The following is a 72,089-nucleotide window of genomic DNA, read 5'->3' on the forward strand; positions in this document are numbered from 1 at the left end:
TAAGTGTGGTTTGTGCATACCCTACAGGATAAGATCTATTATTAACCTATGTTGCTTAATTCGCTAGGAAGCCACCCCAATGCGAAAAATGGCATTTTTTTTAGATGGTTCTTGTGAAGTAAGCTTGAACGCAAGTACTGTTGGAAGATAACCATTTTTATGACTTATCATGAAAGCGAGCCAGTGGCCTTTGAGCAAGGAGACCCCGTCCCCTTTTAGCGTTTACATTTGCAAGGGAAAATTAGATTTACAATTTTCCTTGAAAGTAGTGACATGAAACTGTCCTTTTTATGCAATTATAAAATATCAAAAGACATTTTTCTTTTCAATACTTCTCTCATTCTCTATGCCTTTTCGTTTTCCAATTAATTTTAGTAAATTAAATCAAACATAAAACCTACAAAAACCTACTTGCCTACCCACAAAAACTACAAAACTTCAATAACCTACAAAAATTATACTTCATTTAAACATATTACATTAAACAATAGAACATATTTAATTATTTCCAAATTAATATGCAAAACCTATTCGTCATTTATACATATTACATGGAAACAATAGAAAGTATGCTATTATCATACTAATGCGATGCCCCTAAGCTCTGAGATTTAGTATGTATGCAAAAGTAATTTGGAGACCGTGTTATGACAAAACAAATTAGTTAATTTTTCAAAAATTTGATAGGGCGTTTTAATTTCAAATGAGGACAAAAGCGCATATTTAGTAAAATATTCATCTCTTTGCGCAGTTGGTGATAGATGTCAGTGGCTTGACCTCGAGCGTGGCTCGGGTGTTATTCTTATATTATGTCTTTCATAACTGGTATCGTTTATTTTTTCTTTAGAACTTAAATTTAAAGGCAAACTCTTCTATTTCTCTTTCGTGACTACCTTCATTTTATGTTGAATACAATGAAAATTTAATTGTTAAATAAAAGGAAGGTGAAAAACTGTGTTTAAGGTTATTCATTAATTTAAGACATATTTATTCTAACAATTATTCTATTTATTTGGAATATATGGCACCTGGAGACATTTCTGCTAAGCGGACATTGACATTTTTATTCAAATACTTTTCAATAAATGGCATAATTCAATAAAAAAGTCACAGACCACGAACGATACGAATTATGTTATGCCTTACAATTAACGTTCCTACTTCCACAGAACCTGTGAATCTTTAAAATTAGTAGGTAATTATCATAAAGAAGAATAATTATTAATTTTAACGTCAATGGTGAATCCATTATTTAAATTTTGGAATATTTGAAATAACAGAATAATATTATTTTCTAATCCCTTTAAAGGTAAACGTGAATAAAAGATGGTGAAACAACTACCCTACATGAACACACTAGCACTTGAAAACTACGCATTATTGAAAAGCATTCCTGATGTGTTATAAAGAAATTAGGAGCGTGAAGAATTTGAGTATTAAAATATATTTTTATCTATAAATTAATACAAATTTGTACATATTTACATTGAGGCAGCGCAGATATGGAAAAATTTGACTTACATTGCGTAGTTTTAACTCGGGAATAAAAAAGACGGCGCAGCATGATTGCTAGGTAAAATAATTCCCCTTATTAATTCAGACGGTTTTCAATATGCGGAGGAATAAGGTTGAAACATCAAATACACAACAGAAAATGTTATTATCAGAGTAAAACTTAAATCGTTATACGTATTCTTATAGTGATTCGCATTCATAAATTTTGCCGAATATTAGTGCAACGCAACTCTCATTCTTGCGAATGAATCCACATAGTGAAAAATGAATTCTTTATCTATGACACGCCTATCTGATTTGGCAATTGGAAATGAATATGCGCTATATTTAGAGTCCTGGGGAAAATTTGGAGTCCATGCGACACCCCCTATGTCTCGCTTTGGAGAAACACTACATTTTCGTGGCTTAATTCCTTTGTGGCTCCCTTGATGAGCTCCTATCGTAGGCAGTATTCGAAAGTGAAGAGAGGGCCAGGGACAGCAATTATTCCCCGTACATTTAAATCAAACTCCACATCTATCAATCTCTTCCATCTTTTTCCCTATTTAAAGTCCACGCACTCAATAAACTTTTTCTCCACCTCCCACCCACCTTCTATGACGGGAGGGAGATTGCTTACGAAACTTCTCTATCTTGTTTGCTTTATGAACGGTATGAAAGCGTTTCGGAACACGGTGGAGAAAGATTAGAATTGATGATAAGTTAAACGTTACAATATTTAAACAGCGTGAATATGTGTGTGTGTGCGCACGAGTTGATGAGTGAGTAGCAGGTTGGTGAGCTTTCTTTAACCGTCCGACCCCGCGTTTCCTGACCGTCTTCCGACTCGTCTCTCCTCTCTCATCCTCTTCTCAAAAGACCTTTTCAAAAATCCCTTTCGCCGCTCCCCCTTTACTCTCTTTTTACACACTAAACCTCGTTCCACTCTTATCTCATCTGCAAAGAATTTTCACACTCACTCTGAAGTCATTCGGATCTCTCTCGACTGTTAACTTCCTTTAGCATTCCTCGGTTTCACTCTTTCTACCTCCTCTCCAATCGGGTCAACTCTCTCTCTCTCTCTCATCCTCTCTCCATTCCGTCTCTCTTATCGCTCTTCCTCCTCCAGGACCCTCTCCTCTTCCTCGTTTACTTTTTCCTCCCATTTCATTCCGTCTCCTCTTTCACACACGTATTACGGTCCGGTGGTCCTCGGGAGATTGGGCGTGAACCGCAGCACGTTCCAGATTACCGAAGCAATATTGAAGGATTTATCTCTCCGCGGCGCTACGGAAGAATGTGCATTAGAGGAAAGAGCATAAAGTTGTATTATGACCGTGGATTAATGATGTTATAATCTCGTAATACAGTGATCTTTGGGCTTCCCCCACTTAATTGACTTAAAGGGATGCGTAACGAAGGTTTTGCTTTTGTGGTAATGGGTGATCTCGCGGTATATAACCGCTTTCCGTTTCATGCAGTTCATTCAATTGAAGTGAGGGAATTCGTTTTGAGGAACGCTATTCCATGAAAATCGTATTACTTTATCAACGCATTAATTATTATTAATGTGTGTCCATGTGAGGTTCCGTAGAAGTAGTATTGTAATGAAAAATATTCTCCGCATCCAAATTGCCCGCTAAATTTATGAATGGAGATATACAATACAATTACAAACGTGCCTAATACTGACAGTATTTTATATCCAAGGCTAAATAAAAAACTTGAATTTATCGAATTTAATTCTATTTTCTGAATCTTGGTCCAAAAGTATTGACATATAAATTTCATGATATATAGCCAGGCGAATGAGCTATACTTTTCCAGCTTAAAAAAACGCTTTAACTCGAAGCTATTGCATGCTATAATTTGACCGCTAACCAACTTTAACAGGAAATATAATAATAAAGAGGAAAACTTTATTGAAACCTCGCCTTTGAACGTCATGAAACCCTGAGCAATAAGCAACTTTGTTGTAGTTTAACCAAGACTGAGAAGAGCTATTTCCAAGCAAAACGAGCTTTCACTTAACGTCCGCAGCGCTTAATTCCTTTTAGTTCACAAAGCGCCAGGTTATTTTTCAGCGAAACCGCGAGCATAAAGAGCCACAATTGAGGAAAGTGGCGCTAAAATTTTCAAGGATCAACAACTTTCATTTCCATCCCACCATTTTGAATACATCGAGAACCGCGAGCTTTCAGAGCGGGTGGGCGGTCAATACAAAGAAAGCATTTCTTTCAGTTTTGTTTATTCATTTTCTTTTATTTCCCCCCTTTGACAGATGACTTTTGATTCTCTGAGTTAAACGAATTTCACGATTTGATGTCCACCCATAACTGCGAGCGCGTGTGCTCGGACGAATTGTACGGGGGGGGGGGTGAAAGGAAAAAATATAGAAAAAATAAACGCACTCCCCTCCGTACTTGTTCAACGTTCCCCACTCGGAGCCGGGGGCGTGCATGTCCTGACCACTTCGTCAACGGCCTTCAATGACTCCGGCTCACCCCAAACGTTAGTTCCCATTGTCCCGCGGCTCCGCTCGTCCTCTTCCCCTCACCGTTCGACGTCCCCACTAGTTCCATGGGACCGCACTCCGTTTATCTCGAAATACCGACACAGGGCTTCTCAGGGTTATTCAGTGGAGTGGGCGAACGTGAGCGAATGAGTGCTAGGGGTTGTACAATTCTGTTCTCCCATTTCGTGTTTTTCTAAAAAAAATTCCGTTCTCCTTTTACTCTTCGCCCTTCCTCACACCCCCTGCCTCGAAGCTTGTCGTCATATTGATGTCCGACCAGCGAGAGCCACGGCATATACACATTCATTTTTTAATTAGAACTGCACCTGCTTGTATGCCATCAAAACGTTGCGAGTTTGTTTTACCTTATTTCTGTTGATGAAAGATATCGAATACTTCTGCTTCCATTAGGTAAAAAAAATCGATTTTGAAAAACATTGGCAAATACAAAAAAATTGAAATCACTTACCACTGAAAGTGATAGGTATTAAATTTGTCCCAATGGTAGAAATATAACCAAAATTATTATTAAAAACTTATTTTAAAGGTTTTTTATCTAATAAACCTGTTAAAACCTGTAAATTATTTTTTTTAATTCCTCGGAATGAAATCGTTCGCTTTAATATATTATTATTATCATACTGACACAAATTAGGTTTTGATGGTTTATTGTTAATAGCCTGCATACTTAAATTTCACAGACACTAGTGTCTTCTCGACCTAAAACCTATTTCAGTTTGGCACTGTGAGTTTTATGGCAGTGACAATATAATATTGATCCCCTCAGAACCTTATGCGCAACCGGCAGTATTGGAGAAAGGAAAATATAGCATACAATGAAAAAGTATTTCTCATTATACGCTAGGAAAATATTTTCTTATGTTATTGGTTAATTGATTCTGATTTACCAATAACATTAAATATCTGAAAAATATTGTTTTTATGATATTCTTTGGATATTTAAATTTTAAAATAACCCTATATACAAACACATTCTTAATAACATTATCTTCCTCGTTAGCTACTCATTCATTATACTTCTATTTTGCCATTTGAAATTCCAAGTACTTTTCTCTTTGTGCTTCCATTACTTAATATTACCCGCCATTTAAACACTGCTTTCACTCACTCACTTAATTCCTTTTCTGTGTATGTACCTAGTAACTTAATGAAAACCTGCTCAAACGATCCTTTAGAATGTGTAATACAAGGGAGGCATATGGAATATGAACCTTAAAAAGTGAAGTTAGTTAGAACTTATACAGAATTAAAAGACTTGAATGTGTGCATAAATGATAGGGTTTGAACCGAAGGTATCAGAGTAAGTTTAAAAGTTCTAGTAGAAGTTCAGGCTTTTTAAGTGAATCTGGAAAATTAATTGAAAATGTAGAAATGGCACACATTTAATGCGAATGCATTACAGATAAAAGATTATCTTTGGAGAATGTAGTGTAAGCAAGGTAGAACATCTTCAGAGATGAGGAAATAGTTTTTACTTGAAGGGGTAGGCATGTTATTTAGCCGGAATGCTCACAGGGGGTGGTTCAAGGAGTGAACTGCGTCATGAAAAATGTTTGGAGTGTGTAAGGAAAATAATCGACGTCAAAATTTTGAGATTGAGGAAATTTATTTAAAAAATTATTTTCCTGATTTTTGTGAAATTGATAAACCATAAATTCATTGCTTCATCCATCATATTTAACAAGAATAAAACACAATAACTCCTTATGTTATCATAGCTTATTATGTTGAAAAAACCGCCTGCGTATTATTGTAAGATAACATTTGCACTAATTTTCACATGCAGCTAATAAATAATTCAAAAAAAGCAGAAATAATATTAAGAAAAGTTTTCGTGTAATAAGACTGGGTTATATTTGTTTGGTGAGGTCAAGAGGGTGGGAAGATTTGATGGGAGCGGAGTGAATAGCATTGTATGGGAAACTAGGACAACTCTGTCCATAGCATTACAAAAAAATTGGTTTTGAGACACGGAAATCGAATTACGAGGCCAAACGTCAGATTATAGATTGAATGGCAACTGAGGAAGTGTTGCAGAGAGAGGAAGCAAATAGCGTAAAATGTTAGCTTTCTTTGCAGGAAGATGATCTTTGTAGTCCAAAAATGAATTGTGTGAGATGTTTTAGGTAGGCATCCTAAGTTGAATGAATGTAAAACAATGTTATGGGAGATAAAATGTAAGCCAGGAATAGTGAATATAGACGCTCTCCTTTTACTTAAGCAAAGATCAAATAATATAACCGAGATAAAATATTTTTCAATTTTCTACGGCTTTCATTATAACGATGTTCCAGAGTCACTAATACCAACTTGCCAATTCAAATATCTGGCAAAGGTTTAAATCATATGAAAACATTCGATTTAATTTTTTGTAAAATACGCATGAATGCAGAATTCAGTTTTTGCCTGTTCAGTGTACTAAGGCAGCTAAGGTTTTGAAAGATCAGGCATATATGCTTTAAATTGAAAAAAAATAGTTTACCAATATCCAAAGTTTATTAACTGAAAAAAGTAAACAGAATGCTAGAGTTAAAATTGGAAGACCTAATTTACGGCCTATATTCTGTCATAAGAAAGAACCGATGAAAAATTAGGGCAAACATGGGCCGTAAAGTGTGATTTGAAGGCATATAAAATGAAGTGAATAGAGAAAACCACCGAAGCCTTAATAGAAAATTAATGTACGAACACATGAAATGTTTACCAGAAAACGATATAATAGTCACTTGGGAAATGAATTTCAACGGTCTAATAAAACAGAATATACATTTTGAAGATCAATATACCGTTGTGAGTAGGGTACGTACTCCGGTTATTTCATCATAAGTGTCGTCGTCACTTTGCCGTAACAAGTTTTCACCGCTCCAAAACAAACACCGCGGGAGGGGAGAATCATCACACTTCACCTCCACTGGTAACACCTCCCGTCCTCCAACTCGCCGCAGAATCGCCCCCTCGACCCCATCCAGTCGTTGAAACTGTCCTCGGCGGTTTCCGGACATAGAACTGCTCTCCTACACTCACATGCATACACCCTCCTCCCATCTCTTCTCCACCGGCCAGGGCGATCAACCGGGCTAACCCACGTGGATAGTGTCTCATCCATTCGTACAAATTTATACTTCTATCATCTCAGGCGCGGATCAACCCCGATACGTTTCGGAATAGATATCCAGCCAGTAAAGCCAACCAGGTTTCTTTTTAATCCTCCCCTCGACATTTCCTCTTGAGCTTATGCCTCGAACGAAACTAGCTCTGTTCTACACTCTCCACATTATGTGCGCACTTCTCATCCCCCCAACTCACACTCTTTCCTCATCCTGTCTTTCACCCGTCTCCTTCCGCTCTGCCCTTTGCTCAGTCCTTGACTAATATTAGCTTCCTCCTTATTTAAGTTCCACGGCTGTTTGCATTCAATTACCATGCCATCAGCTGGCAGTCGTCTGCGGTGGACTAATTCTAGAATTCGTCTGGCGGAAAATTGTGAGTGGAATTTTTGGTTCATACTACGTATCCAGTGGCCTCGACGTTTCCTTCGTTCTTCACCAAGAGGTAAGAAAAGGGGGGAAGGGGGGTAGTGGAAGGCGGAGAAAGAGGGTTATAGACAAAAGTGAGGAAAAATTCGAGAAAAAAATATGTAATAGAGCTTTCTGCGTCCTAATTAGGATCAGATTACATTGGCTAAAAATTACTTTGTAAAAAAGGACAGGCATTTATTATCAGTGACAAATCTTCTAATAAATATGTTAAAACTACCTAACACTATGAAAATTATTCTCATTTACATTGTAAATAGGATCCGTAATTTTGTAGTTTTACGTGTTTTCGTTGCGCTAGGCAATTCAAGTTGTAGTTAGATATATGATGAGTTCTCTGGCAAATATTTGACAAAGTTAATTTTTAACATGGCATACCGACATTAGTATATTGTGAAAAATAAAAACGATTTGTTGTAGCATATATCATAAAAATTCATTATAAATGTGACCATTTTAAATCATAAAAGAGGAGCAAATAAAAAATAAACGGTCTTAATTTTTAGAATGTAAATTTCCCTTCAAAAATTCCATGTAATAACCCATAGGATTGTTAAACCCAGCAATTACCGCATTGATATCGAATTTTGCTCAAGTAGAGATAATAAAAGTCCAAATCTATTTTCTTTTGCCGATGAATTGAAGAATTGAAATAGAGAGACGCAACTGGAATTCCAGTAAAATGATAAAACAATTTAAGAAGTCTCTTTAAATAGTGTATTTGTAATGGATATTTTATTACATTCTCTTTCAGGATGATTGCAAACTTATATTTTCGCTAGTGTTAAAAACATAAGCATTCACTAGAAACAGTTTCTATTCCTATAAATATTTCATATGAACCGAAAAATATATAGGGCGCGCACATAATACAGGTATATTCAAGTTGACAGATGAAATTTTCATTAGGAGACAGAAAATTTACTTTGAGTAATATTAAAAACATCAATAACCTATACTTCGCGTGGGTTATAATTGAATTGCGGATTAAATATAGTTTCCTCGAAGTTCATTTCTCAGATACATGGTGCTAGCTTTATTCAACTTCCGAGTTTTCATCAAGTAGGAAGTTTTGTTTACAAAAGTTTCGCTCTCAATCCTGGAAGCTTCCTTGGGTCGAGGTGATTCGTCGGAGTGGCCTTCGATCCGAGGACGTCTCAAGGACTGGGGGTACAACTGTTAACAATAATGAACGTGACGGAAACTACAGATACTAGAATGGAACCTTCACCAAATCGAATTAGTCGAATCCTTCACAAAAATCATAGAATACAGGTCTATAAAGTAGAATTGTCAAATCCTGGATCACATTACTTTGAACTGTGGACTAGGTATGCTGACGTGGCTTTTGAAGGTAGCTGTGTGTTAAATATAGGCTTAACGTTTTCCTAGTGCCACAGCGAGCGTATTCAGGCGTGATCTTCAGTTATCTCACTCCCTTCAATCCTGAAAACCTTTACTGTAGATCGAGAGAACGTTGATCATAAAAATGCTCCAAACGCTCCCAGCATCGGAAGCCACCACAGACACTACTCGTACTTATCACTGCAAATGCCCACGACCAAAGTAATACGGTTTGCTGAACGGAATGAAGGAAAAATATACGAAGTAAAAAAATTATGCATTTTAATGTTGGGTGCTATGATATTTAGGCTATAGGTGGACAGTACATAGATGTGTATTAGAATTTAGTTCCTGAGTTAATCAAAAATAAAATAGGCTGGTATAACTCCATTGAATTGATAATTTTAAGAAAATTATACACAAAACTAAATTTATAAATACACCAGAAATTTTTGAGTTTTAACCTACTACGGGTATATTCCGGCGGAAAAATGACCGTATAATAAGGTGCTCTTAAAGTATAGGCACTAAGAATATAGTTTATTTATTTTTTTCATTGCATATCATCAGCTTAGAAAAGAAATGGATGAACATCTATGACCGACATGAACACCTGTATTAATTATTATGTTAGTTTTTCATTGTAAATGAACAGGAAATCCACGAAAACTTAATGGCGAGGATAAGGTTGTAGAAGGTTTTGCAGAACCTATTTCATATCAATTTCCTAGCATTATTTAAGTTCATCTTATTGATACCAACTAGCCCTTTCAAAGGAACAGTTAAAACTGGATTCCAAATATCATGGATAACATTTTCTAAGCGAAAACTTTTTCAGAGTAAAAAATAGCGTTTTAAAAAGTTTGTAATTTGGCACAATCATCGAGGAGCAGACCTTGTTTATCTATGCCTTGAAGCAAACTGGTAGAGATCGGGATGATGCGGTGGCTAACCTACTGGCTTCTTACCCAAAATTGGCATGGTGGGTTGGAATTATGCTGATAACAAGTATTTTTCAACTGTATCTCGATCCCTACTTGAGGTGCATTTTGGAGAGCACTTAGAGTGATACGCCGGCTGTCGGATGGGACGTTAAATGTTGACCCCTTGGCGTCTCTCGATAATATTAGGCTAATGCCGACTCCTGGTTTCTCTTCATCCATTTCCCCCCATTCCATTCCTAATGGCGCAAATGGCCTTAGCTGTCGGTTGCCTCCCTTAAAAATACTAAGAGAAATATGGAAGTTATAGTGATGATTTAGTTACACTCGTTTATTTTATGAGTACAACTAAACATTATTTCCGGGTGAGAACCGTGCAAGGAATTGAGCGGTAAGTTGAGTAAAACTTAAATTCAATAGCTGATAGGACTAATGTGTTATATTTATTTGCTTTTGAATGAAATATACTTTTATATGGGAGAGATATCCGCCACGTGAATTATGCCAATCGCAAAATTTATTATACCAGGTACTAAAATACCAATGAATTCAAAACATAGCTTTTTTCTGGCTATTCTGCCATTATTATTTTAATTAGGGGCCACTTACAAATTTTTCCATCGACGAGACTATGTTCAGATATATTTTCTTGTTTCCGACATCTCCATATATAAATAAATCGACAAACGCCCAGGAAAGCTCTTTCATTGATCGCTGCTCCTCGCTCAGTGTGCTAATACTCCATCCTTGTATCCGTGGCCGATCCACAGAGATGCGTTTTCCACGGTGGTGTCGACCGTCCATTATCATGGCGAGATAAATTCAGCCCGCCGCCGCAGTCCACCGGGTGTGGGGAAGTGGAAGCAGTGGATCCAAGGAAAAAAGGCCGGATAGCTCCCAGTGCGTCCGAAACCCAGAGCTATAAAATAATTCTCACACGCCCTCACGCCGGGTGGGGATGTTCTTTCCGCACCGGGATTGAAAAATTATCGATATCCGGTTTAATTCTACCGCATTGACGTTTTCACTTGAAGTTCCATATACCGTTCCTTCTTCAGCGTCCATATAAGAACGGAAATTTAAAGCTGCTACCTCACTCACACCTTTATTCAAGCACCCTTCTTCGTGTTCACTGCTTTGGGCATCAGAAGTGCTAAGATAGAATTTAAGGACGATCGCTTAACTATCTATTGTTTCTAGATCTTGTACAACAATGTCAGCACTACAAACGATATAATATTGATGAATTACGAAAAGTAAGAGGAAAAAAGGAAAAAATACATAGCTAAACATACTATGAAGATGTCAACACCGGTCCTGGTGCTCCCTTGGACTATAACCATGACTTGGTGGAAGGAACAGTACGCCTTGAAGACCGCCAGAGCTTTAATGGCGAATGTATTAATAATTGTTCCTGGTAGGGTCACCGAAGCCGAATAGCTCGAAGGTTAGTGGTCAGATAAAATGTTGTCCGCTTACCATCTTATTCTCATTGAGGTGACTACAAAGGAGTCTGACCCCAGTGGGGTGGTCACAAAATGATTGTCCCACGTTAACAAGCCTATGAAGGAAGTCAACGAGAAACCACCTCCATTATTCATCCAATGACTTTTATGATACTTGACTTGAACTGTATACTTAAAAATAGTCCTGGCACTTATGGGACTCATCCCAATCGGCCGTGTGTAGTGCCCGGCAGCGAAGAAGGCTAGACTTCGGCAGTCGTCATCTCATGAAATCCTTGTAAAGCAAAACCAACGACAGCAACAACACAGATGATGCAGAAAACGGATAACGTTAGAATAGGAAGTAGGAATGTTAAAGCACTTAAAGCGAGAGATTGAATGAGGAAATATAGATGACAGTCACGAGGAATAGTTTAGCTGCGTACTAAATCAAACTCATTGTGCTGTGGTGATGCAGCTATTATCTTATATGGAATAGGAACTAACACCGACTGAAGAGATCTTCCGGTCTACCTCTAATATCATATATGTAATTAGTTCATTAAAATTCTTCCACTTTTCTCTAAACTTTAAGTAGTTCCACATGACTGGCAAACCACCATTGCCTTATTTTATTTTATTTCCCTCCATTTTCCTTCTATCTCTGAGTCCCGACATTTCTAGAACTCATTTTTACTATATTATTCATCATTAAAATCTTGGCATTAATAGTTAAGGAGTTTCCCGTTACCGCTCTAAATAGAGTTTTTAATGTAAGACACCTTGGCAGACACCTCACTGAGAAACAGACGCTACGAGGACCACCTTTCACCTGGCTCCTATCCTTTGACTTATCTGGCTGGCATGGGCATTGGTTAGTGTCCTTTTAAATGTTGCTATTCTATTTGTGTTCTATTGTGCCGTCCCATTATTGTGCTACTTGTGTGTGTTTCCATATAATCGATATATATATATATATATATATATATATATATATATATATATATATATATATATGCCTAATATCCAAGTTTTGACGAGTCTTTTCTTAAAACCTTACTCAACTTCCCTCTCATCAACTCCCTCCTTGTGAAAGTCTTTTTGCCTAGCGCAAATCTTCTCCTTACGTCCCCACTACTTTGACCGTGTTGGTGCAAAACACTTCCGAGATACGTAAACTGTTCTACCTGCCCTAGTTTTTGTCCTCCTATTTTAATGTTTATCTTAGCCTTTTTCTTTCTAGACAATCGCATTGCCATTGTTTTGTTAATATTGATTTTCATCCCACACCTGTCGCACTGAATTGCCAATTCACTCAGCAATGCTTGCAACCCCTTAGCTGACTGACAAACTAAAGCTTGGTCATCAGCGGACCTAACTGATTTTACGAATTCTCCGCCCACTTTCATTTCTACCTCCAATTCTGCCAATGCCTCTTTAATCATTTCCTCCACACATACGTCGAACAACAACGGTGATAATCGGCAACCGTGCCTTACACCTCTCCCTAACGTTGCCCATCCGAACTCTCAGTTCCCGACTCGCACTCGCACCTGCGCAGTCTGAGACATATACAGGTTGCCGATTAGCCTCCTTTCCCTCCAATCTATTCATGTTTTCTGCAATATACTCACTAGCTTTTCCCAATTCAGTCTATCAAATGCTTTTTCTTAATCTACGAAACAGGCAAATATGCCCTGATTTCATTCTATATTCCTCTCGATTAGTGATCTCATTACTGCAATGGCATCACGCGTACCTCTGCTTCCTAAACCCAAACTGATCATCCCCTAAGTAGTCATTTGTCCTTCTTTCTATCCTTTTGTTGATGATTCTGAGAACAGCTTTAGCTGCGTGATATATCAAACTTATTGTACTGCAGTCCTCACATGATGTAGCACTCATTTTTGCGGAATAGAAGGTAACACTGATCTCACCAAGTCTTCTGGCCAGGTTCCTTCCTCATAGATACTACGAATCAGGCCATATAGACTCTTCTTCCAACATGTGGCTAAAAATGCCAGGAGTTAGGAAGGATTGTTATCTACCCCCACGGCCTTATTTAGTTTCATCTCCCTTGCTCTCTCTTTCACCTCCCGTATCTTGGAAAGATTGCAACCGAAATATTCCTGATGCTTCATGAGGCCTTCTAGAATGACAAGGTCACAGTTCGGGAGATGGCACAAGGCGTTTGAAGAGGACCGGGAGCAGGTCGCCGACGAAATCCGTTCTGGACGCCCAAATACGCTCAGAACCAACGAAAACGTGAATCGTGTATGCAAAGTTTTGCGTTCCGACCGTCAATTGAGCATTAAGAAAACAATCACGAAAGAGCCATTTGATATTTAAATTCAATGTTAACGTTCGCATGAGCCAATAATATTCTAATGAATCGCAAAGTGTTTGCCAAATGATTGAAGCTTCATCATATTTTGGCAGTATTAAATATAACAGATTAAAATCAAATTTGCTTTAAAAAAAAATAAATATGCCCTACTGAAAAGTCTCTAATTGTGTAATTGTGATTTTAATGTGCTGAAAATGATGAAAACCTTTCGTAATCAGCAGGTATTCGTGATTACTTGGAAGAGCATGAATAAATGTGACTTAAATACGTCAATGTTTACTTGAGGGACGATTTTTATTTTAATTAGTGTTAAACTTTAATATTAGTGTGCACAATTTGTCGATTTCAAATTAGATTTATCTTAACTAAATTGAATAAACCCAAGGAGTGTCAAATAAAAGGAACGATGATTTTTCACGGCATTGTTTAAAAATCTAGGTGATATTTTAAGATAAATATCTAACTTATGTAATTTAAGTTTTGGTTTAAGTATAATTCTGCAGCATGGATAAAAGAATTTTCATTCTTAGTCACAGATCATAGTAAGGAGTTTAAATATACTCAGATCAGTTAACTTTCATATAATTAAATTTTAAAGGCCACACGGAAATTCGACGAGAGATATGTATGTCGCACTGGAACCCAAGCACATGGAAGACCACAAAAAGAGGAAAAAAGTGTAAGTACTGATACGCCACGAGAGTAAAAGACATCGATGTTCAGTACAAACACGTGTGTGCCAGAACGGAGAATGAACATGTAAATTCACTCGCGAGAGCTGAAATTTGTGTTCCCCCGAACACCTATTTTTTTTAAATTTCCTTTGAATCCATTTGTTACAGAATGCACCTACCCGCAAACTCATTTCCTCTTTTCGTCCTGCAGCCGAGTGAGGAGTATGAGAGAAGGTTCAGCGAGGAAAAAAACACCACCATTTTCTTGTAAGAGATTGAGGATGGAAAGGGAGCTGGAGGAGACTGAGTTGAGTTGAGAGACTGGAGACTGAAAAGGGGGGGAAGAGGGAGAACGATAAAGTTTTCGAAAAGGGGTAGTCACTGTGAATTCGTGAAAAATTTACAAAAAAGTGCCCTTCTTGCTACGTGAGTTTCGCAGAATTTTCGTGGCACGTATGCCGCCCAGATCATCACGATTCTTTTTACCCACCGCTCCTTTACGTTGCCGGTGGGGAATATTCATTTGAGACTACGCCCAAAATGCGTTATTTTGCGAGTCCGTGTAGAAGCACAAAAATTATCATATTCCTCTTCTTCTGCTGCACCAGAAACGCTAGGGAAGATATCTTTTAGCGGGAAGTGAAAAGCTAGACTTCATTACGAACCTCCATGCTGTTCTCGCTGGAAGGAAACTATGAGATTTCTAAAGGGAAATCTGATTTTGTTTTAATTTCACATTAAATTTACCATGTTAGTCTGGCAAATAATTTTCACCTGCTAACACGAAGCCACGCTGTTTGAAGACCAAGCTTGGAAATGAATTTGCATAATATTCGGTGGTTCGGTTTCTAGGAAGCCTCACAGAAAGCAAATGACACTTATGTTTTTAGAAATTCACAGGTTTATTTACACTTTTACCAAGAAAAACAAGACAAATTTCAGCTAGATGAAAGAACAGTGACAATAACGTATTTTTATCATCGTGAGGCAGGTGAGACTCTTCAATGTGCAAAATATTCTACCAATTAAAGGCACACATTATTTATCATCAATTTTCAACTGCAATAAATATTTTGATTAAATTGCAATTTATTTTAGTAACTTCGTGAACATTATATTAGAATATTATTTACACATGGACAGTATCCTTTTTTTGGATTGTTGTAAGTCTCTTACTTAGTGGGTGCTAGGCTTTGCATCTCTTCACTATAATGACCTCTCTCAACAGACTTCCAAAATTTTCATATACATTCTACGATATTTCCGATTTAGCATTTCACTTGGCTTAAAAAAGAGAATATGCATATTAAACTAACGTATAAATACCTATAAACATATACCCGTATAAATATTACACATGCCGTACAAATAGATATATGGAACTCTTATAAATGATTTACTATATTTAGATGCACTCGGTGTTTGGACAAAGGAGAATATTTTGGAGGATATAATGAGTTGACGATTTCTGTAATAATAGTGCTAACAATTAGATGTTAAATATAGTATAATTAATTATTTTGTTTTTGTTATGTGTAACAGCCATATATTTAGAATCCATTAAATCACGGTAAATATTCATGAGGTTTTTAAAAGGAGTTTTATTTAGGTTTTTGTTGCTAAGGTACAACTATAGTTTCAAAAGTTTAATGCCAAAGTGAAATTTTCCTCCAAAAAGTGTGAAACCGTTTTGCATGGCCAAGCCAGCAAAATTACCCTTGAAAATTTAAGAGTGCAATTGATCTCAAAACGTTAATGGAGGTAAATTAAACATAAAGAAACAGTACCCATTGAGTAATGAAGGAGTACCCTGTTCTTGCTTTGAACCCTTTTTAGGAGAGGATAACTTCCAAATCAACTGAAATGCACTTTTATAGTCGATGCATTCAAATATAAAATCAGTCATAAAGAGATTTGCAGTGGAAAATTAAATTCTTTATGATGACTGAATCTCAGATAATTCCATCGATTGCAACGTGCCTTCCATACCGCAGGAAACACTGTTGGATTAAAATATTCCGACCCTCGGGATCGTACATATGACGATTAACTGCCATTTGGCGAAGTCATTAAATCACACACTCATAGAGTTGGCCAAGGTAGAGTTCCAACCCAATAACCTGGTGTCCGTGTCTGGCAATGTGCTCAAGGGGTTAGTTCTTCTATGTGTAAATCGCGCATCAATAACCAAGGAAAAACTTCGCGACGAAGCCGAAATCCCCCTCCGTCTAGTCATGAGGATCGAGACCGCGCCGATGTCGCACATTTTCAACACCCAAAACCCCTTCGAGGAAAAAGGGGGAACGCCTCAAATGTCACGATCTTAGCATCACCCGAGAAGAAGAGAGAAAGGGAGATTGAAAGAAAAGAAAAGGGGGAAAAATGTGAAGATGAGGTGGATTTTGTTTTTATATTTCTTTCATTCCATTTCTCCCCCCTCTCTATTCCTACCTATCTAGATATCAGCCGCCCCCGCCCCACCCCCTCACCTTTGCCTTATATTCAGAGCTGATGGGAGCCCCGGAGACGCGAGATCGAGGATAAGGAGCCATGGGGATAATGGACTCCCTCCGTAGCCCGCCTGCAGCAAATCCATACGTCATCCCATCCGCGAAACCGCCTATCGGAGCGCGGATGGAGGCAGTTGGGGGGAGGGGGAACAAGGTCGGAAGGGAGAAGGAGAAGAAGAATCGAGAGGGTTGGAGTTTGGTGAGGGTAAGGTTAAGGGAGGAGGTGAAAGAGGGGAACGGTGAGTGTGAGAAAAGATTGAGACGGGGTTTTTGGGGGGGGGACGTGGACTTAACCCTCTCTCCCTCTCCTTAACTCACTAGTTCTTCATCTTTCTCCACGCCAGGAGCCGAAACCCTCCAACCCCCTCCTCGCACCATAGCACCTTCATAGACGACTACATGAGATGGAAATTTGCTCTCCCTTACACGGTTGAAGGGAAGCGAATAAGCAGGCACACGATTTAAATTCCTCCAGAGCCCACAAGGTGAGAGGCATGGATAAAAATGTTAGAAATTCACTAAAATCTTAAAATTATAAGTGATTCATACCCAACACTCACACGAGCAGAAATATTTAGACGACACAGTAGAATACAAATAAAATAGTAACACTTTAAAGGACACTCCCATTGTAGATTGATTGAGCTTTCGGCCTTCTCAGAAGCCTTCTTCAAGTAAGACTATATATATATATATATATATATATATATATATATATATATATATATATATATATATATATATATATATGTATGTACATATATGCTGTGTGAATGTACATATATGTAATATGCTGTATATATATGTATCTAATATCTTTTGCTATTATTTGGAACTTATGTGCCACCTGAAACTGTCTATCAGCACATGTGTATTTTAATAATTTATTTTATACGTATTTATACATGTTCATATGTGAGTAAGTACACATGCAAAGTTGTGTGTGTACGTATGCATACAATTGTATCGAATTACGTATATACGTAATTCGATACAATTGTATGCATACGTACACATATTGAAGAAGGCCCCTGAGAGGGCCGAAAGCTCGAACAATTTACCGTGTAAGTGTTCTTTTATATGTGTCTATTCTTTTCTATTTGTGTTATGTTGTGTCAGCCCATTATTGTGCCGCTCATATGAGTTTTTCCGGACAATCGTTATAAAATGTGTTACCAAATAAAATGTGTGTGCGTATTGAAATACCACGTACACATATCTTTGTACAAAGAAGCTCCACTCTCACACAATCCATCATTTACACCTCTAGCCTGTCTGGCAACCTTAGCTTCCGAGAGATTCACCTCCATTCGTCTCTTGCTCAGCCCATCTCCAAACACTACACCCGTCCCTAACGTAACCCCTCCCCGAAATTCTCTTTTACCACCCCCATGCATCCCTTTCACCCTCTTACCTTCCCATTTATCCCACCATATCGCCACCAACGCAGAACCAATAACCCGGAGGCGGTAACCTTCTTCTCTCATCCCTGAAGGAGGAACGGAGGAAAACATGAAGAGACTAGGGGTAGGACAAATAAAAAATAAAGGAAACGAAGGTGAAAGATGAAGGTAGGCGAGCGTAGCGTAAAGGAAGTTGAAGAGAATGAGAGGAGACAGAGTGGGAGGGATTGAAAGAAGAGAAACCCGTTTTACTACCCATATTTATTCGAAAATACCCTTGGGGTGTATAGGGAAGGAAAGATAATCCATGAAACGAAGAAAGAGAAGGAAAGTGGGAAAATATTCAAGTCCTCCTAAACGCCATTACTCAACTTCATCTTATCCGTGCGAAGACGAAGCATGTTGAAGGGAAGTTTGTTGTTTTAGATTTATATTATTTTATATATATATGAAAGGTATATTTTTATATTTGGGAACATAAAAGGCATTAAAACAATAGCTAAGTGGCTTTTGAACTTTTGTCTTTGTTTTAATACTGCCCCTTATATGTAGTATGCTGTCACTGCTCGATTTTTCCTACAAAAAGTGTGATGCTCGTGTTCATATATATATATATATATATATATATATATATATATATATATATATATATATACATATATATATATACATATATATATACATACATATATACATATATATACACACACACACATATATATATATATATATATATATATATACATATATATACATATATATATATATATATATATATATATATATATATATATATATATATATATATATATATATATATATATATATATATACATATATACACATATATATCTTTGTGCCTATGTATACTTCAAAATAACGCAAAACAATATGCACAATAAATACAAACACATACAAGTTTAAATCCTGTTTCGAAGGTAATCTTTCGCCTTTATTGATAAAAAGGAACCAAAGGAAGAAGGACAGAGATGAGCTAAGACGAGCAGAATGAGAGTGATATGGCGGATGGGACTAAATACAGGGTCGCACCCAAAAGTGGTAGGACTGATTTTTTTACAAGAATTTTATTGACGATATACTTACATCGACTTAATTATCTTCAAAGTATGCTCCTTGAGCTGCTACACACTTAGTATAACGTGCTCCCATTCCCCGTACGCCTGCTGGAAATTTTCTTTGGGGATGCCGTTGATGATTCTCGTCGAAGCCTCTTGAACGGCCTTTATCGAGTCAAAACGTCGTCCCTTGAGCTGTCTTTTCATCAGGGGGAAGAAGAAGAAGTCCGGTGGTGCCAGATCGGGAGAATAGGGCGCGTGCGGCAACGTGGTAACGCCGTATTTGGCCAGGAGCTGTCTGACGACGAGCGCGTCATGGCAGAATTTTCGGCACCATCTTGGCGCACACCTTGCGCATGGCCAAATCCTGTGAAATAATGCGTTGGACGTTGGATGCAGACAGACCCAACTGGTCTGCAATTTCTTCACTGGTTAAGCGTCGGTCTGTGTTCAGCAGTGTCCTCACTCTGTCCACATTCGTGTCGGTTCTTGCCGTCGACGGCCGTCCGCAGCGATGGTCGTATTCAACGAGCTCCCTACTCTCTTTAAACAACTTGCGCCACTCAAATACTGTGGAACGGCTTTAGGCAGTGTCCCCATAAGCCTGCTTGATCATATCGAGGGTCTCAGTGGCCATCTTCCCGAGTTTCGCACAAAACCTCACGGAATAACGTTGCTCTAAATTCAGATTCATTTTATTTTTCGACGCGGACAAAAAACTTGCTTCACTAAAAACGGTGTCCTCACTCAACGACAGCCCACAGGCGATTGAGGTTGGTGTCAGTCTGTTGTTAAGAGCCCCCTTCACTTTACCCCGCCAGGCAGACCCCCCTCCACGACTCCGTTCTCGAAAATCAGTCCTAGCACTTTTGGGTGCGACCCTGTATATACCTATTTTTGAGACCTGGAGTTGGTTAGAAAGGGAGGGATCAGAAGAATACGGATTTACGAATCCTAACTATCAATTGATGACGAAATTGGGGAGGGATCTTAGACGGAAACAGACAAGTATTGAACTAAAAAAACAGAAAGCATAATGCACTGAAGTAGAGGAGACAAGGGTTGATTTTGCACATTATTCAATATAAAACAAAGGTTGAAAATGAGGATAATGATAACGTATTAGAAAAAATAATCGATGAAGTAGCGGAGTTTATTGGTGACGTGAATGTGAGAGGGATGGAGAAGGAGAGAATGGAATGGATGATAGGGAATTTCTTTCAACAAGGGGGGTTGCGGGGTGATTATGGTGGAGGGAGTTAACAAATGTTTGACTTCAGGTTTGTCGACTACAAGATGTTTTTTCAGTGTTCAGAAAGTAGGTTGTAGAATGATCAGTTTACGTAGATTAGAATAAGCCTAGTAGCTTGCGCTGATGTGGTGGCATCTTGACTATGAGAAGGCATTTAGTGACAAGTCTTTATATTTCAAGCATGTCGCAAAGTTTTTATAGATGCGTGGTATAATTGAACAGCATTCGTGATTTAAGTCTGCGTCAGTTTATTCCAGTAATCACTATTTGTTATTTTTTGTGTTTTATTCAAGTAATATTAAATTAATTAAATGTAAATATATATATATATATATATATATATATATATATATATATATATATATATATATGTATTTATATATATATATATGTATGTATATATATACATATATATATGTATATATATATATATATATATATATGTACATAACTTATAACTAAATAAAATAAATAAGATCACTAATGAGATGGTTACAAAGATGACTGGGAGAATATATTTGAAGAATGTAAACACAGACCATGAATTAAGACGGGCTACATTAACAATTTCTAATTTGTCAGCCAGCCAAGGGGTTCAACCATTGCTGAGTGAATTGCAAATTCAGTGCAACAGATATGGAATGAGAATCCATATCAATAAACAAAGTTTATGAGATTTTGTAGAAAGAAAAAGGCCAAGCTAAACATTAAATAGGAGTGCAAATACTAGAGCAAGTAGAATAGTTAATATATCTCGAATGTGTTTTGGACCAACACGGTCCAAGTTGTGGGGACGTAAGAAGAAGAATTGCGCAAGGCAAAGAGGCTCTCATAAGAAGGAGGGAGTTGATGACAGGGACGTTGATTAAGGATTCTAAGAAAAGACTTGTAAAAACTATGATATAGAGCGTAGTTATATACAGCGTGGAAACGTGGTCAATGAAGCCGGCTGATAGAAGTAGATTGGCGGCTTTTGAAATGTGGGTGTGGAGAAGAATGGAGAAAGTGAAATGGACCGAAAGAAAAACAAATGACGTAGTACTAGATATTTGTGGCGAAGGGAGAAGTTTTTTTTATAAGAAATCGTTAAGGAGGCAAGAAAAATGGATAGAGGGCATTTTGATCGGTAGTGGGATGTTGAAGACTTTAGTGGAGGGTAGAATGTTTATAGGAATACGATAGGGATGTTTGACGGGATAAAGGGAGGAATGAAGTACTCAGGGATGAGAGGGACTTGATGCAGAGGAGGTTGCTGGATTATGTTTCGTTAGGAGTCATAAAATATTTATTATGTAGTTGTGTCCATCCAACAACTAGTTGAACGGGTAGATTACCTTATAATAATAAATATATATGTATAGTGCATATAAATATATATATATATATATATATATATATATATATATATATATATATATATATATATATATACGGTATTAAAGCAGTACTTAAATTATATTTATAATAAATACCCGAGGAGAGATTAAATTATACATATATGTATATACATGTATATGGCATAAACACCGTAATCAACCCGAAGGTCGGTTTGGTAGGTGATAGTAGAGTTCACCCAGTACCCGACGGCGTGTGAAATTCACACAACATGGTTGGGGGGGCAGTTCCTTTCCCTGTGCCGGTTATGGCTTCCCAGGAAGATCTGGTAGCCGAAAAATCACATACCTTGGGTGCAGCTGCAGGTGCCCAAAGTGCCCTACCCGGGAATCGAACCCGAACCCCTCTGGTCAGCAATCCAACGCTCTGCCCCCTGGACTACCGCGACCCATATATGTACATATATATATATATATATATATATATATATATATATATATATATAGTATATATGTATAGTTACATCTGCCCGTAACAGGAAAATGCATATATTCGGTTACATTTTAAACATAAGTACGGACGCAGTAACGTAAGAGTCCCAACAACGTAAGTGTATCGCACTGGGAGCTGTACCGATTGAAATGTATTCATTGCAGTTTCTCATCTGCCTGGAATTTTTTTTAAATCCTCCTCCATCAGTCGACATAATACATAAAATATTTTCAAAGGTTTAAAAAATTCAATAAATTTAACGTTCATTTTGGGTGATATGGAGCACTACTCGGATCTTGGAGTGATATTGGTGTGAAAATTGGAAATCCGGATAAAGCGATGTGTGTCATTAAAAAAATTAAATTCATCAGGTAGAATATCAAATCAAGCGAAAACCCAGGTAGAGCCTGCATTTAAGAGAAGTCGGCAAGGAAACGCTTTTTGATGAGACGCAACAGTAGGAAGAAATACATCTTTTTTGATTTTGGTTTGAGCAAGATGTGTAACTATGTTTTGCCATCATGATGAAAACCTTAAATATATAGATATTAATATATTGATTATTACACAAACATTATCAATGTTTTTCGTGTCAAAAATTAATGAGCGCCAACATTTGAAACAGGAGAATAGTCACATAGTAGCCCTTAATTTTCTCCATTCAATGCCATTCTTACACATTATGATAGCTTCGGTCTTAGAATCTCTCACAATGACTAGAAATTTGTCATTAAGCATTTATCATGAAATCCTCTCTTTTTTCTTTATCTATTTTCTCCCTCTCTAGATTTTATTTTTATGTATCCTGCCCTAGGGATGGTATAATTCCTTAATAATTTCGCTGTTGTATTTTCCTCGTCTTCTGCATACATGATTCCTATATTCTTATTCCACCTATTAAAATATATATCTTACTTGGGATACACTACCTAGGGCGTATAGAGCGTGGAGTAAGACAGCAGCAATTACATATTTTAACGATTAATTTTTTTCAAATTATTTTCCCTAACGTTGAGGAGTCATATTATGCTAGATAAAATGATTTCTTTTAGCGATCGGTTCTGCATTCAAATTCCTTTGCCTTATTGCTGTGACCTCGGGCTACTTTTGCAAATGCGTCACTTGGGTTATTTCTTCTACGTAATCGTAAAAAGTAATTCATTTGTATTTTTTAACAAGTTTATACCGAGCATATGATTTTAGTGCTTGCAATATCTCCCAACAAAGACTTTCCACCACCAATGTGACGCTATCTGCTCGTTCGTAACGATTTTTCATTGAACGGTTCGCTTTCATTTGGAACACCCTTTATTCCCGTATTAAAGATGAGTCCTTCTGCGAAGGGTTCCAAGCACTATCTATTTGATCATAAACAGTCCGCTCCAGTAGAATGTTTTAAGGCTTCTATACTCCTTTGGTCTGTTCCTCCATTGGTATTTGCCCAAAAGTCAAAAGGCACCATATTCAAACGAACGTTTTCATGTTTGTAAACGTATTTCCTTTGTTCGTAATAGTTGTCTTTTCCTCTTGAGCTTCCTTTCAACTTGAATTTCCGTGCTAGATGCCCATTGGTCTAACTCAATGTTACGTCAGATCCAAGATAAATAGAGAATATAACTTTTTCTAAATTTCCAAAGGGCAATATTTGCAGCAGAATCCTTATTATGGATCCTTATCATTAGATTTTATTTCTAGTGGTATTCGTATTAAATTTCTTGGAAATATTTATTAATTATTTTCAATTTTGTCAGCGTGGTACTCCTTTTAAAGAAAGCATTTCAACAAATGCTTTAACACATTTGACCATAATGAGTATCTACTTCAATTCACGTTCTATGCCTATTGAAGCAATCGATAGTGAACATAGAATTTCTATTAAAGGTTATTATTTTTGTGCTTAAACCGTATCGTTCAATATGAGAATGTATTATGTGAAGTGTATGGAAGCCTTTCGAAAAAAATATTTCTTACTCTGCATGAACATGGGTATCAAATCATTTGCAATGCGAAGGCATTTTCGCCATTTTTTCGGACAAACCGGGCAGGTGATATGAGTTTTGCTGACTAGTATACGCATTACATCCCTGGAATACCGAATTTCTGGGATGCTATTAATATTGAACAAATTCAGGTACAATGTATAGAAGGCAAGAGAGAAATTTCCTGCCAAACATAACTGCTGGTGATTTCCCTCCACTGTGTTTTGAGAAAGAAATCATGTTTACACTGGTCTTAAGACAAAGAAAAAGCTTCGAATTTTTACCCATTATTTAAGATTTTTTGCTTGGTTTAACGATTAATCTCCTAAAATCTCCGGTTTTCCTTAGGTCTTAGTTGCTATCAAAAGCTAACTCCTTGGGGTATATTACTAGACGCAAGTAGTGCTTTGATTGAAGTAGAGCTGATTAGAAAGTACCTTACAGTACTCGAATTTGCATTATTGAAAAATATTTGGAAGACATTTTAACAGCCATACGTTATCTAAATGTGGGGGATTGAAAAATATTCTAATATTTTGAAAACTTAAAAAAGTCTACCTTATGTTTTAGTAGTTTTTTTGATGACACATTCAGAAATATTATGCGATAACCTTGTTAAGAGAAGGCTACCCTTCTATTTCAATTAAAATTTAAATAAGGTTTATCATTTACCGGTGCTAACATTTTTTGGAGGGTTATTACACCCAATAATTAAAAATATTGCGTTTCTTGGCTAATGAGGGCACTTATTCATGTTTGGCATAGTAGCTCGATGTAAATGTGCTTCATAAATTAAATAGGAGAGAAAAGCTTAATAGATTTTCATGGGTTTGCATTTAGACAGTTCTTGTGTTCAATGTTCAATTTTCCTAACATTCAAGAGGTAACTTTGGAAAACTCTTTTTAGCATAACATCAAATGAAATTATGCCCGAGAGCGACCTGGGCCCTGGAAACCCTATACCTCTCCCTTTTATCTCCTTGGCTTACTCTCCAACATATGTTTGGTATCAAAGTGAACTCCATCTAACACCGGCATTTGTCCTCGGGCTTCTCCCATACCTACCGTATATGTCTATCGTACGGCTTCTGCTGCAAATCTCCATTTTTACTACTTGCCAAACCACTTCCCTTGCATTAAGTTTTATCTCCTCGCTTATCAGGTAAATATTTCTTCCTTCTGTGACGGATTCTCATCTAATGCTCTCGACGTTTGGGTGCCTCTCGGCGACATCCCAGATTTCATTCCAGGAGGTTCTGCATTACTTCGTGCTCGTGAAATTTAAATCCATTCGCCCTTCTAGAGTATATTCTACGGTGGCTTGATGGCGCTCAAAGAGAATTCCTCCGATATAAATTATACAGACTTGACTTGAAATGCTATTGCATTAATTTTTCTAATCACCTCTACAAAGTTTATGGAATTAACGTATACATTGAGGTTATAAAAGAAACATGGATTGCTGCGGTTGAAATAATTATCCTCTCAGCGGACAAAAATAATGTACAAAGCGGAAAATTGGAATGAACTTTTCTTGAGAATGAAACTTAGAGAAGATATGCGCTAAATTGCTTGGTATTTAGATTTTCCAGGCTACTGTAAGAACTAGCTAACATCATCTTATCACTCAGTTAGCTAATGACCAGATTCGTTTCACAAGTCGTAGTTACGCCTATAGTAAACTCCTTTCATGTTTGCTAAAAATGCAGCATTTTGATTGATAAATAAAACTGAAAATATCTTTAATTGAAAGAGCCTCCACCTCAAATGAGGCCTACAGAATTACTGCAATAGTTTTATTCTACCAAATGTTGAGGAATACGAGAGATGAGATTAAAGATGTGCCTTTATATGCTTTATATGTGAAATAATAATACTATTATAATTTATCTAATTGTAAGCTTTCGGATTTATCCGTAGATACACATAATTTTTGTTAATAACTTTGCTTTGTTACAACGATGTTAAATTTACGGCAATTATATCAAGAGTGATGTATTAGGGTCAAGAAATTTTATTTCCATCCTTATTTTCTCAACGCTTGCCATTATTCAAGGTATGATTTACGCGTCCATAAAAATTAATTTGGAGTTTCAGCGTATGAAGGAGTATGAATTTCAGCTTACTCATAGATAATATTAACTCTTTAGATACATTTCTATAAAAGGAAGTTCGGGGATCGAGAGGGCGTGGTGGCTCACTGGTAGCTGGATTCCGACCCAGAGGATCTGGTTCGAACCCTGAAGAAAGCAGATGTATTTCAGTGGAATCCCGACTCCTTATTCAGGTGCTTTTTAGAGAGTACTTTGAGTGAGTACGCCGTCCGTCGGATGGGACGTTAATCTACGGAATCCTTGGCGCCTTTCGGTAAGAGTAGACTAATACCGACGCCGGGTTTCTCTCAACCCTTCCTCCTTTACCACCAATCCCTAATGGCACAGCTAATATTAGCTATCGGTTGCCTCTCCTAAAACTAATACGTATAAAAGGAAGTTGGTTATTAAAGGCTTGGACAGAAAGCAGAATATTAGAAAAGTGGAGTAAAAGGGAGTGAATAGTCCATTTTCATGGCATGAAAAGAGAATTTGAGAAACAAAAATTGAGGCCTAAAAAGAGGAAGCTTTCGTGTTTCGTAGAATATAATAGGCATTAGACTTCGCCTAAAAATTACTCTCTTCAAGAACGTCGGTCTTCAGTTGATTTTATGTACAAAATATTTCAAATAATTTAAGATATTTCACGAAGTAGAATATATGGAATTAAATGAAATCGATATGTTCAAACATGACTTCATGAAAAGAAGATTAACTTAATTTCATATAAATTATGCATTCGATTCATTCCTGATATAGGCGTCTACCAATAAACTTCATGAACTAATGATCCATGGAGTCGATCCAGAAAGAAACAAAAAATCACCCGCTACAGTATTTAAAAATTGTATATTTCTAAAAATTAACAGTGGAACAATTATCGGATAATTGTATTATTAGAGAATCATAAAAAATCGGATTTTTATAAATGAATTGAATTTCATTTAAATGAAATGAAATGAATTTTTTAAATGAATATAAGGCTAGTTTTATCCGAAAAAATGGTTTATATTAATTTTTAATCCCCCAGACTGCTTTTAAAAATTAATTTTTATGGAAAAACCATTAATGTAAGCAAATATTGTTGTCTTAAAATTAAGTGGAATAGATAGAGACAAAAAATAGTTGGAGGAAAGGTATTGGACTTATTCTGAGGGAACATTTTTCACTGAAAATCATAAGAAAGTAGAGGCAGAAGTTGTTCTAAAAAATAAAATGTACTGCATATTGTAAAAGTAGAACATTTAAATTCTGTCCAAATAATAGTTTGATAATATTCAACAGTTATTTTTCTGAATGGCGTTATCAGACTGAGCCGTATCAGATCGAAATCTAACCGAATGCGATCAGTCAGGACCAACGTATTTAAATAAAAGTTAACTGAAAATACAAAGGCACTGATTTTATATTTATTTAACATATTTTTTCCTGCATTTTTAAATAAATAAGAAAATTATTAATATAAATTGGAATTTTTATGCTCCCAACCTAGAAATTAAAACCTACATTGGTTAATAGTAACATGAAGTTGGGACCTTGATTACAGCTAATTGCCAAGATCAGAAATGTCGTTATGAAAAATATCTTGTACTTTTCTCCTCCGGCTGACAACCCATATGCTAATCCACTGTGAAAATTCATAATTGAATGAAATAAAATTGTATTTATCAATAAGATTTTCCATTTTTGACAAATTTTTAACAACAGAAATTAACCACTAGAGATTTTTCTTTTTTACTATCTGCATATATGTTGCATCTCTTAATGGAGTATTATTTTTTGAAAGAAACAGACACTGATACCAAAGGAAAGCCTGTAAGATAATTGTTTAAGCGTAAACATTAGAATTAAAAAAAAATAGTCCTTAAAACCTCATTGTAGCAATCAGAAAAGGAATTTCTCTGATTGAAAACATATGAGATTTGGTATTGGAGCCACATATTAATTAGTTCATTGGAATCGTCAAAATTAATCGCTCGCTGATACTTCTCTAGTGCTCCACTTAAGGTCAGATGGGTCTTTACGTAACTGCATCGAAAATTCTGCACCTGCTGCAGAGCATTAATGGCCGACCAATGCTCATGATTACGCTCCGTTTTATGCAATTTGAAAATGCGTGTGACAGCGCTGGCGGAAGAGGAACGTAGTTATGTGGGATTTGGACTGTGGGAAGGCTGGAAAAAAGGAAAACACTCAAAATGTTTGGGTGCTCATAAATAATTTGATTTCATTTTACGTTAGAGGGACTTGGTGGAAATTTTTCAGCCTCACCCCCTCTCTTAAAAACGTGCCGTAGAGGGGTCAAAGTTGATATTTTGTTAAATTCTTAAATAACCCATTGAAACTCATATTTTAAGCATGTTTTCATTGGGTTTGGCCATTTTATAATTTTTAATTCACTACGTAGCCATCTCTCTAATTAAAAAAAAATGCAAAGGTGTTTTTCTGGTTGACGTACAAAAATATCGTTTCTCTCGTGATGATGGGTGTCACTACGAGCGTGTAAGCTTTTTTTAGCTTCTCGACCTCTTTTAATGACCCATGGATAACCAATAGGTCTAAAGCCTCGAAACAAGATCTCTTTTATATTAATTAAAATACTACTACATTCAAGACCCTCAAAACTTACGCTGTTTTAATTTCGACGCTATAATACACACATTCTTGTATCATTTGTAAAACTTATTTCCAATAGATGTACTTAGTATGTTTTAAACTCCTTCGTGAGAATGTTGGCGTCTCAAATCAAGACAACATTGAAAGGTATTTGTTAATAGGGGAAGTGACATAGCGCCTAGATGATTTGTGCGATTAGGGAAAGATGGATAATTTGATAGATATTACTGTAGAATGATCAGGAAATAGGGTAGGGTTGGGAAGAAACCCGACGACGGTATCTTCTCTTTTTAGGAAATAAGTCATGCCACACGCCAACTAACGTCCTAACTTTCAGATGGCATACTGAACTTACAGTGGTACTCTCCACATTGTGTCCATAGCACCACTAAAACTTTCTGCTGCCACCAGGATTCGGACCATGGCCCTAAGAGTTCAAGTCCTGGTATAATAACCACCTCACCAATTCCACCCCACATGAACAAGTAGTGGGTCAAATATAATTCCGTACATGCGAAATAAGACCATCCTACAATTGAAAAGCTCTCTTTGAAAGAACGCGTTAGATATATAGACAAGTCTTCACTTGGATATGAACAAAAATGTCCGTCAATATCGGTTCGTGTATCGACTTGCCCGTGTCGGCTCGTGTTCACCTCACGTCTACGCCCGTCAAGTCGTTGTTGGCTCGGCCTCCAAGCTTTTTTTTCATTTCTTTCCTCCAACCCCGGAGCTTTTTCTTTCCCAAATGTTGAAACCTCTTCGCGAAATCGAAGTCAGACATCCGCTTCCATCGACCACGCCCACCCTGTCCCATTGTCCGCCTATCTCATTCACTCAAACTCTTATCATCCGCGAACACCCATCTCCATTCCTCCACGCTCCCACCTTCACAGCTCTCTCCCTGCCTCCACCCCCTTCGTACACCTAATCAGAATATTCCCTCCTCCCCCCTTACCAACACATCGGGATTAATCTCCGTCGTATCCAGTATCTTCCAACGCCACTCACCATTATCGTAAAAATTTTGAAATGCAAATGAAAAAAAACGATAGTGGTACGAAATAAAATGAAGAGATGTTGTCGATGATGCTGGAAAATAAATACATCCTCTTCGAATGAGAGGAAGAAATATTTCAACTAACTGTCGGAACGCGGTGGGGGAGAGGGAAAGAGTAAGCGAGAGGAAGATGGAGGGAGAGAATAAGATCGTCCATCGGATACCGTGGGATTTTAGTCTAGTTGATGAGAAGACATGTCGCTGTGATAGACACATCGACTTATTCAATGGGCAAAATGCAAAATGAACCTTTGATTAATTATTTCTGTGAAGGTCTTCATGATCTCGGTTGAGAGGATATATGTTATCAAAAGCCCGTTACATGAAATGAAAAAAAATATACCTTCATTTTTTACTGTAGGCTCTTCCTCTCAGAGCAAATGAAAATATTCAGAACGTTCGATTTATTGCCAGAAGTGGAAATTCTTACGTACTATTTAACATTCTGAACAGATTTCGTAAAGCAATTCAGGTAAAGAGGTATGACAACTGCATGGAATGGCCTGGGTTCAAACGTAATTTCTTCTTCCACTTCAAAATTCGACCATTCTTTCTCCATCCACTGTCTTGGAAGTAGACTTGGGAAAATCAGATTTGGTGCAGAGAAATGAAATGACGCCCCTGTTTACCTTATTAACATTAGAATTTCACTGGTCGTAGGGCTTATGCATTACGAGGTCAGCTAAACCCTAGATTATTAAGACAATCTTTGATTCAATTAATATACAAAAGAATATTATCAAGGGAGTTCGACTCAATTAATGCCTTTCGTTTAAAATGAAGATGTCTCTTTGCAATCATGTCAAAACAGTTTTAACGAAGAGAGCTTATAATTTCTCCATCTCATGGTAAATTTCAATCTATCTGTTTCATAAAAATTAGAACCTTTTTCGATTTTCATTTTGTTATTTTTCATTTAATTACATAAATCATAACTTCCTTGCTGAATAAACCGGGATAAATTTCATCATGCGTGAAGAGTAAGTTTTACATATTAGTTCATTGTATTTGCATTTAATGGCCATTGAAACTGAATGTTACATTCTGCAAGCAATTATAGAGAACTATGACAATACAAGAATGCTAATAATAATCGTATTTTGTCCATCAGCTCAGTACGGCGTGGAATAATACAGTTCATAAAATATCTTTCAATTTAGTACAGTTAGGATTTTCAAATGCACTTTTTAAGAGCAAGTTGTTTTGAAAAAAAATTCCTCTGCATACTTAATACAACTGAACTTTGGGAGCAACATGTTTTACAATAGGTTTATGTAATAATGATACAGTAGAATTATTACTTTTTTGACAAATTTTCATAAAGCTATGTTTTCTTAAACTCGACGAAGAAACGAAAACTGAGTGCAAAGGTTCCACAAGGCTTTAATATGAAATGTATGTGCATGAAATATGATAGAATAAATAGTTCTTTTTCCAGATTCATGAACTTATTTCAAGTTCGTAAAACATTTCACATAAAAAGCATACCTACTGTCCAGGTTCCGTTAGGACTCACTTTTGAAAATGTTTCTCTGCAATGTCGCCTGTAGGTGATTTATGGAGTTCGTGACGCGAGTGCTGTCAAGCTATGAAAATAAGCCAAAGTAAAAAACTACAAACACATGTTACGGCCGTTCCAAAATGATTCAGATTTTAGTACATCGATTATTATTGGTGGCGAGAAATGAGGTTTTCAGTAGAAGCCCAATACGAAGCGTCAGACTGCAGTAGAGTTGGGCCCAATGAATATGAAACCAAAGAAAGTTCGCAGGGAAAAGAGCCATGTAAATACCTTGGTAACCGCTTGCTTTGATTATAAATGAATCATTCCCAAGTAATTGCAACGGTCAAGGATGAAGGTCATACGGTGGGTTGTGATTATTATCTCGAATTTTTCAATCGTTCATGGGTGATAATTCTTCAAACCGACCTAAATATAGAAAGAATGGTACCATGGTAGATCCCTGTGACACATCTACTACCCACAAATCGATGATTATATCCACTAATTGGGCCAGAAGAATCCGTAGAGTCCCTGATCATCCTCCGTATCGCTCTGATATTACTCTAAAATATCTCTAATTGTTCCCAAGAGCTGCTATGGTGATGAAAGAAGACCGTCATAACACCATTCAGGGCATATAATGGATATGCACCAAAAATTTACATGCGGTTCTACAAAATCTACATAGAATATAAAAATAAATAAAAAAAATTTCAAAAAACAAAAAAAAAATACTTCAGCTATATAATGATCCAGAGAAAATTATTTTGATTGAAAAGAGTGAAATTTCGAAAAAAATTCACGAAACTGCTCAGTGGGCTACAACACAGGTGGCAAAATAATCTTTATTCATAGGACGAGATAGAAGTTATGGAGACTCTTTAACCATTTTATCCCAAAAAATATTCGATTTTAGAAATCAGTTACTCAAACTCTGCGAAATAGAATATACGGCCATCCGCGACCTTAATTGAGAAGCAGAACGTTGAATTTATTAGGCTCCATAATTGTTCACTTCACTTTCTGATAATTACAATAACAGTCACAAAAAATAATAAGTCAAATAATGATGCAGACGAAGATGGAATATGAGAGAGGGAGAGCAGTCAGAAGAAGAGAGGAAGTGAAAGAGAGGTTAGAGGGAAAAATTAAATGGAGTTTGAAGATGGATGGTGAATTAATAAAAAAGATGGATTTCCTATACTCGCTCTCATACAAACTTTTTTGCAATTAGCTAAGTGTATTTATCAAACATTATTAAGCGGGAATTTTCTTTGAAGAGGAGGAGGAAATTTAACTGACATACGCTTGTTTACATTCAAAACACGGTCAGAAAAAGAGAATATGGATTGACCACATGCCGAATTAAAAATATTAAATATATTTAATAAGCAGCACACTAAAGCTAAAAAGAGGAAAGGTTCAGGCAATTATCCTTCGTAAATAATTAATACGTATATTGCCAGAGTATTATCTTTTCTTATTAATGCAACAATTTCAGAGCGTAAAAATCATTCGCCTTGACTGGGACTCGAACCCAGATCCCTCAATATCCGGTCGAGTGCTTTAGCCACTTAAGCTACCGAGGCGTCCTCTTAAACTCTGAAATTTTGGGGCTTTTAAAGGAACTAGATGTTATGACGAAATACCGTACATACAATGTCACATGTATTCGTAGTCGTGCGCGAGGCGCCACTGTCCACGAGGTTAAAGCCAACTTTAAACACGCATGCATGTTAGGGGATGACTCCGTTAAAAGTTACTGTTGCGGCATCTCCCGCAGTTTCTTTGGAATTTGTCAAAGGGAAAACACCATACGTGTTTAAAGTTGGCTTTTAACCTCGTGGACAGTGGCGCCTCGCGCACGACTACGAATGCATGTGGCATTGTATGTACGGTATTTCGTCATAACATCTAGTTCCTTTAAAAGCCCCAAAATTTCAGAGTTTAAGAGGACGCCTCGGTAGCTTAAGTGGCTAAAGCACTCGACCGGATATTGAGGGATCTGGGTTCGAGTCCCAGTCAAGGCGAATGATTTTTACGCTCTGAAATTGTTGCATTAAAATGCACATTAGCGGATGACTCCGTTAAAAGTTACTGTTGCGGCATCTCCCGCAGTTTCTTTGGAATTTGTCAAAGGGAAAACACCATACGTGTTTAAAGTTGGCTTTTAACCTCGTGGACAGTGGCGCCTCGCGCACGACTACGAATGCATGTGACATTGTATGTACGGTATTTCGTCATAACATCTAGTTCCTTTAAAAGCCCCAAAATTTCAGAGTTTAAGAGGACGCCTCGGTAGCTTAAGTGGCTAAAGCACTCGACCGGATATTGAGGGATCTGGGTTCGAGTCCCAGTCAAGGCGAATGATTTTTACGCTCTGAAATTGTTGCATTAAAATGCACATTAGCGGATGACTCCGTTAAAAGTTACTGTTGCGGCATCTCCCGCAGTTTCTTTGGAATCTTTTCTTATGTTTACGACTGCTAGGAAATTTGTACTAATTACTAAGTAAGCTTTTTCATCAAAGTTTAACTTCCGTGTATCAATGGTTTGCTGCTGTTTTCAAGGTCAAAAAGCATATATTAAATTAGCAAATTTCCTAAGCATATATAAACTCATTATTATACTTATTTTTTTGTGTTATGGTGTACGTTTTTTCAGTTTTTCCCTGAAATTTCTTATTTCCTTCATCAGTGTAGATATTTAATGAAACGAACAATGAGTGAAAATAAATAATCAATTCAAAAATTGCTTTTAGATGATATTCCTCAAATATATTTTAGTCCCTCTCAATTCTAATATTTTCGAGAACAGTCACACAAAAAAATAATAAAATTTCACTATGAGTTGGTTAAAAATGAAAATTTTATGCAATGCGGGTAAAAAAAGAGTTTTTTAATAAATAATAGCAAGCCTTTCCGTTTTTATAAGCATTCATTTAAATTGGTGCACAAAAATAGAGCCGTGCTCTGAAAGTAAAATCTTTCTAATATGTTAGAATAACTCATTTATTTATTTTTAACTAAATAATCGGAAATGAAATGTTGCCAAGAAATAATTAATTTAAAAAGTTCCACGACCGATTAATCCTTTTGATGGATACCTCTAATATCCATTATTGGTAACATAAATATGAATTTAAATTGAAACTTTTTGACATGCTAGCAGCAGGCAGGAGTGAAGGAAATGGCTCTCGCCAAATTGCAACGTTCCCCTCCAAGACAGTCGCCAAATAGTTCCGGCCAATTTGTCAAAAGGGTCGGCGTTTCGGAAAAGGCACAACTACCCCATCAAAAGAGATGCAGCCCGTAAGTTTTCCGGGTGGGCAAGGTCACATCCGCTGCAGACTGAAATCATTCGGGAATCCCCGAGCGGATCCTCCCGCTTTTCGCCTCCGCGCTCTTTGAAATTTTCCCACACCCTACCTCCGAGTTCCAACTCCCTCTTCCCCGTCCCCATTTTGAAGTCGACTTAATCTCCTCTCCGTCCCTCACACCGCTCCCCACTCTCCGCCCATCTCGGCACCCCTCGGGGGAGAAGGATCCTCCCGACTTTGCCCATTTCAACGTGCGCCGCATGGAAAATAAAGGGATACAGGAAGGCCAAGGGTATTTGTGTGTGTGAGCGTGCGTGCGGAAAAGGAGTGGTTAGGTGGGCGTTTGAGGGGACGTAGGTGCCGTCAGGGGATATTGAAGTGAGTGGTGGGAGGGGGCAAAAACCCCGCGGCCGGAACAAGTTATTCGGGAGTTTTGCATTTTTGAAAATTGCATCGTACGAAAGTGGCCCCCAAAATTAAATAAACGGACGTGTAAATTATTCCGGGGAGCCGGGGGACGGGTGTAGGGGCGAGGGCTGCTAATTAGAGCAATAAATGAGTGCGGGTACGAGCTTTTCCTTCGCGAAATTCTTTCCCCCTTCTTTCTTCTTCCCACTTTCGTCTCCCCCTTCAACACTCCCAAGTCTCCCGCCCCTCTTCCCTCTCCATCCACCACCCACACCCTATTCCTCAAGTACTTCATCCACTTCCTTCTTCAATCCTCGGGAAAGAAATATTTTCGGAAGTTCCTACTCCTACGCTCACCTCCCTCTCTCTTCTCAGCAGTTTACGTACGTTGAAACTTCTCCTCTTTGAGTTATATACCATTACGGCGTCGTTATTTTCCACGGCATAAAACCTTTTCAAGAATTAAACGAAGGAGGGTGGGATGGGTATGAAGCTGAAAGGAGGTGACGGCAGCTATCATCGTTCCGTAAACCAGAGACCAATTCATTGGTAGCCACAACTTCTAAAGGCTTGGTGGGTGCAGGGGGAACGAGAGAAAAATGTTGGAGTAATTATGAAAAGGAAAAGAGATTAAGGCTTTGTTACGGACTTTGCTTATTTTTTTCAAGCCTATTCATTAATCTCTCCTTCGTAGAACATCCAGTGAAATTGCCTACTTTCTCGCGCTGTAATATTTGTTAACACCCGTTTACCCGTTTGGCAGTCAGTAAATCACTCGAATATAATCTTTCCTAGCCTCACCGAGACATACTCTGTATAGTTGTTGCGTTCATTATAGGGTGAGAAAATCCCTATATACATAAAAAGTAAAAAAAAAACATGCCCAGATACATTTTGGGAGAGACAACCCTAAGATAAATTTTCAAATATATAACACGTTTCAGTAAGAGGTCGGAAACAAAGCACGATATGAAGCCAGAAAATGACTATTTTAAAACAGCGTAAAGAATCGTATCATAACTATTTTCAAATAGCTAATGGGACCATTCGTTGGGTTAACTATTAGATGATATATGAATGTATCTTGTTTCTACTGTATTCAGAAAATAATACCAAAATACACACGCAGAGTTGCAAGTATTCATTTATCATAAGATGAAGAAATGATTGCTTAAACGAAGACCTCTTTTTCAGATGGTTTTCTTTGTTATTTACTTTGCCTATTATAGCCTGTGTCTCCATCTCTCTAGTCCCGCCTTACTTTCCGATCCGTTTCTTAACATCCTTACTCAGGGTACCTCTCACCGATTCCCTCCCTTTGTGAAAGCTTTTTTGCTGAAAAAAATCTTCTTCTAATGTCACTACTAATTTTTCCATCGTGGTCCGAACCAACACCAATGTAGATACATTATCCCACGCGGCCTAATTTTTGCATTTCAATAATTTTCATTTCACGTCAAATGTTAACGGGCATATTCTCATTTCCTTTTGTTAATTTGGGTGATTATTTCCTTTTGATAATTGAATAGTTGATTTATGGATACCTAATTGAATTCATCTCCCTTGTGTATTCTGCCTCTTTGATAATATATTACGTCTTTTACTAAGGCAGAAGACACACTACAGTCAAGACAACGATTTGCGATGGATTAATATTAAAATTGGAAAAAAATGGTAGAATTCTGTTACAAGAGGATACACTAAGCGTAAAAAATAGTCTCAATATGGCACTAGATGCTAGCATATCGTTCGTAATTCCTCGTGCACAGTGCAATAATAATTTTTTTCTGTGAGCGAAGTTAGCGTCGGAATGTGCATAGTATTTCTGTTCTGCTATTTGCATCGTTTTAGCCAGGGGTGACAAGTCCCTCCTTACTTTTCCTAGGCTACACAGTGCACAAATTTGATCCACCTTTTCTGTTTTGCTTCCAAAGCTTGGACAATAAAACGAATGCACAATTAATAAAAGAGGCTTTAGAAATAGGGTCAGCACTTTCCAGTTCATGAATGCGGTTTCTTGTCATTTGGTTAGAGTAGAAATATCGCACGACTATTTCAGAGTTTTAGGAAAAGCCATGATTTGAAATTACACGTGTGTATTGGAAATATTACCTACAATTATTACGTTAAAAGAAAAAAATGAATGTTGATTTCATCATAGTAATCCTTATTTATATTCCCTAAGCAAAAAAAATTGAGTGGGTATAATTCGCTAAAGGGTTTTATGTCGTACGTATTGGCTCCTGTATTAATTCCCCAGTCATTTTCTATTGCATATTTTTCAGCAGGCAATTCAATCTTCAATTTTTCGTTCGTGCAACGATTGATGGTGGTCCCATAATATACAAATTTGGAAGGTATTTTACCTATGTTTTTGTTGAAAAAAACAGATAGAGGGAATTAAAAATAAAATAAGCTGTTGAAGAAGATCAACCACTTTCTGATAAGTATTTAAAAAAAAATTATTCTCACGTAAAGGCTGATAATGAGCTGGCTCACCATTATTAGAATCCATGCAAATGAACAAACTGCAAATTCACACAGCTGATTCATGTTTGCGTCAGAACAGAACTCATTATAAGTCTGTAAAAATAAACTTATAAAACTTAAAAAGTCATTTGAATTCATGAATTTTTCCATGATAAATTAAAAGAAGATTATACAGTGTTGAAATACGCATACAGTATATTTTAAATCTACAGCCTCCACAGTATAAGAGTTCTATAAAATATAATTAGAATTATCGCGGTTAATTTACAGGTAAGTTTTATTTATTTCCTCTTTGAAGTGGAAGTCTGGAGAGTGGAAAAAAGCCAGTGTTAAACGAATCTTGAAAATTGAATAAAACGTTAGTCAAGTGAGGGGACCAATAAAAAAAGAAGAAATTTTTCAGAAAGATAGACTCCCGAATACAATTATTAACGTTATTTTTCTGCAATAATTTCGTTTTTCACAGACACACACACCACAAAAACATTTTGCATTCCCGGAAAAAATAATAAAAAATACTTCAAATCCTTTTCTAACGAATTTTTCGGAGGAGACAAACCTGTGAGTTGAGAACGCCTAGGGAAAACTCTCTTAGATGTCGCTGACAATATTCATTGTAGTGCTGTGGAAACAAACAGCTGGAAAAATAGGGCATTTCTCTAAGCGCTAGAATTGAAATACGATAGGAATGACTTGGAAAGGATATATTATTGTAAATGATAAGATTAGAGTAATTAAGGGGAGAGCCTTTTATATTTTTACAATATTGACAAATAGGAAGAGGCAGATGGTTTTCTACAAATCTATCCAAAACAATTCTATGAGAGACGAAGTCACGAATTAGATCATAAGGCCGAGTAGGATTTGAAGATTGAATGAAGGAGGGAAATGCTGCAGTGGGCGACCATTTAAGGCAATCAGTTCGAGAAATTGAATACGCTCATCATACCAACATCGCTTGGTCTCTATCTTTCCCTCTCCGCTTTTCTAAGCCGATGTGGTTACGGAGTGAGAATCAAAAAGAAGTGAGAATTATGATTTAGTAATGAATAGATATGAAGGGCAAAAGAAGGTCGAAGAAGAGATGAAGAAAGTGCTAGAGTAGTGGTATAAGACGATCGGCGAAATAAGGTCTCAGAGGACTTTCTAGAGATTTTCATCTCTTCTTCAGAAAGGACATCAGATTTACAGATAGTGAAGTGGAAAGAGGAAACGTGAGGCGAAATAGAAAGTCAAATTGAGGGTACTGAGGAAAAATAGATACTAAGACTAAGTAAGATATCTCGTCTAGTATTTATTTTTCACCTCTACCTCTCTCCTCTTTATGTATATGCTCAGTGTCATTTGCAGGAAAAAACGCCGAGACTCTTTAAAGTACTGACAGAATAAGGAGGATGATTGGGAGAGGCTAAGGAGGAGTGGGTGGCGGAGGTGGTTTTGTGACGGGGAAAAGAGGAAGGAAAAGGTTTTCTTCCGCGCCCACTTCCAGGGATGGTGAGGGGTAGGGAGGCTTTTGGGGGGGGGGGGGGGCGAAAAAATCGCAAGGCGAAAAGGACGCTCAGGGAAGGAGCCACTGGATTAATACGGCCTAAGGGCAGCGGAAAAAAGTGGGCGTGGAGGAAAAGGGTTTCTGGAAACACAGTGGCGGTGGGTAAGGAGTTTGGTGGTGTAACTGGAGTGATGCGGAGAGGGAGAAGGAAGAAGTTGCTTGGGTGGGGCGGGTAGGAGGAAAAGGAGACGATGAAGAAGGGGGAAAGAATATTCCTGAGGGGTATTTCAGGATGAATTTTTAACACCCTAACCACCTCTTCCCCCTTTAAACCGCTCTCTTTCCTCCCTTACTGAAGAATCCCCATTCCAGCCTTTGCCCTACCGTCTCTTCCCAAATTCTCAAAACCGTCTCTCCTCTCCCCATTCCCCATGCCCCCCGCTTCCTTTTTCCGTTTCCTATAGGTAGGTGGTCTCGGCTTAATTTAAACTTTAATTTCCTATTCCCCCCAGCAAAAGGCAAATCTCTCCTCACAAGTCTCCAATTCTTTTTACTCTTTACTTCTCTCCTATCCGAGGCCTTTTCCACTTCCTTCAACTCCAAAAAAAAATCCCTCCTCTTGGTCCTCACCTACTGTCACGCACAAATCCCATGTTTCCTCCCCACCTCTCTTCACTATAATACCTTTTCCAGCCCAATTATTTTCCTAGACCTATTAATTTCATCACTCCGCATAGTTAACTCTCTCCAAATTATTAGCCTTGGAAAGAAGGGGAATAAAACGGAGAATCATGCACAATACAAAGTATTGTGTGTGTGTGTGAGTGTGAGTGTATTTGTATATATATATATATATATATATATATATATATATATATATATATATATATATATATATATATATATATATATATATATACACACAAAAGAATCGTTTTTGAGAAATCATTACCTAGAAATAACTTAGACTTTTGGATTAAACGTTATGTGCATATTTTTGATCCTAATGTACCTAATGATGTCAATACAGCTATAAGTGTTGTTTTGGTTTTTTAAGAAATCCAAGGCTTGAAGTAACTAGCAGAACAGAGAAAATAGGGTCTCGCTGTACGATTAAGCCCCATCATTTCAGAAGTTATAGTGCCCCACGACGAAGGATAAGCTGTTCATCGAAAGGATAAGCCGTCAAATAATACAGTTGTGAGGTGGAAAATAAATTTTCTAACTGGCTTTATACCCTCACAGACGGTCCGAGAAGTAGAAGCTGTCAATGATGTCAGATTGCTGGGTTCCACGACCACCTATTTCTTTCCAGTAGCAAACACGACATGTTAAGGTACAATTTGGATGGACACAACTGTATGTATATTTATGTATATATATATATATATATATATATATATATATATATATATATATATTCTATCCCTTTCTTCCTTGAGGAAGGTGGCTGCGACCAACGAAAATTCGAAATCTAGTGACTGTCATTCTTTTGTGTATTTCGGTGTTTCTTTCTGCGCCTACTAGTGCTAAATTGTGTACTGGCTACATCGCTTGACCAAACATTGAGGGATACGGGTTTTAATCCCGGTGAAGGCGAATGATTTTTACGCACTTAAATTTTTGCATACATATATATATATATACATACGAGGGTCATCCGGAAAGTAGTACCCGTTCGTGCCGCATGAAGTGCTGACGACGCGAGTAGCCGCTGGACGAGGTCAGATAGCTTCAGTGGCTTGTCTGCCTTCTCTGAGCCAAGTTGCGTGACGCTAGCATTGCCTGTGTTGTTTCTGTGATTGTTTACAATGTTTAAAAAAATTGAGAACGCCGCCAGTTGTGAAGTGAGGGCAGTGATTAAATTCCTCAATGCAAGAAACGTTCGCCCATGTGATATTCATCGCCAATTAAAGGAGGTGTATGGAGACAATGTAATGGACGAGTCGTCTGTTCGGCGGTGGTGTCGCAACTTCAACATGGGGAGGGGGAACACACACGACGATGAGCGTTCGGAGAGACCGTCTGTCATTACAGACCAACTGGTGAGCTCAGTTGACGAATTCGTGAGGAACGATCGGCGCGTCACAATTGATGACATCTGTGAGCATTTTCCCAATGTTTCTCGAACAATTGTTCATGAAATTGTTAAACACCATCTGCATTATGCAAAAATTTGTGCAAGATGGGTCCCTCGCGTATCTCAATGAGCTGGCGGCGAAGGACTATGCAGCAGGAATACAGAAACTTGTCACACGTTATGACAAATGCCTTAATTTGCTTGGAGATTATGTTGAGAAGTAGTTTAAAGTATCCTCTTTCAAATAAAATTTTTTATGTTTGTTAATATTTACTTTTGTGTCTTTAATTCACGAACGGGTACTACTTTCCGGATGACCCTCGTGTATATATATATATGTATATATATGTATATATATGTATGTATATATATATAACACTTTTTGAAAGACTCACGGACGTGAATAATAATGTATAACACTTAGCACTAGTGGACACAGACAAAAACACAGAAACACACAAAAAAAGAGACTCACTATTTTTCGAATTTTCGGTGGTCGTTGCCACCTTTATCAAGGAGGAGAGGGAGAGTTCTGTCCCTCTCCTCCTTGATAAAGGTGGCAACGACCACCGAAAATTCGAAAAATAGTGAGTCTCTTTTTTTGTGTGTTTCTGTGTTTTTGTCTGTGTCCACTAGTGCTAAGTGTTATACATTATGTATATATATATATATATATATATATATATATATATATATATATATATATATATATATATATGCATATTTTTTCTTGTTCCTGCTACGGAATTACAATTGGTGGAAGTCTGGAAAGGGGGATAGGGGTGCACCGATGTATGGGAAAGATATGAAAGTAGGAATGCGGGATGAATGGGGAAGTCGAGAAACGAAAAGATAGAAAGATGGAAAGAAATTAATAAATGACGTCCTCAGTTGGACCTCTTTTGGAGATTTCCTCTTCTTTATGCTTCCTCCCCTCCGTCGACTGCGGCCGATTAGTTCTGCTGGCTCTCGCATCCGCGCCATTCCAAATCTCTCCTCTACCCCACTCTTTCACTCATCTTGCCCGAAGACGACCTCTTTTTACCGGGGGGTCCTTTCTTTCCTTTGCCTTGTCCATGGAGAGCGTGTTTTCTCGACGGAAATCACACCAATGTTCTGGTAAATAATTAATTGCGTCATGTCTTAGCTTATTAGATGCATTGGAAATAATTTCACACCTAAAGTGAACATTAATTTCAAATATAAATGCCCAATGTCCTATTGTTCACAGATACTTAAATCGGATTAAATTTACCCGCTGTCGCTTAAAAATTTCCGATGAAAAAAGAATTTCCTGAACGCGATTCTCAAGTTGCTCAAGCAAAGAAAAATCATTTAATATTATAAAAAAATTTACTCGTAATGCATAAAAATATATGTGTAGAAAGCAACACTTTATCAAGGCGTGTTAATCAAATGGATTAAAACGAGTGAGTTTGAGATTCCTTTAATGAGTTTGTCGAACAGTAATAAAGCTATTTTAAACATTAAAGTAGTAGGAAATAAACTAGCGCAGGTGTAGCATTACACGTATTTTGGCAGTAATTCAGAAAGAGGGTAATAGTGGTGGGGATACTTTGAGAAAAATTGCATTGGTGGTAGACGTTTTTTATTTGAATCAGAGGTACAATTGAGGAGTATTCATAGTAATTAAATACGCGAAAAAAAGTTAGTAAAAAACTTAATATTAAGCGATTTAAAATATGGTTATTTCAATTATTATGGAAGGAATTTGGGATGTAGGTACGATGGAGAATGAAGAAAATAAGTTCGAAAGGGAGTATTGCAAAGGCTTAAATTTTGAATTTGATGGATGAAGAGATGTAGTTCTTAGAGGAATCCCGAGCAAGGCAGAGAAAGTGGTGGGGAAAATTTAAGTGTAATAGTGAAACGACAGAAGTAAGAATGCTGAGAGAGCGCGTTAGAGGTAAAAAGAGAATAGGAGGCTTCTGGCTTCATAGGCAGCACGAAGTAGGCAAAAGTTAGTATGAGATGAAGGCAGCAGATAGGAATAAACAAAGGAATTTTGTAGTGAAACATACTGTTAACAGTTATGTGGGGCTGTAAAACTGTAAAAACCTATCTTGAACTGGCAGAATACCTCTAATTTAAATGAAATATCTAAAGATTTAACAATATTATAGACAGTAAATGCTGTGGAAATAATAATAAAAGACTGGCTATTATACAGAATGGGTTAGGGCAGGGAAAAAAACGTGACACAATATATGTAGCTTTATAACAGCAATACTTGAATCCCGCAGTTTTGTTTACATGGCACCTGCTGTCAAGCCAGAACTGATTGGCTTAGCAGGACAAGAATAAGCACATATTCCATGCTTAAGTTTTTAATGTATATAAACTACTATTGTAATTTATGAAGATCATGTCACTCTGAAATATGATAAAGATTGTCTGTAATTGTAAATTGTATTGATTGTCTTAAATCTTTGTATATCATTCATGATGAAGATTATACTACAATTGTAAATAATGCATAAATAGCAAAATAAAGATATTGGATCTTGGTGCGGAAAAAATTCCATTTATGCAGTGAAAATAAATACAAAGTCATATATACGCAATAACAGTCGTGCAAATATTTTTTTTCGCTAAGGACGGTCAACTTTGCTCCAGGAACTTTTTTCCTTACCATTACCATTCATAAATTCAATGATATAAGGAGGATGTTGATATAGTTATTTTCCATGAGTGGATGTTTATTATAAAGTGTTATCATTTTCTAAATAAAATTTGTTGTATCCCTGGGTGCCAATATTTCTAATAACAGATCTTCAAGTTTTTAAGTTTTTAAGAACTTTGGTTTGATTATTCTCTATGTTTTTATATTATAATTTAAGGATTTGGGAACATGATAAAGAAATAAAGAATACGTTAGTTTTTATGCAACAAAGAGAATTTAGTGCATAAATATCACAAAAAATTGGGGGAAAATTTACCAAAAATTGTTCGAAATTCGCCTGGCTGTGGTAAAATATAATAGGCATTTCCGCTGCTTGATGATACAACAAAGGGTTCACTTGGTCTTTGTAGATATGGAAAAATATGTAAACGACCATTCATTTAAAATGCAGCTGCGAATTATGACCCTATGGTTATGTATATATATATGTATGCATGTGTGTGTGTATATATATATATATATATATATATATATATATATATATATATATATATATATATATATATATATATATATATATACACACACACACACACACATATATATATAGGAGGCAGGAAAAGTGGATTAAGGGGGTATTGACCGGCAGTGGGATGTTGAAGACTGTGATAGAGGGGAGAATGTTGGGCAAGTGAGGAAAGGGAAGGAACAGGATGGGGATGTTGGACGGGATGTAGGGAGTAAAAAAGTAATCAGAGATGAAGAGGGACCAGATATAGAGTAGGATGTTGGGTTTTGCTAGGAGTCACAAAATATTTATTTAGGAGCTGTGTCCATCCAAAAACCTACCTTAACCGGTAGATTATCTAATAATATATATGTATATGTATATATATATATATATATATATATATATATATATATATATATATACACACACACACACCAATAAAATGAGTAAGTGCTAGGTATGTTTGGTGGTTAGATAGGGGGATGGGTATTAGGCAAACGAGGGAGGGGTAAAATAGGATAGGGATATTGAACACAATGATAGGAGGAAGGAAGTATACGGAGATTAAGAGGGGCTTTGTTGTAAAATAGGATATTTAGTTGTGTTTAGTTAGTACAGACAAGAGAATTATTTTGTTGCCGTGTCCATCTAAAATCAATCTTAACCAGTAGGTTACCTGTAATAACAATAGTACTGCCAATTATAAGTTGCATTCTGCGGCTTAAGGACCAACGGAAATTTCCTATTCAACGGTACAATGGTGCATCTAGTTGTCTTCCGAATTAAAACGTAAACTGATTATCCAACACTACAGTAAGACCATCTTCAATTTCATGTAAACACATCATCCACATACATCGTTCAACATACATGCATTTCCCCTCTATCACACTGTTAATATCCCAATGCCAATTGAAATACTCTGCGATCATATATCCTACCAACAATCCAACAATCTTCTCTCCTCCCTCAATTCAACAATCTTCTCTCCTCTGGCATGTCCTCGTTCGTTTTCCTTTTCGTCCATTACAACTTTTCCATCCTACTTCACCAAATTTAAAAAAATGTCCAAACTATGCCAATAATCTTGCTTCAATGCCTATATTCCGCATAGTACAAAACCAGGTTCCATGTCGAAGTTTTGAGGAGCCTTTTCGTCACATACTTACATTAAGTCCCCATAATCAACTCCACCTTGTGAAAGTTTCTTTGCCTAAAACCAATAATCCTCTTATGTCTTTACTAATTTGTCTATATTGATCCAAAAAACGCCAAAATAGGTAAATAGTTCCACCTGACCTAATTTTTGGTTTATTTAACGATTTAATTTATGTCTTAGCCTTTCTTCTTCTATAGAATGTCATAATTTCTGTTTTTCTAGAATTTATTCTCATCTCATACCTATTACACTGATTTTCTAATGTTAGGAATCTCTAGACTTACAAACTAAAGCTTGATCATTCATAAACCAATAAATTTCATAACGATTTCCATTCCTATTTTCAGTTCTACCCATTCCTCTTATACTATCTCCCAGATACATACGAGTACGTTGAAACGTACAGTTAATAATGGTGTGTCTTACCCAGATCATCACACCTAAGCAGTCTGAGACATGTTTAGGTTTCGGATCGGTCGCCTATCCCTCCAATCTAATCCAATTTTCGGTGAAATTGTTTGTAGGTCTTCCAATTTATTTCATTGAACGCATTCTCGAAATCTTCAAAACAAAGAAATACATACTCTGATCTCCAACTTATTATTGACAATCCTCAGAAACACTGCGTACTAAGTTAATCTTATTGGTCTCTATTCCTCACATTTAGCTTTCTTTCCCTTATTTGGATAAGGAGCTAACACTGATCTAATGAAATATTTCGGCCAAATTCCTCCATCATAAAAATTAAAATAATGACATATATGTATACATGCACCAACATTTTAAAGAATTGGAGTATTTACACTCTTAAGACTAATTGTATCTCAAACGGAGCAAGGCTTTAACTTAAATATTTTACTTGTTAGATTTTATATAAGATTAGTAAATTGCTGAAGAGAAAATCCGCTTTGAGTTTCAAGGAAGGCTGAGTGATTAACTTAAAATGGTTTAAAGTCGGAGCTCACCCACTGGAGTCAAAAGTGAAGGAAGTAGTTGAAAGGAAATATTTGTGACAGCATACTACATCTCTAATTTATGTTTATTATAAAATACGTATGGATAAAATTATATATTCACGAGTTTTAATCCGGGGTTGATGATTTTCCTATATAATTATTAAAACCTATATGTACAAAAAATTTCAGATTTATCTCATTTTGATACCAAGCAAAATAGCGATAGCAATAGAATAGAAAGTTACTCCACATTAAATAATTAACTGCGATAATGTATTGGCGAGGAAATTCCAAACCCGAAGAATATTGATGATGTATGTACGTGAGAAGAATCGATCCAAATCAACTTTTGTTGAAAACTTTTAGAGTTGATGTATAAGGGAAGATATTTCTTAGGTGGTGTAGATGCGATAGGAGAAAGAGTGGATGGTAAGGCTGGAAAGATGAGGAAGTAAACATCTTTATTACGGACAAAGTTTCGGTTGGGAAGTTTGCCCTTCCACCCAGGTCACGCTCTCTGGAGAAAAATAACGAAAGAAAAATTTCATTCTTGATAGGAGTAGTGCAAGGACTCGGGAACTTCATAAACACTAGTTGTTTTCGGTATAGAAGAGAGAAAGATAATAAAGAACGTATTCAACTGGAACGTTAGGAAGATCTTCTTAGCTCTAAGGCTTTAGGAAATGATGGACTCGATATGCAAAGATGATGGATTGATTTGAGGAATGGGCGTTATCAGCAGAGCCCTGTCCCCCATCCGCATGGCAATACAACGCCCAACGAAAGACCTTCCGTAATGAAACGGACATTCAGCAAATGTCCTCCAGTTCCACATTAAAATAGTTAGGAATTAACACAAAAAATCGATACGTCTAAGCTTGCTTTAAAGTATTATATATTTAGTCCACTTATTAATTTGAACACATTAAGTTAATGATTGGAATTCACTATTGTTTGTCACAAACTCTCAAAATCTCAATACTGTACTCTTTGATTCAATGGTGTTGAAAGAACTAAATTAATTTCAAATATTTTTTGAAAAGGTTTTTGCAGTTTAATTGTAACTCTGTAATTTTCTAGAAAAAAAAGGTGTTCTTTTAAACAAGATAAAGATTCTTGTAAAAATTGAGAATATTATCTATGCTAACGTCTAAAAATCATTTATAGCATATGGGAAAATCCTGCAAACATAAATGGTATAAAGATTTAACTTATTCTACTGTGCTCGTATTCACTAGGGTTGAAAATATAATACCATCCTAGTTGTTTCCATCCACTTATAAAGCTGGGTCCAAAACATAATTTCCAAAGCATGCGTTAAAATATTTACTAATGCCGATTGGGAAAAAACTTTCTTTTCATTGCACGTCACACGAACACTAAAATACTACACAAGTGAACGTCATGTAAACATTAACTCTGGAGTATCAATCGGTCCGACAAACATTCCGAATGCTACCAAATCTAATTATAAGTGGGTGTTGTTTTCATCAATGGTTTCAGAAAACTGCTCACCTGCCATACGTTTAATTCAAGAGATTGAAATGTAATCAGTAGCTGCCGGATTGACATCAAGATTTGATTGAACAAAACTGCTCCCTTTTCCAAATTAAGGTGGTACATAAATGGAATTTATACTGCGTAGGACTTCATGCACCGACATACATGTGTGTATTTTCTTTAATGGATTTTACCACGAAACGCAATGATATGATTAACATTGTATTCAGAAAATTGAACGGTATACCATGCAAAATACCCTGTATAACACTGAATGAACAAGTCAATGAAATAATAGGGAGAGAAAGAAATATCACCCACTCCCTGTAACTCAAAAATATGAGTAGCTCTGCAAGGAGATCTTCGCAAGGCATGTTGGTATTGGGCGGGTATTCAAACGCAAAACAGACTTTGAGAGTATAAACCTACCACAGCGAAACAAAATATTTTCTGCTTTCGAGTTGAGTCATCCTACGTGCACCCTCATAATTCAGGTCTGGAAAGGCGGGCCTTTCCCATATCAAAGAAGCGAATTGAACCAAAAAGAAAGTGAAATATTCGCAAATGGAATCAATAGGGTTTGAGAACGAGATGAAAGAAGCCAAAAGAAATTTGGTTCATCGTTGATTACAACCCAAAAGAATTGTATCACATTGAAAGGCAAGTGAGTTTTGAAAATATTATTTGATCGAAGCTTGGAAACATCATCCCCAAAGAATTTGGTATTGTCTCTTCTGCGCAAATATCTAACTTCAAAAATGGAGACTATGATATAAAATCAAATGGTGAAATTATTGACTATCTTGAAAAAAATACTTGGAAAATAAAAATAAAAGAGATCCACTGTTGGAGATAAGAGGAGCTAAATTGAAAAGCCCGCTGTTGATTTTATATTTCTGTCTAGAGACAGAAGAATGAGATCAACTATGCCTGTGGACAGAAGAATGAGACTATAAAGAATAGAATTCAATTTTCAGGATTTTTTAGTTCTCGAGAAAATTTTCAGTTATCATTTCTCTATCCTTTTATAGTAATTGCACAAAGAAATAAAATATTTAATGTGATATTATAAGTCCCATTAATCATAAAGGCTGGTGCTGAAATAAACTAATGAAGTATGCTTATTACTACTAGCAGTTGGGTTGGTTTTTGATGCACCCTGGCCCTGCACACTGCTCAACTTCTATGCTCTCACTAGGATAATCTAATGAATCGGTAATCCGATGGAAATGGTAACATGATGGTATATTGAAATAAATTATTCTTTAGCTCTATACATTCTCTACTTCTCTTATTTCAATCCAAAATGCCTTTTCTTTTTTTTCATCTACTTCGTTTTCCCAGACTTTTTCCCTGCGTTGCCATTTTCAGCATCCTACTGCCTCTCAGTATCTACTATTTACTTATCCCGCCTTGATTGAATTCATTCAAATAGGGAGAAATTCCTCTCATTCCCTACCTAAAATATATCGTTATATTTTGTTTTCCTTTTCGCCCATCATACTTTTCCATCCTTCCACACACCAACATCTTAAAAGTCTCAAATCTACCCTTATACACTCGTCTCAACGGGCTAAGTTTACGAGAAATAGAAAAACACGCTCCATATTTAAGTATTCAACAGTCTTCTATTCTTATCTTTAATGGCCTGTTACTAACTCTGGTCTCCTTTTAAACATATTTTTACCTAACATTATTCCTCTTTTAATACAAATACTAATTTTCTTATTTTAGCACATTCTTCTAAAGAGCTTCATGAAAAGGTGAAATATTTCATTTGTTCTAGTTTATTTTTCCTCACTTCAGCGTTCACCTTAGATTTCCTATTTTATAAAACATGCAAGAAATGCGAGAAAGGTAAAGAAAAACTGCTTAGGGAATAAAAAGTATCACTAACTATGATCCAGCTAGAAACAGAGGAAAAGACAAAGAGAGAAATTGCACAGAAACAATACAGGGGAATGAAAAATATAAGGCCTGAAAATTGATTCGGAGCCATGTTTTGGTTGAATCTTACAACGTACCCAAAATGAGTATACCGGCATATATATATATATATATATATATATATATATATATATATATATATATATATATATATGTATATATATAACAGTAAACAACCCAAAGGCCCGGTTTGATAGGTCAAAGTAAACCTCACCTCAAATTAAGCCCTACGGCAAGAGCGGTGTACAAAGTTGCAAACTCAGGGTGGATGGAGCTACTCCTTTCCGTATCGTCAGCAGTTTTTCATAACGCCCTAGCATCTAGATTATAATGCTGCTCATTTATTTTGAGTTCTTCAAAGCCATCTAAAGGCGTATGAACTTAAGATTATCCGAATCAAATGATTTGAAACTGGGCTCAATGAACGCTACGTTGATTGGTAATATTCATTTGAATGTTGGTGACATTATTTGTTAACAAAATTGGCGATCGAATTTATATTTTTGGACTTTCAGTCGTTTTGAATATCTTTAGAATGGCATAGAGTCGTTGTTATTTCCTCCAGGAGTTAATTAAAACTAGCACCACCTTTTTGCTAGTGGGTATTTATGACTTTAAAATTGGCATGATGATAGGTATAAATGTTTTCCTTTCAGAGGTAATCGCAGAGTCATTCTTGAGAGCTCCAAAAAATGTTGCTTCAATGTATTTAACCTCATTTCCATGCATTCAAAATAGCACTTCGACCAAAAAATAATAGATTGATAAAACGCTGGATTATAAATAATGGCTGACACGGTATCATATGCCTTATTGCTAATGGTTTGCCCAACCTCACTCAATTAGATAGAGTTTGCCTATATTTAGCAGGCACATGAATGCAGGTAAGTAAAATTTCATCCATTTAATACAGTCGTAATGGTCATGGTGTATTTATTTTTGTCAAGTAATTCAATCTAACGAACGGTATTATGATTGAATCACATATGAGTAGAAATCAAAAGCATATCATTAAAATTGTATTTTACACATATTAATTCCTAAGGTAAAAGAAAATTACGATTTATTCAATGCAAAATATGGTCACACATCATTTATGGAATAGGCAGTTATTATTTCAATAAAAAATAGGTGAAAATCATACCCCAAAGCTTTCGTAATTTGAATAATAAGTTCAAAGTAAAGCAAGAACGAGCCACGTTTTTTAATCATTACGATCAACTAAAACCAGTTTTAAGATTAATGAATATCCAATTCATCATAACCTTGGGGCGTTCTCATTGAAGCTTGCACATTCATAATGAATGAGTATCGCAATTAAATGTGCTCATTAATTGCAACACAGAGATTTGATGTTTAAAATATTACCGCCCCGTTTATTAAATATATAAAAATAGCTCCTTGCGTAAAAAGTATCAGTATTAATTACATTTTTTTTACCATGAAACATGAAATTATTTAATCAAAATAATAGACGTTTTGATATTATGCACGCATTGTCGCTAAATTGCGAAGTAATTATTTTCAACTAGTTAATCTCCGTTTCAATCTGTGCAACTCAAAAAGTGAAATACTACCTTGATCAAAAAGTTCCCGGAATAACCACCGTGTGGCGCTCCCATCGTTCCGATTTGAGTTCTGTTTTTTTGTTAAATTGGTACATCTGTTGTTGATATTCCCTTTAAATCTTAGTGTCATAACTTGACATTTGCAAAAGTTACGTAGCCAAGAGTACATCTATCTCTGTGTGTGTTGGCGATTTTTTACAATTTCAGAAATGGATTTAAATTTGCAACAACGAACTTGAATTAAATTTTGCGTAAAAAACGGATTTAGTGGCGCACGGACGTTGGAAATGTTGGAAAAGTGTTTCGGCAACGATTCTCTAAAAAAAAACGGTCGTTTACCAGTGGCACGAGCGGTTCAGAAGTGGTCGTGAGTCAATCGAAGATGATGAACGCAGTGGCAGACCATCGACATCGAAAGTCGGTGAAAAATTGATAAAGTAAAAGAAATGTTGGTCAATAACCGCAAATTAACCATCAGAGAAATAGCGGAGGACTTGAACATTGCCTATGGATCCGCCCAAGACATTGTGGTTAATGATTTGGGTTTCCGTCGTGTAGCAGCAAAGTTGGCCTCAATTTCATGCAAAAAAGAGACCGTGTTGACGTCGCAAAAGACATGATTTGCGAGGCTGAATCCGATCCCACATTCATCAAAAGGATCATTACTGGAGACGAGACGTGGGTTTATGAGTACGACACGCAATCCAGACATCAGGCAAGTGAATGGCGTTCACCAAATGAGCCGAGACGAAAAAAACCACGTCGTTTTCAGTCAAAAAAGAAGGCAATGCTGACGGTTTTCATGGATTACAACGGTGTAGTGCATCATGAATTTTTGCCAGAAGGCCAGACAGTAAACAAAGAGTATTATTTGGGCGTTATGAGACGTTTGCGTGAAGCAATTCGCCGAAAGAGACCAGAAATGTGGGCAGAAAACTCGTGGATTTTGCACCATGATAACGCACCGTCGCACAGTGCTATCATTATTCGTAATTTTTTGACGAAGAATGCAACAAATACCATCCAACAGCCACCGAATTCACCTGATTTGGCTCCCTGTGACTTCTTTCTGTTCAATCGAGTTAAAAAACCATTACGGGGAACGCGTTTTAGCAGCCGAGAGGAAGTAATGGAAAAATCGCAGGAAGCACTGATGGACATACCGAAAACCGAATATAAAAAATGTTTCGAGGATTGGATCAAGCGCTGGCATAAGTGTGTTGCAGTCGATGGGGATTACTTTGAAGGGGACAATATAGATTTAGATGAATAAACTTGTATTTTTAATTTTCTGAATAAATTCCGGGAAATTTTTGATCAAGGTAGTATATCAGTCAAATACCTTTAGAAAGATGCCCTGATAGTTTTTACAGAGGATGAATGAATAAAAATGTTATGTATTGCAAAATATTTTTGTATGGTGTCTTAAAAGTTAAATAAAATACACGACTGGGGTTATGAATTTCCTTAAGTTACTGAATGCCATAAATTTAAATTGGGCTATGATTCTACCGAACAGAAACATGTCTTACGAAAGAGAATGGCATCACAAAAAATATGCTTCCATGCGAATATGTGCTGCCTCTTAAATTAATTCATCTTGGGGAAAATTATACTGTTATTACCGGTTAAATTATATAATAAGCGACACACTACTTTTTACTCTGTCTTCATTTATTCTTTAAGTTCTGTACGAGTCAAGATTAAATATTAGGTTTCTGGCATTATACCATTTTTACTTTTAGCCGGGCCATATGACGTCTGTACGATAGAGAGCAAGTCACACTAGTCTACCTTTTTCATTGTTGCCGGAGAGCCTTAAGATTACCAATCCTCAACCTGTCATCTATATTTTGTTAGAAGAAATTGTATTCATTTCATAAAATGTCTCTCAATTATGGCTAAATCTTACCATTCTCATCCTCAAAACTAGTGAATACACATTTGCCTCCTACGTTTCCGGAACGAAATCAAAGTGGGCCAACAATTACAGAATATCCAAAACACGTTTCAGAATCCAATAAAAAAAGGAAATTAAGCTCACTACAACATTTTTAATTCAACAATTGACGAATTCATTCGAGTTACTGCTAAAATTAACCTTCAATTCTTAAGATTCACTACCAATTTCCGCTCATTAATTGCACATTACCGGGCATCCCTGCATCCGCGGATAACATTTACGGAAGTGGTTATGAAAATAAACCGCATATCAAGCTGGGGAAAGAGGTATAGTTAGGAGGTGGTCAGACTATTGAAATTAGTAATAATATTGAAAGAATCCGTGGGAAATAAAAATAACAGTACAGAATAAAGTAAAGGAAAATAGGAAAAAAATTTAGTACTTAAAATAGTTCTATGTAATTATTAAAGATAATTAATTGTTCATGGTTTTTACGTGGAAAAATTCTGATTTTCAAGTCCGCCGAACGGGATTTATATTTTCCTCCAGGACAAGAACCCTTCAAAACTATTTTTAACAATAGGATATTTATCAAAATAGTGATTGACCAATTAAATTGCAAGAAGAACGTGCTATATTCTATTATATATTAGATGTACCAAAGTTTTCAACAACTAGAAACTAAATTTACCTTCGAATAGTGTCGGGGAAATTAATTTGAATCTACTCTATGTGCATTATTACCAGAAATTAACGAAAATAGTTCCATGATGGATAAATTACGCTTGATATTATTCAAATTCCCGTGGTTATCACATTTTACGAGTAATGAGAATGCAAGAAAAAATTATTAAATATGATAATCTAGGTCCTGTTTGGATTGCTGTGGCTAATAAATGAAGACAATGAACTATGTATCTGCAACTGAAACTAAATAGGCTTGAAATTTGGAGATATTGAAATGTAACCTCCATATACAATGATCTTTACGCCGTTCTAATTTTTTCAAGAGTTTTGCCATAAAAGTTTGAAACGAATCGTCAGTTAATTGTTAAAATGCAATTATTATATTTTACTCAGTTTTTAAAGTAAATTTTTCCTGTATTTTCGCACATTAAAATCTTTTTTAACATCATCGCTGGGCCTGCTTATTTAAAATAAGCAATAGTTGAAAAAATTACAAAATGTCGTCCAAGATATTTATTCCTTCTTTGATTGATTTTATCATTAAAACGTTATATTCTAACTTTAAAGATTAAGATTGGTACATTTATAGCACAAATATGATTGTAGAAGAATCAGGTATGAATAAAACATATTAATGAAGCGTATTTTGTCAATCATCAAAAAATCCACAGCAGGTACCATTTTCTACACCTTCTTTCTACTGTTATGTTACTTATTGGGTATATTTCAAAATAGACGATCATTTGACCCCAAAGTTAGATGTTTCAAACTCTATAACTGTTACCAGCAAATGATAAAACTCAATTGTACATGGGTTCGAGTATTATACGAATACTGCAACCTTCGACTGAAACTTTCATGAGTAACTATACCTGTATTCCAAGCAATTTAAGACCTGAACTATGGTCTGCATTGAATACTAGAATCTTAAAATAATTAAAGTGAATTTTGAAACTAATAATAGGCTCAGATAAAACAAGGGGGTACCATACTTGATTAAACGTGGAAAGATTAATTTTAAAATAGAATGATCGCGGGTAATGGAAAAAGTAAGAGAGAAAAAATAACCAGTATTAGATACATGAGAGTGTAAAAAATTTTAGATCAATAAAAATATTTGATAGAGTCTACACAAGTGTCAATTTTGATAGAGGGTAAATCTGTTTAAACGCCCATGACATTTAAACGAATGTAGAATAAGAGAAAGAAGGATTATACATCCATTATAAGAATATGGTTTCAGAAGATTTCAGAATGATGAAGATAGAAAAGGTAGCCCAAACATTGACAAAATGCGCCATTTATAAAGCAAATATATGGAGAATTTCATGAAAAAATAGTCTAAAAGGATCGAGGGATCGATTGGGTGTATTCAAAAGTAAGAAAATGGATTATTTTAAATGATGGGACTACAAAACAAAGGATGATGGTCAAGTACGAAATACAATAGAGTTTATGTGAGAACAATGTCAATAAAATTATTTGAGGATGATAGTACTGATTTAAAAGAATGGTCCTTTAAATCATTCAATTTTTATTTAATTATGATAACGACGAACAACTTTCTCATTCTAAACCTCTTATTTCGAACAAATATTTTTGATTTTTATTCAAAAGAAATGATAATGCAGTTATTGAATCTATTTACTCTGGTGGCAATATTAAATGATAAAGTAAAATAATGTAATATGATTGAGAGTTAAGGGTTAATGTTTGGTGTATCCTCCACCTGGTCGGACATAATGGTGAAGAAAAGAAGATTAAATGCTGGTGGGAGGAGGAAGGAAATCAAAGTCGCAGAGGCGAAAGGTTAAACGAGTGGAAACGCAGATGGCGTGAGGGGGGGTGGGGTCGGAGAGAAATACATGGAAAATGGATTGACGGACACCGTTTTGACATTTCATATAAAACTCTTAATAAATTTTCATCCTTTCCTCAGAAGGCAAAGCACAATACGAGTCGCCAGGGTATTTAGAAACCTCCGAGAGGGTCAGGATGAGGGAGCGGAGGAAGAGATTTCCGAGGGCAGAATCAGCGGGGGACCCCTTGCAAGATAGAAGGGTGGAGAAATTTTTAAAGAGAGACGGCCTCCTCTGTTTATGTGTAAAAGATTTTTTTTTCTAATTTCCCGTTTCGTTTCAAAAAATTGTGCTGCTCAGAGGGAGCCAGGGAACGCGTAGGGTGAATCTGTGTAGGAAAAGGACTGATATAGAGGCAAGAAGGAGGAAGTAGGGGTGGAAGAGTTTTAGGGTTTGGTAGGATTGAATATGCTCCAGAAAATCCGGGGGGAAAATTCATTTCTCAGGAAAAAAAATGTGTATTTTTAAGCGAGAAATTTTATAAGCCTGGCGTATGAGAGATGAAACTCTCTTCGAGAATGAGAGGGTGTAGGCGGTCGACGCGAAAAAGAACGAAATGTTTAAGTAAAACGCGCGAGTTCCTTCCCTAAAAGACGAAATAAAAGAAAAGGCGTCGGCAGCCAGCTAGGAAATCGTCTGGGGTTGAAGGCAAAGGTCGAGAAAAATCCTGGAAGGTGACTAAATCTAATATTGCCTAACTCCCGAATGAGCTGTCGGAACTTAATAGCATATGTTGCAATGGCCACTCCGTATCTCAAGTGATAAAGCTGCTCTTCAATTTGGAGCACTGTGCATTTCCGTGATTTACAGCAAGGAATGACTGGGACCGCTCACTTCAGATCTCTTGGCCGCCAAGAAATTTTGTCACTGCGTTGCCGTTTCTTAGGCCCAGCATTCAATTTAAACCGACGAGAAAATAGATTAGGGCTCTTTTTGAAGAAACGAACGTTTAGGAAAACTTAGCCATTGAGTAGAATCGAAGTATTTCTTTTCGTCATCACAATATCTCCCGGCGCTCAATAAAAAAATCACATCTCAGAACCTGTATTGTAATATTGTAAGTATTTAAGGTAAACAAAATTTTAAGGGTGACATATTTTCGTTACAAATCACCATATTATAATGCTTCAATATCCATCATGATTGCTATTTATCAAACGAAAAATTCTGTAGCATAGACCCTATGACAAAGGCACCTGAACAATGATGATTAGAAGAAGTCATACCTCGGCATGATTGCTAATTTTAAATGGTATGATTGTAAATTAGTTAATTATAAAAACATCCATCAGACTCGTATGCATTAAAACAATAATCATGAAATATAGCAAGTTGATACCCGAATTAATGCCTTTTCATAGATTTAACACCTAGAAACTTAGTTATAAATTTATTCATCATGAAATAAGCTGAAGTAATTCCGTATATAATGTCAAAATTTTGAGTTTTATAAGTTAATTCTATCAAAAAACTGCCCCTGGGTCATCCTTCTCTTATATCCTCTAAAAATAATTAAAAGCCTATTCCATCGTTTGTACATATTTTTCTTAAATTTGCCAAATAACCTGGGATTATGATTCCAAGATTTATTGAATTATATCTCTGAACTCAAATTTTGTCCCTTATGAAATAGGTACCAGGTGCCTTCGGTTTCCTTGGCTAAAGGTCAAACCTCACTCTCGGTTTGTTTGGCACGATTACATTCTGAACTTAACCCAAGAGTTCATGTTATGAAATATCCTGCTCGGGTATCATACGGAGTGAAAGTGAGAAAACTTTCATGGCTTTTAGCTTGCTTTTGCTAAAGACGTAAGGGACCCGCATTGCCTACTGCCACGGGGCCACTTAATCTGACGAAGTACACTACCTCAGGCAATTCAAATGAGCAAATTCTCTAATGCTGCTTGACCCTGTAGACAGAGATTTCGAATTTTCGCAAAGGTTACCAGTCTAAAGACTTTGAGTTCGATCAATCACCCACAAGGGCTCACGTGTCTTTCACCAATGTTTTTATGACAATACGGTTGCACGATCAATTTAAATAAAAAATCTGTATTTAATTGTCACTGGCCTCTGGCAAAACCACATCCAAACCAGACCGGAGGCTATTCATTTCACCCTATATCAACTAACTCAGATTTACCAGTCCTTTTTGAATATTCATTCTGTCAATTTTCATCTGCGCTCTTCATTGTCGACCAATGCAAATTTAGGCTGGAGCTGGAGTGCTTCCTTTACCAAACGACGTTAAAAATTGATGAAAGGGTTTTTCAACCGGCTGCCGTCATTTGGATAGGGGGCACGGTGGACGGGAAGGGGGGGGGTGAAGCGAAGTGACGTTAGTCGAGAGGTCACACCGCTTCTAATTGCTTCACATCCGGGTGTGTCCTCACTGTATTGGCAATAACTCGGGAATAAATATATTAAATAATGAACATTGCTACCTTGCGCAACCAACAGGATACCTTTTGAATTCCCTCTTTTCCATCTGAGCAGGTTTTTGCAAGCGGACATTTTACTCATTTCGCGGGTGATGGATGTTTAGCGGAAGGAGTGTGAGGAAGCGCTAATTAATTTTTTGTCGCGTAATAGGACGTGTACGTAGACTGCCCCCCCCTCGTGGAAGCAAGTGAAATATTTGGTATTTCATTTATTTTTTTTCGGCCCGGCGCGATGAGCGTATACCTGTGATTGGGGCTTGTGTTGGGGTCACCGGTTGGCAGTTGTATTGAAGAAGGCAACGGTGGAACGAAATACGGCTGGCGAGAGGGTGGTGGCTGGGGGAAAGGAGGGAGAGAGAGTAGAATATTAAACAAAGGAGAGAATTTCCATAAATGATAGCTGGAAGAATCTGAATACTGGGGTCGGCTTCATTCGATTGACAATCTGATATCGCGGGGGTTTGGGGAAATAATGCACCAGGAAAAGACGCAACCCTCTTCCTCGTCCTCACGCGCTGCGGTCCCTCTCGGTAGGGTGGGTAACAAAGCGAATCACGTGGACGCCATCAATAAAAAAGAGAGCCATTCATCGAGAAAACCAAACATTAAATAAATGAAAAGGGATGTCCATGTGCGCTCATTGAGCTGGAGATCAAACATGTGCGTATTTAGGCAAAAAAACGTGTGCGCATGCGGGAACAGCAGCGATAAGAACCAGACGGGTAAAAATTATAAGAGTTTGAGTCGGAGGAAATATACGCGGAAGAGGAATCTGTCTGTTTTTCATCGCGTCTTTTATCAGTGTGGAGCCCCGCCGATTAATTCGCACTGACTTTTCACCCTCTTGTGGTGTTGCGGAAAATACTGGAGGGGGGACTTTTAATTTTTACGTACCGCACCGGATCCGTTTTGTGGGGTCAATTTTGGGCTAAAAAAAAGATTACCATTCCGGCATTTGAGCCTATCCTTTCACGCGCGCCCTTTCATGTGTTCCGAGCACGTTCTGGGTTCTACCATTCGTTCTTGTGACGATGTCATGACGGGGCGTTTTCGAACGAAGAGATATGCATTTAAAAAAAAGCATCATATTTCATTTCCCACGGTCGAATTCAAAGAGAGGGAGAGAAAGAGAGAGATAGAAGGGAATAAATAAAAAACTAAAAATTTCTGCATGATGAATTTTTGGGGGATTACACGATGTGACTCTTACTCATATGTGACTACCAATTTCATGTTGTTCAACCTACATTAGCGATCGATTACTTGAGCACTTAATTCACTGAATCGCGTTCAGAGCAAAGGATGAGTTTGGGCATATTATCTCGCCGCCCTAGGCTAACTATTTCGTTCTCGTACCGGCCAGAAGTACCCACAGGGTATTGGAACGGACTTTGCCTGCGCCAATCCTCTTGGGGCCTGACTTATCCACTCCCCTATCTCATCGTCCGAAAGTTTGAAAGCTGATTCCAGATTGGTGGACCCAGGAGTTCTATCTAGCTTTCACGAATAAAAACTAAAACAAGCCCAGAGAATGTTGTTTTCGACATGCTATGTGATCTTAAATACGTTTCCATCTCTTTAGCAACTACGTCTCACACCATATTCCGCTTCAGTCATTCACATGTTGAATAAAAATATTCGGTACCAGCAATAGAAAATAACTCTGCGCTATATAATAAACTCTGATTCCCGTACGAAATATGAAGGCGGTCAACATATGCTTGCGAAAAAAATCATGTATTTCCTAAATTTAAATTTTTCGATCTGGAAAGCATCATATTTAAGTATTTACAATAGGTTTGTTTCCCAATAGGTATCGTGAAATAATTTATCTCACCATTTTCCACCGATTTTCAACGTTTTCAATGGCTTTGGGGAAAATGCCTTCAGTGATTTTGTTTTTAGAAGGTTATCATGAGTTTCATAGAGATCACTTGTTTTTTACTCATTCACATTCATTCTGTGCTGTTAACAGGTATGGTTTAGAGTACCTAAAGAAGAAATTGTGTGTTGCTTTTACCATTAGATGTGCCAAACATTCTTTCGGAAGTGAGAATGTTTTATTATAAAATGGAATGTCTTAGATACTCTGCAAATAGTGGGCAGCTATGGACACATCATTCTCTGGCGGTCAAACATATGGCGCACACTCATTTCTATGAGAAAAAAGTTATCCTTCACTAACTTACATCCACCTATTTCCATAAAACAAACAAATTTTTTCCCTCAGCTAGAAAATTATAATTTTTAAGGAAGATTTAAAATTACATTTTTTAACAGACGATAATTATCAATTTTCTAAACAATATGATGATAAAGGCAAATTAATTTCAATTATCATGTCATTTATTTATTACTATCCATCAAATTTACTGCCAAGGTCATGTCTCTTGAAGTACCCTTTCCGAATTTCGAAATTAGTTGCAAAGATTGTAATTATTTTAGGTTCCAATGGAAACACTCTAAGGTTATAATGAAAGCCATAGGTGGAGGGAAACTTAACTAGGGAAGAGTCTTACTCTTAACCACTGAGTTTGAATGCGAGTGTAATAGTCAAGCCGCCACAGGGCAAGCAACAGTTAAGGACAAGGATAAAAGTACACATGAATTTATTGCGCGAAGAAGGACCAAGCGTCAACCAATCTACAAAGAAAATTATTTCTTTGAGCTTTGCCGTTGGTTTTCAATTGGCTCGTTCTAAAATAAGTGAGCAGAATAAAAAAAAGTGAACACATTTTGAATTGAAAACTGTGATATAAATAAAGCACGCTAACATCATACAATTATTTAACTGTCTTTTGGTCACGGTATCAAAGAGGTAAAATATAGGTGCAAATATTTAAATGTCTTTGGAATAAATCATGCAAATAAATTATTAATGAAATAGTTTTGCGTCTTTATATTCCATTTCAAATGGTTTAGTGGTGTATTTTTAGTCAATGAAATTACAAAAACTTTAAAAATAAACGCTTTCGAGAATTAAGAGAACCACCTTTCCGTGTGAAACCAGATGAAGCAACCTCAACCTTCTATATTCATATTTTCAATGTCATCTTGTGTTTTAATCAAATACGCCCTTTTCAACAAATACATTATTTCATTAGGAGATAAGATATAGCATGAATGGGAAGGAATAGCAACCTAGTAAAATTAAAGGACATTAGGAGCAAATGGGTTGGATGAAACTGATATTGTTCCACGCTGATGCTCGAAATAATTATTTCGACTTTTTTGAAAGCTCAACACAACTTTGGTCTTGAAAAGTTCTATTCTTCACAATCGTCGATAAAGTGCTATTAATAACTTACAGATTATAAAAAAGAATAAAGAGCAGTCAGAAATTGTATTAATATTTACTTTGGTTGCCTTTGAATGCGGACTAAAATTAGAATCAGATCTAAGACATCGCCACTTTTAAAGACTAAGATGAACAAAAACATGTCAGATACTCACCCTACTCATTATTTTCTGCATAAAAAAACAAAACTCACCGTCATATGTCCCGGAGAACAACATTATGTCCATGAAAATCATATTTTTTTTCAGATGACGGAAAATATTGCTTTCATATTTTTCAAAAACCTGCTTTTCCACATAACCAAAGCTCGCCATTCGGCGCAATCATCGTATACTTTCTTTTAGCGTCCAGAAATCTGTGTATACTGCAGCTGGATCTTATTTTGCTGTCCCTGGAGTCAATTCCCTTAACCGTTATTTTACCGTCCCAGGAGTCAATTCCTTCAATCCCTCTGAGCGACCTATTACCCCATCACCTTTACTCACTGCCTTCATCCACCTTTCACTCTCCGTTTCAACCCTTTCGTCCCAGTAAATTCTCCTTTTTAAGCCTTTTCCCATCGTCCCCCTTCAGGCCTCCAGCCGCTCCAACCTCATCTGGATATGCGCTTTTCGTCGACTGACTCCCGCGGTGAAAAATTCATTCCCGACTCCTCGTCCACCTCTTACTCCCTTTCAATTTATTACGCGAGAGAACCGAGTGGCAGGCGCATTGAAAAGTACCTGCCGCGATAAAATGGCTCGCCGTGAGTAGGGGTGTTGGAAGATAGAAGTCGAATGCGCAAGAATCGCCGTTATTGGAAGAGGAGTGGGCAGGAAAATGGAGCCGAGTGGGTGAGGTGCGGGTTAGAGTGATCGCTTGGGAGAGGATGAGGGGGACAGTGGGAAGTATTCAATTTGTAAGGAAGAGGAGGGGGTTGGGAAAATGGTTCTCGATCAGTTAATTGTTAGAGGTCTAAACCACTTTGGAGATGGCAAGATTATTCCTCGGGACGGCGGGAGGCTTCCTGCTATGCCGGAGATAGCGATTAATGGACAAAAATACACTAGAGCGTTTGCGTGTATGTGTGTATACGAGTATATATACATTTTTTTAGTAATCCACCGGTTAAAGTACGTTTTGGATGGACATAACTACCAAATTAATATTTAGTGGCTATCGCATACATATAATTTCAAAAATGTACCCTCTGAATCTAAATCTAAAATCTGTTTTTATATATTTGTGCGTCACCGAAGAGCGTTATATATATATATATATATATATATATATATATATATATATATATATATATATACACATAAAACATACTACTGGAATTTTTTTCCCATTATTTTTAATGAATTTTATTTAAGAAAATGCGCTAAATTTCGTTAAACAATGAATTACGCAAAAAATAATCATGTGGATGTTTCTAATATTAGCATAGATTCATAGATTATTTCAGCAATGGCCAAATCACTATTTTGGTGATAAGTATCATTATTCTAGACACCTGCATTCCTGGTTGTCTTATCAGAAAAATGTACTTCGTGTGTTTAGATTGTGTGATGCGACCACATAATGCCGCGCATCTTTTAACTGTGAACTCATAAGAGGCCAGCATTCAAAGGAATAGCTTTGTAAAACAGAATATAATAATAGCAAAATATATTTGACCATTATAATTTATATTCAATGAAATATCTGATATTATTAGCACATTTTAAATAAATATCTGGGCTACTCAAAATAAATAGCTTCTTCCATAATAATGTAATTAATCTTCAGTTTTTGATTGAGAATAGGCAAAATAGAAAAGGTTTTAATTTCGAAGATGGCTAAGTAAGTTTATAAAATCCATTGAATATAAATAGAAATGTGTTTGTTAACAATTTACTTGACTAAAAATTCAAGGTGTAATAGTAAAATTATAATTGACTTCGTCTTAGTAAAGATTGTTTTAAAATCCTTTTAATTCTTTTTTTCCCTTCCACGAGCTTTGCAGATGTCCAGAAAAATGTAAAAGCACATTGTTCTTGAAAATTTGAATTTTTCATAACAAAAATATATTTTGTGGTACTCCGTGACAACCTCTAAAATGTTACTATTTATCATTACAATAAATCGTAAAAAATAAATATTGATAATTTTAATGACTCCCAGAGAAAATTATTTTCCAGATCATAATAAATTTTTGAATGAACTACTTTCTTATCCTGCAATTATTTTCATAGCTAAGCTGTCGACTTGTATTTGCATTAGCTACCTTTTTCTTATAATTAGGCCACTATCCCCTTAAAGAGTCCTCAGAATCGCTATTCAAACAAAAAATCCTTTTCAAATAAAAGTTTGTTCTTTAATATTATATGCTGCCCATTTATCGAAATAAATATATGACCTTTGACTCCATTATTCTTGGTATTGCGTTAGGACCGGTCTCATAAGTTGCTGCTTATTTATAGATGAACAAAAATATTAAATTTTTCTAAAGCCATTGCTATAACTGAAACATTCCTTAAAAAGACCTTAATGATTTCCGGTCAATATACCGCAAACGATTATTAAGCATTCTTATCTTCAAGGCCCTAATTTTGTCATCACCTCGGCTTTGAAAAAAAACATTTGAACGAGGAAAAGTAAAACAAAAGTTAAATAATTTTTGAATCTTTAATAGCATTTAACACGCTAGCTAATCCAGGCCTTCATTGTAGACATAAAATGCATTGAGAAAGCTCTTTTAAATAGACCTACAATTTTTTCTCTTCCTCAGTTAATGTGAAGTTATCTTGAAGAAAAACCGTTCGTGGGAAGTATAAAGCTTTACTCATCTACGTAACATGGTGCAAGGTACTCTTAACGTGAAATGATATTACTCGTGGAATAACTACACTTGGAGAAGTGACTGTTTAACGGGACCTCAATAATCTTCCCTTGGGTCATATTCCTTTATACGTACCAAAAAAATGAGAATTTTTCCTTTCTCCTTCTTCTTAAAAACTCCTTTTCCATATAATGGTTAGGAATCTCACCCATAAGATGTGTTTCTCTTCCCAATTATTACATTAAGAGGTATAATGGGGGCAAGGATTTGAACAATGTGGGCTAGTAACGGTCTGAATATTTTGCATAGTAATAGCAATTGCGTTGCATTTTTTGTTCCGATAAAATGTATACATTAAAAAGACCCCGAAAATCATTCAAATCCAATCATTGGTAATGATATTCCGCTAGGTTATTTCGCTCAAAGAACAATAAAAGATGCAAGGCGAGGTGATAAAGTTAAATGAACCCACTGACAATGGAAGTCAATTAGTAAACCATTAAATTCAACATTTATAGTGCTGTGTATGTATATTTGTATTTAGAATACCTGTCATGATGGCAGCTAGTTAGGTGAGCATTGTGAGATGCAGGGGGCCGATTTTCATCAGGGCGTCCCGGGGAAATTTAAGAATGAAGCTAATGAAAGTAAAATAATGTTGGTTACCAATATAGTGGATAGGTAAAGTATAATCAAGAGACTAAATTCAATCTTTGCCGGTCATGGCATACCATTATACTATTTATAGAAAATGGTCCTTCATATTTATCTGAGATATTTAAATCCCTCATTGAGTAATAAACGTAAATAACGTAAGCACCAGCAGCACCTTTTGTCTAGGTTATTCAAAACTACCTTTTCCATTAATATTAATCCCTTGATGTCAAGAATTTGTTTAAAATAGAAAAGATATTCTATGATTGAAAAGAAAAATTATTCGGAAAGACTAAGTAACAAGTAGTGTAAGTCAATAGTGGGCTTGCTTGTGAAATGACAGTCGGTAAGGTTTAAAATGTACCTAAGGTAAAAAGATTTAATCCCATGGCGTGATTGTAAATGAATTTTATAAACCAAGGCCTGATGCAATAAAATACAAGTAAGAAACTTTGTGCAGAAGAAATAATTTTCACACAAAGCCAAACAAGTGAGAAAGAAATTTTAATATAAATGATAGCAGCAAATATATATTTGTTTTGGATTGTTTCAATCATTTTTTTGCAAAACAAATATTAAATGGAAAAGTGGAAGACGCACTTTATGCATATTTATGTGACATATTCTTAAGTGGCGGCTTATTTCCTATATGCAGGGGGCCGCTTAAAGGGAGAGGATTTGATCCTAAAGCTAAGAATAAAGCAAATTTAGAGAAATAATATGTCATTGTCAATGTATTACAAATATAATGAAATAATAAATTCCAAAGAAACTGCGAGAGATGCCGCAACAGTAACTTTAACGGAGTCATCCGCTAATGTGCATTTCAATGCAACAATTTCAGAGTGTAAAAAATTTCAGAGTTTAAGAGGACGCCTCGGTAGCTTAAGTGGCTAAAGCACTCGACCGGATATTGAGGAAGCGCGACTCGGATATTGAGGGATCTGGGTTCAAATCCCAGTCAAGGCGAATGATTTTTACACTCTGAAATTGTTGCATTGATAATGAAATAATTCCTATTTTGGAGACACCACATCCCATTTAAAAGAATCCAGTCGGGAAGAAAGGAAAATATATTCATTATGTATTTGAAATCCCATAATGATTTCGATTTGGCTGTTGCTTGCAAATATACGCTGTATGATAATCGTAGAGAGCTGTGGATGGTCATTCGTATTGTATTGCAAGTTTTCAGAATGTCGTTTCTCTCCGAATGCGCAAGTGTCACATCAGGACTCCCACCGCCTTTTGAGAAAACTTCCTTTCTGGCCGAAGGACAGGTGATCGAGGGTGAAAGCGAGCCGGAGTTGACCGGAGAGACAACCGGATGGTTTTTATAGAGCGAACACAGGAAGAGTAACATCGAGGCAATACGCCCCCACGGTCACATTCGAACATATCCTTCCTCAGCCATGCCGAAAACCTCCGCCATCGCCTTTTGTTTAGGTTCGCTGTGGACTATGGGCCGGAAGGATGACCGTGGCCTCGGTTCCGAGAAGTATCCTTCCCCGTGGCCTTACCGTCGGAATGCGGTCCTATTCCAGTCCAGAATGCGACGTGGTGAGAGGCGGTGGGATGAGCAGAGTCCGGTAGTTGAGAGACTCTGTTTGCGCCAATTTTAAACCTTCATTATAATTCCTGCTCCATCTTCCTCCTACCAGTTTTCCTCCTCATCCGGAAATGGCCGACGCCGCCGCATACGCATTTCGGGAGTCTGGCTGCGATGCACAACATTTCCTCCCTGGAGCTCGGAGAGTTTCTCCTTCGTTGCATGGCGTCTGGGTTTGTGACCTTACGCTCCTTACACCCCGCGAATAATCGTTACGCTGGGTCGTTCACATCTTCTCTTCTAGTCTAAAAGTTGATATTTTGGCTTAACAGCAGAAATTGAATTTAGCACCAGAATTACGTAGTGATTTTTGGTGAACAGACGTATGTTTCGTTTTAAAAATACTTGAGGAGAAATGACGAAAAATAAATTTTATCCAAAATTGAAACATCCATGTGTCATGGATAAAATAGTTACTTGGACCCTGGGGGCATGTCTGATAAATGTCTGAAAATTATTCCTGAGTGTACATGTGCAGTATATACGTGCATACAAAAATGTGAATTCATTGCTATAGGCAATATATGCAGGGAAGTTTACATTTTTCAGTAGAAAAAGTAAATTTCTAATTATTTCTACAAAGAAATGAGTGGTATATCAAGAGTGGTATATCAACATGTTCATAGAAAATTAATGTAGAAACAATGCTGACAATATTTTTCATTAGAAAAATAAGGGCTTGAGTCTCCTACTTAGTGTTTTCCTCGATCTGAAGTAATTTCATGACTTGACATTGAAAATAACTTGAACTAAGATAGTCTATTTTCTCAAATACTAGTAAAACAATTAATTTTTAAATAAAAATATTGCATATCATTAATTTATTAAATTTATTTTAGCCTAATAAATTAATCAAACACTAAAATATTTGATATCGACGAAATTGTATGCCATCTCTCTTGGTAACTAATTCTAAAGGGTGTCAAATATGGGGTAGTTTACGCTTTCATAGAATTATAAAGTGGCGCCGGGAAGTGTAATGATAATAGTTTCCAGAAATGGAATGACTTTTTAAGAGTTAAAGAAACATTATTGATAGCAAATAGCAAAAGAATCGGTATGCCATGCCATTATTAATACGAAATCTTTCGGAAGCCATTCTGAAATTAAGGCCATATTAAGCCGCGCTCCTGTTTTCCCGATTATTTTCCGGCCAATACCTAATGGAAAACCATATTATGACCGGAAATACAATCATAATAGACACTAGTTGATCATTCGAAGTCCTGGTGTCGCTCATGCATGAATACTCTTTGCTCCAAATTAGAATCCCACATTCCATATCCACAAGCAAAATTAAGCTGGAAAGGTCTACAAAAATCATATGAATGTTTAAAGTTTGTTTAGTAAAAATATCAGTCTTAGGTATTTATCAGGTTCTAACCGCCCTTCGTAGCTGGGAAATTTGAGCAGTGAATATGACTAAACTAGAGGCATAAGTAAAAAGGACTAGAGTAAAATTGACCTCTCGACTGATATATTCCTTTGTAAACTTTAGTTATCTAGAGCGTATTTCTCTAAAATATATCTGCTATCAATCAGAAAAAAGAGACGATTGAATTTTTTAGTAGGATAGGCAGTAAGTGGTGAATTCGATAATTTCAATTCCTTCTCCATTCTAATTATTCAATTGTTTGCTGGTCGTAAATAATCCTATGCATCTCCTAATGGATTATTGCCAAACGAAGGAGAAAAAGTTAATCAACAATATATCCGTTGATATTATGTCTTCAACTAGGATATTTAATCCCTCTTGCAGTGTAAAAAGCAAATGAAATTCTTCGTTTTTTGTAAAAATTATATCGCCTTAAAATTGTATTATTATTTCAATATTACATTGACATCACCTTGCAATACTATTTTTTCCTAATTGATAAAAGGTAAAGTAAATAAAAGGTGTACCGAAATATACTACGTGCATCAGTGTTATTCTTTGTTACTCCCGTTAAAAGTATTACCCATTATTGATAAAAAAATCACCTAAAAAAGGATGAGAGAAACGGAGACAGAAAATTTGCGGAATTGAGGAAGCGTTTTCATTAAAATAGGGTGTCAGGTTATGTGTCATCAGGTTGTGTGTCATCAGGTTATGTGTCATCGGGTTGTGTCTCATTGAATGGAAGAAATGGCTTTATTCCAGCCTAGTCATTACATAGCCCACTCATAATGAAAAAAATTGCCGAACTAAGATTGCCTACATTTACTCAGATCTTGCCTACTCTTGAAAGACTATATGACAATACCTCTAACGTTTTAAGTTAGGTTGCAACTCAGGAGATGTATACCATTCATTACCTCCCGGTGGCGTAAAAACCACATTGCGAACAAGAGAAATAGGCTTATTACGTCGGACCAATTTGTCTGCGTTACCCCCCGTTTACTCTAGTTATTGATATGTGTAATTTAACAGTGTCAAAAATTCAATGATAGAAGGAACGGAAAAGTACTATGAATAAGAGAATTTATGATTGAAATTCATGTGTAAATTTAAATATTTACGTATTTCGCCGTTTATTTGATAAGGAAATGTACCTAATAAAATCATTCTTTATTTTTTAGCTATTCATTCGGCAATTTTCGAAATAGGCCATGCAAAAATTAGGCATTATTTCAATGTTTTTGGTCATACTTCTATTGTCAATTTTAACTAAATAATCCGTTATTAATAACGAGGTAGATGCCGAAGGATTACATACAGATGAACAATGAAAACAATGCCCAAAACCCATAACCGCCTTTGATGGCTCCTTGATCTTCTCTCGTCTACAATTTACAATTTAAACGTTAAATAGCAGTTTAGGAACGTGCATTTCATTTATGTTTACAATTAATCATTGAAATAATCACGTATTTGTATAGAACAATGGGGTTGTCATTTTAATTAGCAAATTTAGGTTATAAGTCAAATTCAATTAGGTTTTGAATGGCTTTCGTCATTCCATTCAGATTATTTCTTGAGAAAATGTAATATTTATCTATTAAACGGCAATTATTTCAAAGTTTACGATAAAAAATAAGAAATTCCTAGAAAAGGACAGTGAAAACCGCAAAAAGACAAGTGTTAATATGTTATGCAAACAGCACGATATTGGTCTTCAACGTTACTATTAACTGCAGTTCTACTACTCTGTAAATTCCGTGTTTCCAACTGGGGCCGAGTAGAAACGGTTTTTCCCTTTCCAATGCAGCGACGCTTTTCTATTAGAAATTAGAAAAGGAGAATCCGCATTGGATGAAATGCTTTCATTAGCTACGCTCTCCTCTTACACCGGAGATAATTAGATTCTCGTCATGAAATTCGTAATTACAGACCTGTTTTGAACTTGAGGCCGCGGCACTCTTTCGAGAGGAGGAAAAAAATTAAAAATTGCCCAGAGGAATGCTTGTAGTCACTCAGAATGCATTTATTCCAGAGCGCTAATTTGGTTCCTGTCTAATTAGTGTTCCATTTCGTTAACATGGAGGTTTGACTTCTTCAAACGAAGCAAAAACTAGATGACGCTGAATTGACAGGTACTCTAAACGCGCGAAAAATATGTGTGCGTCTCAGTTTGAATGATGCTGCTGTCTCTCTTGTTGCGCGGCATTTATGAAGTAGAAGAGGAGGAGCAAAACCAAACTACTCTCCTTTTCCAGTGGAATGCATGAACTCGTCTTCGTTTCTAGTTAACGTCCGTAATAGAAAACGGTTGATTCATATACATTAAAAAAAAACAAACTTTTAAATATAAGGTTTCCCTCAGGTATGCACTGAGTTCCTCTTGCAGCTGAATAATAACAATTAAAATGTAAACAAGAGACGAAGTATGGGAATGTTTTATATGAGCTGGTGAAGCCGGTACATGGATTTCCACGCCTCCCAATGGATTACACAGTCCTTCATTTGGTTTGCTCTCAGCTAATTATCTTTTCTTTTTTCGAAATCTTTTACAGCGCTTGCATTGGATCCTATTTCGAAAAGTTTTTTAATCACTAAAATAATTAGATTGACTTTAATTTGCGTTCTCAGGCCAAATTTATCAGCAAGGGAAAGAGGGACTCTACACATCGAACGAGGGAAAGTGTTAATTGTTACGCTCCAGGAAGTTCCACTATGAGACTTATGGCTCTGTGATACCACAAAATTGAAAGTATTCTTTATAAAATTACTTGGTTTACACCGAATGTGCATATAAAATAATTTGATGGTTATTTTTTCAAATACTCGGCAACATAATTAATTCTAGGTCGAAAGAGGACATAAACTATTCAGTTTAATGTAATTTAGTTAATTTAATAATTCCATTCAGACGAATGTCTGGATGGAGTTATTACATTAGTTATAACGTTTGACAACATTTATATATATGTGACCACATCGGGTTCAATTCTATGGGAATAAAAATTAAAGCCGCTAAAATTTTAGGGTATAGTTTTAAATTATGTAGGTACCAGGTTTATCTCTAAACGGCTAAATTTATTGTATTTAAATGTATTCCTATCCTAAACTGTAAATATGCCACAAAGACTAGCACACATGATGAGATCACGCAAAGGATTCCGATGGGGATAAATTAATGGGGATAGCTTCATGGTTGCAAATGATTTTAGTTTCATTGTTCGGCAAAGATTCTTTGCCGGATTCAGGGCTATTTGCCCTGATATTTGAAATGAATATAATTACCATCACTACTGCTAAGATTTAATAAAGAATCTTTAGATTTAGCCCTTCTATATCTAAATTAAATTAAGTTTATTTTTTCAAGAAATAGATTAAATCTGTCCTTCAAATAACATTATCTGCGAAATTTTGCCCTTAGAAAGAGAAATGAATTATCATTAGAATTTATTTTCTTAAAGCGTTCAGGCCAAATATTTTTATGACGCTTGAAATAAACGGAAGTATTAGATCCACTAAAATTGAGCTCGTTTCATGTTACCTTTGTAATGAAAAACTTTTCAGAGATTCATTTGTAATATGTTGAGAAACAGCACCATGAAATTTTACCATATCGGTTCAATTTTTACGACTAAATGTTTGAGAGAGGCAATTTTCAAGGTGTTGTAATAATGAAGTATTTTAAATTTCCCAACATTCATTACTCCAATGATACAGTACTTCTTGCAAACATCTCAAAACACCTCTCG

The sequence above is a fragment of the Hetaerina americana genome, unplaced genomic scaffold, assembly GCF_022747635.1.
Source record: "Hetaerina americana unplaced genomic scaffold, ioHetAmer1.1.p SCAF_8, whole genome shotgun sequence".
Classification (NCBI taxonomy): Eukaryota; Metazoa; Arthropoda; class Insecta; order Odonata; family Calopterygidae; genus Hetaerina; species Hetaerina americana.